This window comes from Anolis carolinensis, chromosome 1, assembly GCF_035594765.1.
Source record: "Anolis carolinensis isolate JA03-04 chromosome 1, rAnoCar3.1.pri, whole genome shotgun sequence".
NCBI classification, from domain to species: domain Eukaryota; kingdom Metazoa; phylum Chordata; class Lepidosauria; order Squamata; family Dactyloidae; genus Anolis; species Anolis carolinensis.
This window is the reverse complement of record NC_085841.1, coordinates 65,984,713-66,044,036: the sequence shown is the minus strand read 5'-3', so window position 1 is coordinate 66,044,036 and position 59,324 is coordinate 65,984,713. Positions and strand designations below refer to the sequence as shown.

The window sequence follows — 59,324 nt, the reverse complement described above, 5'->3', positions numbered from 1 at the left end:
TTCAGTCATGACAGCAGGAGGCTTCTGGGAGTTGAAGTCTGAAAAAAACCTGGCTGACAAGCACTGACAATGCTTTGGCCACGCATCGAGATAGAAGAGCTGCTAACCATGAAAGGCGGGGCAAGGAGGCTATTGAGTCTCCCATTGGGCAGAATTTTGTTTTTCCCCGCCCACTTTCACTGCCGAGTCCCGCCTCTTTCTAAATCCCGCCAATCCCGATCCAGGTTTTAGCCGGAACGAGCGTGAGGTATCCGTAGCGACGGCGGAGAAGCTAAATCCCTGCTTGCGATTGGCGGATTCAAAAGGCATTCCCTAGAAGACAATCCAGGAGTCGCACCGGGTGTTAGTATTGGTGAGGAGACCTGTATCGCCAAGCGGCAGGAGAATGAGGCCTGGCAGCGGGATTAGCCTGAACTTCGTGGCCGAGCAGCGGATTCGGCAACTGGAGCAAAAACTGCGAGTGAGTCCCGCTCATCTCTGGAAAGAAGGGCGCCTGTCAGAAGCTCGGCCCTGTGGGGGTTTTGGTTGGAAGCATTAAGGCAAGGGTGCATCTACACCAGGCATGGGCAAACTTGGGCCTTCCAGGTGTTTGGGGCTTCAACTCCCACCATTCCTAACAGCCTCAGGCCCCCTCCTTTCGCTTAAGCGGCTGAGGGGGAAAAGGATGGGGCCTGAGGCTGTTAGGAATGGTTGAAGCCCCAAACACCTGGAAGGCCCAAGTTTGCCCATGTCTGGTCTACACTGTAAAGTTAATGCAGCTTGACACCACTCTAACCCCAATGCTCTGAGACTTGTAGTATGTTGAGGCACCTGCCCTCTTTGGCAGAGAAGGCTAAAGGCCTGGTGAAACTATAGCTCCCAGAATCCCATAGCATTAAACCATGGCAGTTAAAATGGTGTCAAACTGCATTAGTTCTACAGTGTAGATAGACTCAGGAGTCTAGGTTTCAAACTCCCCACCCCCAACTTAACCATGGAAACCCACTGAGTGAATTGGGTCGAGTCACACTCTCTCAGCCCCGGAGAATGGCAAAGGGAACCCTTCCCCCCAAAAAAATAAATCTTGCAAGGAAATTCCCATGATAGGGCGGCCATAGGTCAGAAATGACCGAAGGCACATAACAACAGCAGTAATGTGTTGTCGAATGCTTTCATGGGTTCCTGTGAGTTTTCCAGGCTGTATGGCTATGTTCCAGAAGCATTCTCTCCTGACATTTCACCCACATCTATGGCAGGCAGCCTCAGAGGTAATGAGGTCTGTTGGAAACTAGGAAAGTGAGGTTTATATATCTGTGGAATGTCCAGGGTGGGAGAAAGAACTTTTGTCTGCTTGAGGCACATGTGAATGTTGCAATTGGCCACCTTGGTTAGCATTTAATGGCCTTGTAGTTTTAAGGCCTTGTTGTATGGGGGAATCCTTTTTTGGGCGGTGCTAACTGGCCCTGATTGTTTCATGTCTGGAATTCCCAGGAGAGAATGCTTCTGGAACATGGGCATACAGCCCGGAAAACTCACAGCAACCCAACAGCAATAATGACCACTCTGATTCGAAGGTTTAAATTACAATCATTTTTGCTTTGTAGGTATATTGGTATAGTAGGCTCATGAAAAATGCTTCTTGTGGTTATATCTAACTATCCCCATGTTTCTGGACTTTGGCAACTCCAATCAATCCAGTGCATCTACACTGACATATAATGCAGTTTCAGAATGCCGATTGAATTGAAATATGTGAGTCTACACTGCCATATAACCCAGTCCTGTGCAGTTAATCTGTGTTCTGAAACTGCATTATACGACAGTATAGATGGGATCTGTCTATCAATATCCCATATTTCCTTTAATAGGAAAAAAGAGAGAAAAGCCCCATCTACCCTGCCATATAAGGCAGCCTGAAACTACATTATTTGGTCAGTGTACTCATATAATGCAGTTCAATTGCCTTTTGTGAAGCCCTGTCCTTACTGCACCATAATGCAGTTTCAGAATGCAACTGAATTGCATTGAACTAGATTATATGAGTCTACACTGACCATATAATGCAATTTCAAACTGCATTATATGGTCAGTGTAGATGGGACAAAAGCCACCTCTTTTGCTAGTAAGTTTCAAGTGTGGCTAAAAACTTTCAGTGATTAATTTCATATGTATCTGCTTATATTACACAGTAGAATAATAATAATAATAATATTTCTATTTATATCCCACTTTGCTCTCTGATGGGATCCAAAACAGCTTACAACATATTAAAATCATGTAAACAATGATCCAAGTACATTGATCAAAAATATAAAACGTCATAAAATAAACAGTTTAAATCAACAATAATATACATTCACATTCTTGTGGCTTCATTTCAGATCATATTGCACTTTGTTCCAGTCCATAAACATTATGTTGTTTCTTATTACAAAACCATTATGTCTGCAAGAAATAACCTCTGCCTAAGTCACCTGTGTCCCAATATTCTGAGGTCCTTAAATAACGTATGAGGAGTTAAACATGAGAATAATTCCTGAAAAATTTCTCAAAGCCTCTAAGAGTATGATTTGCAGAGCTGCAGTGTGACTTACCTGAACAGCTGCAGAATAGCGGGAATTGATAATATATAGTTTGGCATGGAACATTGTTTGATAGTTGCATTTTAGGGTTAGATAGTCACTGCAAAGTATTTTGTTTCTTGTATAACCATTTTAACACCAGTCGTGTCCGAATTATATATTCCCAGGCTAAAGAAGAGAGAATAATTATGCTGAAAACAGAAAATGCTCTTCTCTACCTCAAGTTGGCGGAGGTAATAATGGCCTCAATTTCTCCATCCATTTGTATCACACACATTTGCTTCCATAGCCTTCTGTGTAAATTTTCAAAAGTGCTTGTTTATTAGCGTGTCTATTACCAGCAGTGTGTAACACCATTAAGTATAAGCAGATTAGAAGCCATCTGTTAGCCTGTTCTCCTTGACAGAAACATTAAAGAGTGTGGTTAGTATTTGGCCCTTATAGACCCTAGATCTACTCCCAAGAGTTGGGAAGCTCTGGAGCCATCTGCTCACTTGCACCAATGACTACCTGTGGAAGAGAAGAGAGTTTATCTCATGAGCAACAGCACTTTTTGGCAGAGAAGGCTAAAGTAAAACTACAACTCTGAGGATTCCATATGACTCACACACACACAAACACACACACACACATATATTGTGTGTGTGTATATATATATAGAGAGAGAGGGGGGGAGACATACGCACATACATACATACAGATATACAGATATCCTGATCTTAAGCTATTTAGGACTTTACAGGTAGGGAGAACCATCTTATCAAACAGGAGCCAACAGTAAATCCAAAGTCGTCTAATATTAATTTAGCATAGTGTGGTCTAAAATATGTATCACCCAAAACACCCAGGGTGCATCTACAAGTTTCAGAATTAATGCAGCTTGACCACACTTCAACTGCCATGGTTCAATGCTATGGAATCATGGGAGTAGTAGTTTGATGAGACACCAGCACTCTTTGACAGAGATGGCAAAGACCTTAAAAAACGACTACTCTCAGGATTGCATAGCATTGAGCCATGGCTGTTAAAGTGGTGTCAAACTGCATTCATCTACTGTGTAGATGCACCTGGAACTACTATAAAACAGTGCTTCCCAAGCTATGTGATGGGGCCGACTGGCAAACCTTTTTCCCCCATTGTGCTGGGGACTATGCCATTGTTGTGTCACATTATAGTTTATGCATAGTTTCCTAGAGGTTTGAACTGGCAGGTCATGAATTGGCATTGGTTCATTGGCCACTACTCTGAATAACACAGTTGATAGGCACTGTATATAAAGCTTTTGAAACCAACTTGGAAGTTTTTGCTATTGCAGAATGTGATAATGCACTTTGTACCACTTTGTTGCACCATACAATGAGGTTGATTTGCACCGGTTCTGAAATAACAGCGCTGGCTGCCTAAATACTTCTGAGCCAAGGTCACCATTTAAAGTTCTAAATCGTTTGACACCCAAATATTTTAATGAGTGCCTCTTCCTGTATCAGCCTTCTTTTGTTTTTCAATACATTATATGGCAACAGAAGAGCCCTTATACAATGCTCTCTCTTCAGTGTGACTAGCACTAGAACATTAGTTTTGCTGACAACGCAAAGCCTAGTTGTTTGCACATGTATTATATTAAATGGTATTATGCAGTCCTTACAGGTAGGAACAAAGCAATGTAAATTGGCATTTAAACCAGTTGGAAGCCCAGCAGTCTTAGAGAACATTCACATGTTATAAAGTTTGTGCATGTTCATTTCTGTTTTACTGGGGAAAATGCACTCACTTTATGAAAAAACATGTGTCCATCCTGACTCAATGTGTGCATTTGTTTATTTCTGTGCCATCATGTTCAAATTTGACAGGCATTATAATTGATAATGGCCTAATTATGCCATGGATCAACTGTAATTGTTTCACTGCTAATAAATGATCAGATGGCTAAAAAAAGTCCATTTTCTTAACCATTGTTGAACAATTCACAAGACCTGCTATCCTTGCTGGGGGTATTTTGTCTCTTCCTTGTAGAGATTTAGAGAATTTAACAGTGGGAGGTTGGGCCAGCATTAGAGCAGACTGCAAGGATTAGCAGTAATAGCAACTGTCATCCAAGAAGTTCTAATCTAAAGTGATACTTTAAACTGTTGTGTGACCTCATAAAAGTCTCTTGCTATTATGGAGTCTTGATTAACTCTTTAAGGATAAAAATTAGATCAGTTGAAACAACAGAAAACTTGACTGAAAACCAGATGTTCCCTTTTGAGCTCAGCTTTCCTGGGAACACCTACAAAAATACAGCAGCTGAGTTAAGAGAAATAGACTTCAAAGCATTCGGCTCTTCACCTCTTTATGAACATGGATCAATCTTTAATCTCAGACATGTAAAATCTATTTAACATCGCTTGGTAGTTGCTTAGTACAGTAAATAACCATCAAAGGCATATATTGGAATGGAACCAGGGCCACCCTCTGATGGACATCATGTTAAATATGAAGCAGCTGGCTTAATCTTAGTCCGAGGAGAGAGGCTTTTCTCCTCTCTGTTGCCTGCCTGTTTCCATTTCTATTCCCATGGACTTCTGCTAACATCACCAGGTGCCCAGGTACTGTGCCAGCTAGTCAAATCTACCTGACGTCTTTCTGCAAGCGGATAAAAGCTGGATATTTCAGATAATGACTTTGCCACCAATGTGGTCAAAAGGAAAAGGGGTGGTACTAAAGGGAGCTTTTCATCTAGAACGAGGCCCAGTCTACACTGTCATATAATCCAGATTATGTGCTTTGAACTGGACTATATGGCAGTGTAGACACATATAATCAAATTCAAAGCAGCTAATCTGAATTTAAAAACTGGATTATATAGCAGTGTAGATGGGGCCTGAGAGTGAATAGAACACAGAAGAGGGGGTTTAAAATTTTTAATTTAAAATATCTTTCCTGCTGGCAAAAAACACGAAAAAGACTATTTGTAATGGGAGTACAGAAGGGGAATTGATCCTTTGCCACAGTAACGTAACAAACAAAGGGAGTGAGGTTGCAAAATTATAACTATGGGAGAAGGTCAGACAGTTTTTGTTGCCCAAAAACGTCCCCACCTTCAGTAGTATAGATAGTCATAGCAGCGGTGCCCTTGAACTGAAAATGCTGCTGCTCATTGCCATGTCAGTAAATGGAAAAACATCCTTGATCAAGGATGAGAACGTCAACCTTATTTGCAAAACAACAGGCTGGATGAAGTTTGGGGTGGGAGTGGACCTCTCTGCTTTGTTGGGTTGGGTTGTCTGTTTAGCAGCAGACAAAGCCCAGGGGAGAAGGGAAGTGCCGTTGCAGAGGTTTATTTGGGTGCCATTGCTCTGGGTGCCCAGTCCCACAGTCCGCTAGATTTAATCATGGGCTTATTGAAGTGGGTTGCAGGGACAAAACAGGGATTTTGTTGGCGTATTACCCACTCGTTGCTCAACAGTCTCATTTCCTGGACTGGTGTTTAAGTCCTCTCTGCCTTCTCTTTCTGGGGGACTTTAATATCCATGTTGAAGCTGCTCTTTCAGGAGTGGCTCTGAATTTAATCTCCATAACAACCTTACTCTGTCCCAAGTAGTATCTGGTGCCACCCATATTGCAGGACACACTCTGGACTTGGCTTATTGTGTATACCAGCACTTTGGGTGTGGAGCTTTCCATTGTTTTGTTGTCATGGGCTTTACATTAACTGGGACTTAGAGTCTCTGTAGGGGAGTAGGGCTGACTAATGACCTCATCTGACAGGACTGTTTTGCCCGGAGCCCACCATCTCCCATCCCATTACATAGAACTACTTCCAGCAAAACTGCAGAGGAGCTGGCGTATGCTGTCTCAAGTAGTCTCTGCAACACCAAAGCAGATTTGCCTTGTAGCAAGGCGGATTTCTATCTTGTCTAAAAAAGAATGTGATGAGGTTTTTACAGCAAACACCCCCTTTGAGCCTAACTACATTACTGGCCACTGGCCAGTTTCCAATGTTCCTTTTTTTGGGGCAAGGCTCTAGAGCAGTGATTCCCAAAGTGGGCGCTACCACCCCCTGGTGGGCGCTGCAGCGATCCAGTGGGGCGGTGATGGCCACAGGTGCATTTGTGGGTGACGAATGACTGTATTACCTTTCTATTCTGAGTTCAAAAAAATAGTTTCATAATTTCAAACTTCAATGTTTCTAATTTACACCTTTACTATATTTTATGAAAAAGGTAGAAACATTAATACATATATATTTATGTTTAATTAAATAATTTTCAGGGGGCGCTGAGTAATATTTTTTTCTGGAAAGGGGGCGGTGGGCCAAATAAGTTTGGGAACCAGTGCTCTAGAGTCTAGAATGTGTGCTGCTGCTAGTCCATTCAAGAAAGGAGCTGTATCTACATTGTAGATTGTTTCCCAAGATATGCAAAGAACTGTAGCTGCATTTGCCATCCATTTAATTAAAATGCAGAGCTCTATTAGCTGAAAAAACATGCTTAATGACCAGACGGAAGTGAATCAACCTGTATTTCTTCTGGTTTATTGCAATTCTTGTTTTCCATGATTATCTGGAGCCAAAAAATAAATTACAACAGACACTTGGAAGGTGGCAAGTATGTTAGGGTTAAATGAGTTCCTTCATTTAAAAAACTTATTTTTATTTCTGTCTTTATATAAACAGAAATAGGAATTTGAAACTTTTCATTATGTGAAGCCAAATTTTAATCAGTTCATTATGTCTGTAGTTATAATCTCCTTCACTTGACTAAAGTTGAGGGGGTGGGTGCTGCTGGAAAAAACACAAGCACACAACCAGCTGCAGCTTTTTGGATTCCCCCAAATAGTGACAGCTTTCAAAACTTCTGTAAATAAAAAATGCCTTTTTAACATCATGGGTTGGGACCTCTTCTGCAGCAGATATATTTAACAAATTCTGTAAAATATAATGAAGGTTTTTATTGCCAACATAAATGCATACCAGTTTTGGCTGCCATTTTTAATAGTCCAGTATGTATGAATAATGAAGAAGACAAGGCAACTTTGCTGCAAGTTGGAAGGTTTTTGCAAGAGATGAAAATACATTCCAATGTGATTTTTAGTAACTGCAGTATGCATGCCCTATTTTTTAATGTGAAAAACTGATTTTGATAATAGTTTATTCATGTTCTGATGACACATGCATCTACAAACTGTTGGTACAGAGGCTTTAGAGATAGAGCAGGCAGTTACTGTGCAGGGCACATCAGTTTCTTGTGTTTGAGATAGTCACATCCATCCATTTACATCTCTCCATGCCTCCTACCTTCCAATGAGAGGACAAACGAATTGTCATCTCGTGTTTAAACAAAAATGTCAATAAAATTTTCTTAAAGAAGAATGAGTGATTGGCTGTTTGTGCCTGTTGTCGCCTGATGTAAGACTATATGGGTTTTCTCCCCTGCCCCCCATATTTCACCCTCTGGAAATAGGGTGAAATATATAGTCATATACCCATAGAAGCTTCAAGGAATGCTACCCAGAATTTTTAGGTTAAAAAAAACCCCAACCCACCACAGTGGAAATCCCATAAACAGCCTTGAAGATCACATGTGTGGCTGTACTTTGGATGGAACTTCCAAAACATGCCTTTGCCTTCTACCTGAAAATAGTTATTTTTAAGAATAATTATTGCAGCACTGATAACTTCTAAAATGCTTTACAACATTATCTTCACAGAATAACACTCCAGCCATTTCTCTGTAGCTTACAAGATGCCTTGTTCAATACCACCCACAAGTCCATACATTCCTTGAAGTATGATTTGATTCTTCAATGAAGTACACTGTTTGTGTAAATATTTTCCCAATTAGCTTCCTAAATTATTATACCATCTAAGCTGTTCAACTTTATACAGACTTCTTCTGCTGGAACTATTTGATTTGAAGTAACAGGATTTGGTTTTATTCTGCTCTTTATTTTTAAACAGAGTCAACAAAGAAGTGGGAATATCTCACCTGAACAGTCAGATTATTTCAATTTTTGCAGAAAGCAAAATTTCTATCAAAGTGCCAAGTCCATGGTAATCCAGCTTTACAGAGCTATACAGGTATACAGACTAATCAGAATTACAAAGCTTCTGGACATTCATTTTAATTAAATTGTTTGTTTTTAACTGTTTTTAACTGTAATTGTTTTATAATTGTTGTGTTTGGCATCTAATGATTGCTGGTTGTGAGGCCGCCCTGAGCCATCGTCATCCCCGGGAGTGAGAAGGACGGGATACAAATGCATGAAATAAATAAATAAATAATATTATATATGTATAGTAAAGAGGGAAGTAGGCTGGCCCCTTGGTTGGGAATCCAAGTTGAGCCACATAAAATTCATAAACCGGTGCTTCATTTTTTGTGAATATTTATTCAAGTGTCCTAATTGGAAAACTTTATACATGAAGGCTTTGGTTTTAAGGATAAGTTATTGACCATTTTGAAATTTTATTTCAGAAATATTTTTACAACTACGACTTTTTAGGTAATCTCATAATTTTTTAAAAAAAGTAAAATTGTTATTAAGTTATTACACCTTACACTGAAGAGTCCTCCAAACATTACTGATGTCACACCCAGTGCTCTTACCATTTGCACACATGTACTAGGAGAACATACCAACAAATCAATGTTATTGGAGAATAACACTGCTGAATTACGTGTGTTTCTCCTTTCTATGGTAATCAAAATGGCTGTCTGCAGACTATTTATTTAAATCCCATAGACTTCAGTGAGATTTAAGTAGACTTTTTGAATTATTAAAGCACTAAGTTGATTCCACTACAAATGTATCTTACAAACATTTACCATCAGCTAGAACAGGGTCCTCAAACGTTTTAAGCAGAGGGCCAGTTCATGGTCCCTCAGACTGTTAGGGGGCTGAACTGTAGTTTGAATAAAACATGAACTAATTCCTATGCACACCGCACACACCTTATTCGTAGTGCAAAAAACAATGAAAGAACAATACAATATTTAAAATGAAGAGCAATATTAACCCAAATAAACTTGCCAGTATTTCAATGGGAAGCGTTGACTTGCTTTTGGCTGATAAGAGAGTCAAGTTAATTAGGATTGTTGTTGTTGGGTGCCTTCAAGTTGATTCATCCTGAGCTAGAATATTGACATACAGAAAAGATAATCATAAAGTGGCTGAGATGTTTAAGTTGCACCGGTAAGTGAGAGGTATGTTGTGTTTATTTATTTATTTTTCAAACTTATATGCCGCCACTCCCCTAGGGCTCGGAGCGGCTTACAAGAACTGGCTAAAATCAACAATTTAAAAAACATCTTAAAAACATATTTAAAAAACATCAACAACAGAACTCAAAAGCCTGTCAAAACAGATGTGTCTTACATGCCCTGTGTTGTGTTTTTGGTGTCAGAATGTAATTTTTAAAAAAGTAATGGAAGTGCAGCTAGCCAAAGAATAATCAGGCAATGGTTGTTAACAGTAAATATTACAACAGTAGTTAGGAGCCCCCAGATAGTGTAGTGGATTAAGTGACTGGAAGGTTGGGTTGCTGACCTGAAAGTTGCCAGGTTTGAATCCCACCTGGGGAGAGTGCGGATGAGCTCCCTCTATCAGCTCCAGCTCCATGCGGGGACATGAGAGAAGCCTCCCACAAGGATGGTAAAACATCAAAACATCCGGGCGTCCCCTGGGCAACGTCCTTGCAGACGGCCAATTCTCTCACTCCAGAAGCAACTTCAGTTGCTCCTGACACGAAAAAACAAAAAAAACAAAACAGTAGTTTGTCATGTTTTTTATTTTTTTCATTTTGATGAATTTGTCTTGTCTTTACATTCTTTTGAAACTATTAAAATGCAGCATTCCGTTTTCTTATAATAAAAAAAAATATTTCCCAGTCTAATTGTCCCACTTTTTAAGTAGTTTTTAAAAGCAAGCTTTCCTTCATAACTCTTAATAGTTGTGGTTTGACTCTGTAAATCAGTGGTTTTCAACCTGTGGGTCCCCAGGTATTTTGGCCTACAACTCCCAGAAATCCCAGCCAGTTTACCAGCTGGTAGGATTTCTGGGAGTTAAAGCCCAAAACATCTGGGGACCCACAAGTTGAGAACCACTGCTATGAATGTTCAAAGATATATTAAAATATGAAGGTCTTCCTTTCTTACTCTCCACTGTCACCTCTTCACAATGTAACAGCTTTCTATTTCTTATGTAGAGACTGAAACAAGATATGAAGAATCTCCGTTTGTCTGCTCTTCAGTTTTCAAGAGATATCCAGCATCAGGGCAAAAACTTCTTTTACCAGGTTTTGTCTGCTGTCCAGAGGCTGCAACTTCATAATGAAACTATTGAAAGTAAGAAACATTATATCTTAATCCCCCCCCCCCAAAAAAAAAAAAAAAATGCCATGCAGTACATTGGTTCTGCTGTACATGTTCAGAGCCTGAAAAAGTTGGCTGGCTGATGCATTGAAGGGCTGTACGCCAAAGTGACTTATATTAGTACTAGAATTTTATATTCTCTATACATGACATGCATTTCTGCAGTTTTTTTCTAATCAGTTACATGTGGCTAAATTCTATGTTACTGATATGACATTCAGAAATTCAATGGGTATTATTTTTAATGGCGGAACCTCCGCTACAGAACATTTAAGCTGTTAAATATTAAAAGTAAATATTAAAAATGTGTTTGCTTGTTAAGCCAATTTGTGTATGCATTTAAAAAATGAATGGATTCAGCAATATTTATATTGTTTGCAGGAGCTGAAAATATTTTTTTTACATAATTCCAGTTTTTAGTCCTGACTAGATATGTTCACTGTATCAATGAGCTTTACCTACATGTTGATTCATTATTCAATAGTTTATTTAATGGGTCTAACCTAGTTAGCCTTAACCAATAGGATTCCAGCCTAGGTGTGTACCATGGAATTATGATGTTTCATTTACTTACTCTTTTTAGCGCTTTCACACAATACTATTGCCCAAGCATTACCATCTTCTGTTTTTCCTCTTTCTTTCATTTTCTTAAACTTTAGCAAGTCCAACTTTGCCTGTGTAGAGATCTATTGGCATTCTAGGTCATTTACCTGAGAAAAACACATAACATTTGTGCAAACATGTTTTCAGTATTTCAGACTAAAACCATGGAACTTGAACAGTCTTTATATGAAGTCAGTGAGAGATACCAGAAGGAAAAACAAAAGAGAAAAATACTTCATAACAGTTTAGTTGTAAGTACACTGGTAACTGTAATGTTTTAAAAGATCTATATATATTCAGCATGGATTCAAAGTGCTTTATGAGCTTCGTCTGGTGAACCATCCCCTATGCTCTCCCCAGGTGAACTTTGTTCTCCCCCCCCATTTGAGTTTCCCCTCACCCCTACATGCTTTCAGATACAGTGGTTTTAATTAGAAATTGAGTGCAGGGCCCTTCCAGCCCCAGAAGGATGTAAAATGAAAGAACATATAGGTTAAAAACCATTTTTTCTTGTGTATGTGTTTGATTTTTTCCATGCCTAGTACAGCTAATGCATAATACCAAAACCAAAAATTGCTTCCCAATCATTCAGAGTTTCTTACCCTCATATAGGGTAACATAGGTTAATATTAAATTAAGATCATTCAATTCTGTGTCATCTTTACTTCCAAGATAGCAGCCCCTTTTCTCTCCTATTGACTTGACTGACAATGTTTTAGATAGGATTCGATAGTATATGCTCCCAAGATGCAGCTGGGCTGTTGGACAACATAGTCAATGGTGAGAAATCCTGGTAGTGGCAGTGCTGACAACATTTGGAGATCCACACATGTTTGAGAATAAATTATTTGGTTGCCAACAGTTACAACGTGGATGTTACTCCAAAATAAATGTGTTCAGCTTCAGACCACAAATTCCTTGTGTATCCTGGTGTTTTTTAAAAATTGCTGTTTCTGTGTTATATCACCAGGAATTAAGGGGCAACATCCGAGTGCACTGTAGGATTCGTCCATTGTTACCATTTGATTCTGCTCCTGGAGAGTCAGTCTTAGAATACAGGTAATTTACTGCATGCCTGTGATTATGTCAGCTGATGTACTGATGTCTTCTTTTTGGGGGGGGGGGGGGGGGCATTTTAATTTATGCAATACAGGTTGAATTTCCCTTATCCAAAATACATGGGACCAAAATGTTTAATATTTTGGATTTTGTTTTTAGATTTTGAAATACTTTCACATAGAAAATGTGTAAATCCCGTCTTGGAGATGGGACCCAAGTGTAAGCACAAAATTCATTCATTTCTTATACACCTTATATACAAATAGTATCAAGGTAATTTTGTATATGATATTTGTAAAATAATGGTCTGAAACAAAATTTACGTACCTTGAAATCTCAGAAAGCAAAGGTATCACTGTCCCAGGGCCCTTCCAGACAGGGCAGAAACCCGGAAGGAAGAGGGTTATTTTAATCTACTTCCTCACTGTTTCTGTCCCCACCCTCCAACCCAGGAGGGGGTGAGCACTCTCCCACTCCAGGCTCCAGGAGCCTGAAGAACCGGGATTGCTGTGGGAATTGACACCCCAGGACTGGGGAAGCAGTCCTGGGAGTCAATCCCCAGGTCCGGAATCTGCAAAGATCGGGACTTTAGCTTAAGGTCCAGATCTTTCCAAGTGTCAAATGAAACTGGGAAATCCCAGTTTACTCTGCATTTATCCGGGTTTACCGGTGGCACAATGGGTTAAACCCTTGTGCCGGTAGGGTTGCTGACCGAAAGGTTGGCGGTTAGAATCCGGGGAGCAGGGTGATCTCCCATCTGTCAGCTCGAGCTTTCCATGCGGGGACATGAGAGAAGCCTTCCACAGGATGGTAAAACATCAAACATCTGGGCATCCCATAGACAAGATCCTTGCAGATGGCCAATTCTCTCACTTGCAGTTTCTCAAGTTGCTCCTGACACACAAAAGAAACCTGGGGCATTCTTTGTATGCCTCAGATAAACCCGTTACCTATCATGGGTTATTGAGCCTGTGTAGAAGGGCCCTCAGCCATTCATATAGACTGTTTTGGGTTTTGGAATATCTTAGATTTCAGAATTCCAAATAAGAGATACTCTTAATTGCTGGAGTAAAGTTGTTTTGAAGCTGTTGGTTAACCTTTTTTTTATGCAATTAACTAATGGCAGTTTTCTTCCCTCTAAATTCAGTGTTACACTAATATTATTGATATAGAATTTGTCTTGCCAGAACAGCTGGAGTGTGTATGTGTGGGGAGATAAACAAGGCATACATACTGTGTTCTGAATGCTATTGTGCTATGTTAACATTAGGGATCTTGGGCCCCTAGGTTTCTTGGCTACCTGTGAGTCCTGAATTATTTTGTGCAAACTGTTGATATGCCTTCCCCCACTTATTCTTCTTCTGTTACGTTTTCTTTGAAAGGCAGAGAAACATTTCAGAAAAAGTTGTGCATGCAGCTGATGATGTGAGTATGTTTAATTTTTCTTATATTCTAAATCCGGAATAAATTAAAGAGCTAGTATCTTTTGGAATAAGACTAAATAGACAGTGCTATCCTTTCTTTTCACAGGCTTTGCATTTTGAGGTGCAAATTTTCCTGAGAGGGCTTTCCCCCCTCTTTTTTGAGGGATGTCCTGAGGCTAACCCAGTCAGCCTTGCTTTGAAGACAATTTGGCTTCAGTTTTATTATGTGTTTCATCATGTTCACACTCTAAAATTTATTTCATCTGACACCTACTCTTCTCATGCAGTGATTAGGTATTGGAATATCTTGGATTTCCAAAATATTGGTGTCATGGACAAAATTTGAAGACATGATAATTCAAGATAGGGCAGAGTGAGTTGATTCATGAGTTTTGGTAACAGCTTAACTGAAGGTGAAGTGAGCCCACTGGAAAGCTAATACTCCACTGCTACTACAAATCCAGCTACTCAGATTTCTCTGAGTGAGTCCTAGAGGCTATCCCAGGTTTTTCCCTGTTATCATTTCAATGCATGAGGAGAGGTGTCATCAATGAATTCACACAATTTGTCTGGTACATATGGGAGAGATGGATTCTCCTTACATGTTTGATGGATTCGTTCATAGATTGGTGGTGGTGAAGGTAACACTAAGTTAATGAGTCAGAAGATTTTAATTGACATAAATTACTAAATGATTTGCTTTGGTTTGCAATGCAATCCTCGTAATGTGTAAATGAAGGTAAGCTCTATTGAATTCAGTGGGAATTATTTCTAGGTAGGCATGCACAGTACTGAAGCCTTAGTAAATATTGCAATAGATATTATATATCTATGATCTTTGAATGTAGACTTGCAGGGACTTGGTTGTATAATTAAAAAAATATGAAAAGGCTATTTTAGTGAGGAAGATTAAGTAATAATATATTTGGTTGATCTGGCTTCTATTGTCTTCTTTTTAATAGTATTCTATTTGACCTCACAGTAATCTAAAGTGAATCACTCACATTCTAATTGTACTACTAAAGCAAGGCTGAGAAGTTTATTGGCCTGCAGACATGAACTTGCATGTCTGAACAAGGGTTTCTCAAGTTTAGCAAAAAGTATATTAACTGTGTGTCCAAGTCCTGTTAAGAACATACAGGCTATAATAATGAAGTTTCTCCCATCTGCCTGTTAAACCACTTGTATTTCTTTTTCAATATCATGTCATAGATACTAGGTAAAGGTAAAGGTTTTCCCCTGACGTTAAGTCCAGTCGTGACCGACTCTGGGGGTTGGTGCTCATCTCCATTTCTAAGCCGAAGAGCCGGCGTTGTCCGTAGACACCTCCAAGGTCATGTGGCCGGCATGACTGCATGGAGCGCCGTTACCTTCCCACTGGAGTGGTACCTATTGATCTACTCACATTTGCATGTTTTCGAACTGCTAGGTTGGCAGGAGCTGGGGCTAAGCGGGCGCTCATTCCGCTCCCGGGATTTGAACCTGGGATCTTTCGGTATGCAAGTTCAGCAGCTCAGCGCTTTAACACACTGCACCACCACCAGGGGCCCCGTCATAGATACTAGGCTAGAAATATGGGATAGAAAAAGTTGAATCCAGCTCACTATGAAGGTTTGCTTTCAAGTGCAATGAAAGATTCTGGTTTAAATCCATCAGAGCAAGAGAGCTTGAGAGCTGAGCTGCAGATCCAGATGGCATTCCAGTATTAATTAAGCCTGTTAGCAAGAAATAAAATTTGAAAGGCATGATGTGGTAAACTAAGTTGGAAGTTTTAATCCAGGTTTTACTATTTAATTTTCTTGGCAGCTATGGTTTTTAGTTAGATGCCCTATGTTGTTTACACTTCATGTAGGTGTGTAGCCAATTTTCCTTTTATGGTAGCATTTAAAAATATAACAGAAGGGCACTTTTTATGAACACCACATGTACATATGTTACTGCCTTATGTTAAGTCAGACAACTGGTACACCTCACCCAGTACTGCCTGCACTGGGTGGCAATGGCTTTCCAAGGTTTCAGACAGTAGTCCTTCATCATTGCCTACTTGATCCCTTTTTAATCTTTATTTAGTGATATTGAGGATTGAAACTAGTGCCTTAAGAGTGCATGATCTACCCCAATGCTGTCTCCCTACCATTTTAGACTCCCCTTCAGTTGAGTTCCACTTAGTGTTTTTGCTTCATGAAACATTTATTTAAACAATTGTTATGCCTTTTTTGTTTTTGGATTAAGATATTTTAGCTACCCTTTTGCTACCTTTCTTTCTTTCTTTTTTGGAAAGTAACAGCTCAGCTGTAGCCCCATATGTTCTCATAACCATCTATTGGCATTATTTTATTGCACTTTATGTGACTCTGCTCTTGAAAACAAATCTGGGAATAACAACTACTGGATACTAACAATTGCTTGGGTGCTTGATCCTAAGAGAACGGCACTGATTGCTTGTCTGTTTCCATTGATGAACAGTAGGTGCTGATCTATAATGTCCTGAAATACTTAGTATTCAAATATCAGAAGAAACAGTTTTCTCTATACCATCCTGCTTGTACTTTTAGATCTAGGATAGGAAAGGACCATCTTCCTCTATCACCAGTAGGGCAGTATATGAGATGTTGGCACAAAACAGGATATGAGATGATGCCACCCTGCATTTAGAATGCACTGTGCCCAAGAGGTATACCAAGTCCCATCAGTATTAGCCTGATGCTCAGATATTGAGAACTGCTTATCCAGGCATTTATGACTGAGTAAATTCCATCTTCCTCACAACTGCATTTGGTGGGGACAAGAGAGAGGGCCTTCTCGTCCGTGGCCCCCCGGCTCTGGAACTCCCTCCCCAGGGAGATTAGGTTAGCTCCCTCTCTACCCTCCTTCAGGAAACAACTGAAGACTTGGATATTTCGGCAGGCCTTCGGTGAGACAGTCATTAACTAATCAGTCCCAGATGGTTTTTAATAATCTATCCTGTATTTATTATGTCCATACCATGTATGTATTTTAAATGCAATTTTTATCCTTGTATTACTGTTTTAATTGACTGGTTTTAACTGTTATAATACTCTTGTTTCATATTGTATTATTGTGTTATCTTTTTATATTGTGATTTGTATTATGTTGTCATTTATCTTGTCCTTATGTTGTTTGGGCCTCTGCCCCACGTAAGCTGCCCCGAGTCCCCACGGGGAGATGGTGGCGGGGTATAAATAAAGTTATTATTATTATTATTATTATTATTATTATTATTATTATTATTATACATTGAGGCTGGGTGGCCATCTGTCAGGGATGCTTTGCTTGTGCTTTTGGTGCTTTTGTCCCTGCTGCAGACATCTTTGCTGCTGCTTTTTTTAGTCGTGACTTTGTGTCTCAGTGTTAGCTGTTATGCCTCCTTGTAGGCTGTTATTTCATACTTATTATTCGCTGACTTCATTTGGTTTCAGTTTCATGTCACTCATCACCTGCATTTTCTATATTTCAATAAATAGAAGTTATTGGTGCAAATGCTTGGTTTGAGGGTTTGTATTTTACGATATGTGTATTTATTCAAGTCTAATGAACCATCAAATCTGATGTGCACCTTAATTTTCGAAAACCCTGAAAAAAGGTATTTGCTGCCAAATTTAATGGCAGCAGCAAAAAAGTGCACTCTTTGTAATTTGGCCAAAAAGGTGTGTATTGCAGTTGTTGCATGCTTAGAATTCCTTCTTTAAAAACAAAAATGTTAGAACACCAAAGCTTCCAGCAATGGAAAAGAAAACCTTGTAGAATGAATCCACTTTAATTGCCTTGGTTCAATGCTATGGAATCATGAGGGCTGTAGTTTTCAAGGTCTTGAGTTTTCTCTGCCAAAGGACACTGATGCCTTACCAAACTACAAATCCCAGGATTACATAGCATTGAGACATAGCAATTAAATTAGAGATGAGGTCCCTCAAATAAGAGCTCCAGGTGCTCCTGAAGTAGCTTCCCCTTTTGCTTAACTCAGCACTAAGTGTATTGTGTTACACAAATCTAATGCGCACCCTAATTTTGGTGATGTAATTTAGCCAAAAAAGTGAGCATTAGATTAGAGTAAATAGGATAGGATAGTATGGATTTTGTGTACTGATTTCTATTGATTCCAACAATGGAACATCTTGGATTTCTGGGTTAGCTGCTGAAATAAAATATGACATCCATCACTTGCTTTTCCCCAACTTTTGGTCTTTTGGGCTACATTGGTCCCTGACATGCTGGCTGGGGCTACAAAGTTGTGCTCCAAAACCCTTGGAGAGGACCAGATTGAAGGCCAGGTTGAGAAAGGCTGGCCAACATCAAATACAGTAGAGTCTCACTTATCCAACGTTCGTTTATCCAACGTTCTGGATTATCCAACGCATTTTTGTAGTCAATGTTTTCAATACATTGTGATAATTTGGTGCTAAATTCGTAAATACAGTAATTACTACATAGCATTACTGCATATTGAACTACTTTTTCTGTCAAATTTGTTGTGTAACATGATGTTTTGGTGCTTAATTTGTAAAATCATAACCTAATTTGTGGTTAATAGGATTTTCCTTAATCCCTCCTTATTATCCAACATATTCGCTTATCCAACATTCTGCCGGCCCGTTTATGTTGGATAAGTGAGACTCTACTGTACTAGGAAATGCCTGTCAAACATATATTAAACCAGGGGTCCCCAAAGAAAGGCCAGCGAGCCAGATGCGGTCCTCCAAGGTCATTTACATGGCCCTCACCCTAAACTTTAGACTTAGGATCCTCCTAAATGTGAAATAACTTGAAAGCATGCAACAACAAACTTTGAAATTGTTAGCCGACTTGAGTCAACCTTAGGGAGTAAGGTGGGGTATAACTAAATAAAATAATTAATAATTAATAAATAACAACAAACATAATAAACTTGACTATCTCATCAGCCAAAAGCAGGCCCACACTTCCCATTGAAATTCTGGCAAGTTTATGTTGGTTAAAATTGTTCTTGATTTTAAATATTGTATTGTTCTTTCAGGGTGTTTTTTATAGTACAAATAAGATATGTGCAGTGTGCATTAGGATCCATTCATTTTTTTTCAAACTATAATCTAGCCCCCTTGCTGTCTGGGGGCCCGTGAACCAGCCCTCATATTAAAAAGTTTGAGGACCCCTGTCTTAAATAATGTGGATATTCTACAAATGAAAACAGAAACTGAAAGCACCCAGGCAAACACAAATGATGGATGCCATTTGTGGCCCTTTTGTCTCTGAAACAGGAAAATATAGATGAAAGCCCATTTGTTCCAGATGTTATTTTGTGTGTACAACAGGGAAACCTAGAGTCAAATGCTGTGGGGATTTACTGGGTTATTTTGCAGCAGTCACTTTTGCAGCAGGCAGCTTAACCTGTCTCACAACACTGTTGTGAGGATAAAGTGGTGAAGGAGCATGTCTGTCTCTTTGAGCTTCTTGGATGCAGGATATAAATGTGATAAATGTATATTCTTTCTATAGATGAGACTGCCTATCACAAGCAAATCCTTTTACTAAATTAATCCATCTTTTATCTGTAAGTGTCTGTGGAACAAATGTAGTTGCAACCTAGTCCTCTACCATCTCTCTAAGAAGTTATTAATATATCTTAGCACTTTCCCTTCACAATGTTTAACCCATATTAAATAGTCGGTCCTGCAATATAACTGTATTATGACCAGGTTTTTTTAAACTTTTTTTTTGCATTTTCTTGTGCAATCCTCCAGCATCTCATCATTATTCCACTTTTTGAATCTTAGGTTTGGAAAGTATAGGCAAACTCACGAAGTATAAGAATGTAGCGCTTCTTCAAATTCTTCTATACGAGTTCTGCAAATTTAATGGGGATTAAGTTGTTGTTGAAAGCAGGTACGGTGTGTTTCAGTGTTGAATTGTGGTGCAGGCCTGTTCGTTCTCCACATTGTTTAGAACTGCATTTACTACAAAATTTTGAATGCAGTGTGCTTTGAAACCAAAATTACTGTTGATTTGGGAAGGTCTAAAAAGTGCATGGTAAACAAAATTAGAAATTATTTCCAGTATATTTATTTGGAAATTGTTGCGTTTAAATTTGCCACAGGACAAAAATATATTTTTTCCCTTCTGGAGCCAAGATTTAAGTTTTTATTGCAAATAAAGTATAATATTTTGTTTCTGTATTTGATACTATTCATTCTTGTAAATCCTCAATCCTTTTCATATGGATTATTTTGGCTACTTGTGTTAGAAGTATGAGTGGGTGGTTAGTGCCATGACATCTCCTGGCTTTCTTAGAATGAGAAATTGGTTTGATCAGTTTAAAAAAGCAGATGCTTAGCTTTCCTTTCAATATTTGTTTTCAATTGGTAACATTTGCTTTCAAGTGTTTCTTCTCAGCTTGCTTGGGAGAGCCAGAATGAGTAATTAATATTGTCATCTATCTAAGCTTTGAAACATATGATATGACTTATTGTTGTTCATTGTATCAGAGGTTTGTTGGCCCAATCAATCTGTGGAAAGAGGAACTTATTGGCAATACACCAATCTGACTCAGTAAATTCAGATTTGGAAATGTGTAGAGGGAAGGTCTATCTCAGTCCACAAGAGAATAATTGCTCCTGATAAATAAGAGGAAAGAACTGTTCACAAATGGAAAACAATGAGAACACTCCCTGGATTGAAAACTGTATCTTAGCCAGGTCTTCCTTCAAGACTCAACACATAAGGAATGGGATTATGCCGCTACCTCTTGCCTGTTTCAATGAATGCCATCTGTGAAACTCACATGTGCTGCCTGTCCCTCTGTCTTGCCGATAGCTGCATTTGTGACAGAGAAGGGTCTTGACCAATCTCCTGGAACTCTGTGTGTGGCAGCCCAGATTATTATTCTCTGAACCTCCTCCCACAACTCTCCCAGACGGCAGCATTTAAGTCCCATATATTGAAGACAGGATTTGACTATATGGCGCTAGCAATTTGGAAGTTTTTAAGCATCCTACTTTGTGGTGAAGTTTAAAGCATACATTTTTCTTTTCATTTAGTCTCTAATGATATATGTTGTAACTGTTACCACTTTGTTTTCTCTTAGGAAACTGTCATTGTAAAATGTAGCCGTCCTGGTCATGCTTTGATAAATAAGATGTTCCAGTATGAAAGGTGGGTGGTCTTTGGCATGATTGCAGCTTTCTTTTTTTGTTAATGAATTTTAATAGGGGTTGATAACAGATTCCTCAACATTCCAAAAGTTCCTGCAATTGTACAATTCTTTGAATCCACAGTACTTAAAATTGTTGAACAAAATAGAATTCTAAGCTCCTTCTGAGGAAAAAGGTAATGACTGTATATACTAATGTATATATTGACTTTGTGCATATCAAAAATTATTCTGTTAGAGAGTGATCAAAAGTGAACTCAGAGGAACAGCTACTCCTTGCCTCCACTATTTCCCTGTGGCATTAAAAAAAGGCCAGAAGCAGTGCCATAGTGGAGAGTAAAAGAGATCAGTGTTTCTTTTAGGTTCTTTCATGATGGACTAAACTCTTGTCTTTTGCCACTCAGAGAAGCGGATGATTTTTTTATATATATACAAGAATTAAGGTACAGTACTCATATTGACACTTGGATAAGTCAGCCTGACATTTTGCTTGATTTTTTGACTGAAATCTCTAGACATATAAATGAGTATACAGGAAGCCCCCAAGTCACGAACAAGATAGGTTCTGTAGGTTTGCTCTTAAGTTGAATTTGTTTGTAAATTGGAACAGGTACATTTTTAAAGCATAACTTCAACCAACTATATGTATTATCTTTGGTGTTTGTTTTGCTGTGTGTGCCCCTGTTCAGAAAATTTTACCTCACTTTCTGTCCCTGGGATAATTCCATTTTGAAAAAAATGGCTTACTGTGGAAACAAGTATTTGTGATAAAGCTTCAGCTGAGACATCTTTTCCCCATGACAACTCTTTCAAGAGTTAATTTCCCTTTCTAGGGGTAGATATCTCACACTTCCTGTTGTCTCGCCCCCATCTTTAATTATGAGCCATTTGTAAGTTGGATATTTGTAACTTGGGGGCTGACTGTAAGGGGTAGTTTATTCTTCTTGGTTTCAAAGATATTACATCTAAACTTATGTTGAGGATTGAAACATGCTTTCTAAAAGTACAAGTTTTGCCTCTTGAATTAATCTGGTACTGACGTGGTATCCATCCTTTACAGGCCCGTAGCCAGGATTTTGATTTGGGGGGGGGGGGGGGGCTGAGTCTGAGTGAGGGAGGATCTACCCTAGCAAACCTTTTGTATCGTTATCCCAATACCCCCATGCATATGGGATATATTGAGCATGGTGATCAAATCATGATATAAATAAACATAACAGTTTAAATAATAAATGTTATTTATTTACTTTCATTAACAAAATGTTTAGAATACTTTTTGACTTATTTTTTTACTTTACAGCAACAGTCTCCTTTCTCCCCGGCAATCTTAAACTTAAACTGAACAGAAATCCCCAACCAACTGTCATTCTAATTGTCATTCCCAGAGTTCTAAAGCTAGGGCTCCTTACCCCTCCCCTACTCTTAAAGATACAGGCTCTAAATTACATATTCTGCCTTTGGAGGCAGCATATTAGTAACAAAACTAACTTCATTTTAACGTAGAAGAACTGTTTAATAATAATAATAATAATAATAATAATAATAATAATAATAACAGGACATTGAACGAAGCCAGCGCTAGATCTGGACCAAACTTGGCACATAGAGCCAATGTGCCCAACAGTGCATATAGGCAGGGATTGGGGGATGATTGCCCTTTCAAATGGTAGTTGTTGTTTACCTGGATCCAGAAAGCACTGAAGGCAGCCAACATCATATCTGGACCAAACATGGCCAACTGTGCATACAGGACAGGCAGGGATTGGAGGTGATTGACCTTGGATCTGGGAGTTGCAGTGCGCTCTTATCCAGAGGGCATTGAACCAAGCCAACGCTGGATCTGGACTAAACTTGGCACATAGAAGGAATATGCCCAACTGTGCATAGAGGCAGGGATTGGGGAATGATTGCCCTTTTTCAAATGGGAGTTGTTGTTTACCTGGATCCAGAGAGTCCTAGAAAGCAGCCAACGGGCTCGATGCACTCCACTTCCAGCCACGAGTGTGGCGAGACTTCAGTGCACGGGCGTGAAGGCCTATTGTGGCCTCTGAATGGTCTGTGGTGCAACGGCATCCTCTTTGGCAACTGAGCTGTTGGCACACTCCCCTTCCTCTCCCGGCACCGAAGGCTGAAACTAGGGGCACCAAAAAGGAAAGAGAGTGCGCCAAGGGCCCAGGCGCGGACTAGGATGCAACCGTGCCACGTACCAGTAAGGTCTTCTCACAGACCACTCTGAGAATTCCGGGGAGGGTCTGAAGCCCCTCAAGCCTCCCTCCCCCTGCTACATGCCTTATCTATCTATCTATCTATCTATCTATATAAAAGAATGATGGAATTGCGGCGACGGACAAAACAACAAAACTAAAGGCCCCCCAACCCCGAAATTTGACCACACAACCCATCATCCATGCCTCAAGGATAAGGCAACAAAAGATCACGTCACGAACCTCCACGGGCCCAAAAAAAACCCCAAAAACAAAAACGCGCCATGTGAGCCTGCACAAAAACGGACTCCTCGCGCCGACAAAACAACCTCCACCCCTCCCTTCTCCACTTCCCACCATTTCCTACACTTGCCACCATTCCGCCCACCCTCCCTGACACACCGCCTGCAATTCACTCACCCAACGGCCCTCAACCTTTCTTTCAAACTTCTTCCACACCAAGAAAATAAAGGAAAGCTACTATCTCTACCCCTCCCCTCAAAGTCCACTCTTACATGCTCCCGTTTGGCCACTGACCCCGCCGACACCATCTTACCCCGAACCCCACCACGGACGCTCCTCCTCCCATCTTCCTACAAAACCCATCTCCTGCACGCACACAACCACCCCTTCCCTCCACGCTCACCTTTTCCCGCCATCTTCCCAGCGCCACTCTCCAAGGCCAATGTGCCCTAGAGCAACATGGCTGGCTCTCCTCACCCCTTTACAACACCTGCGTGTGTACCCCGGTGGGCACTGCCGCCCGTCCCCTCTTTCAGCAGTACAACCCAGCGACGCCTATGTCCCCTGAACGAACATGACCGGCTGCCCTCACCCCTCCTCCACCCAGGAAATGCACACCTATCCCTTTTGGGCCGGCCCTCTTCTCCTCTACTTTGATCGCCTCTGGGCCCGCGTTCCCCAGCAGAGCAATGTTCTTCCCCCCGGGGGCCAGGAGCATGGTGAGTACCAGAACCCCGCTCCCATTTGGCAAGGCCCGGCGTTTCCGAACACTTTCCCTACTGAAACTCTGGCTACACCCTACCTAAAGCGCCCCCCCCCCCACCTTCACCTTTACAGGACCCAAGTTAGCCCACCAACTTTTAGGGCTTCATCAACACTGCAGAATAAATACAGTTTAACACCTATAACACCTCCCAACAAAAAATTCCCATCAACACCTCTATTTTCTAAGGGCAACACTCATTTTTCTCTGAACTCTCTACATTCAAACAAGACATATGGGTACTTCTTTATCTACACACACATTACAATCACATAAAAATCACAAACAACACTCTGAAAACAAGGGATTTCAAGACAAAAAACTATCACGACCAGCTAACACCTCCCCAAAAAAAATTCCCCCACAAAACAAACACCCACGCTTTAAAGCTCCAAGACCATTACATTCTAATCAACCTGACCACATCATTATCCCAAAAATACAATTATAAATATAATATATAATAATTCCTCTTAAAAAAACCAAAACAAAACAAATTCATCTCTAAAATCACGACAGTAAACACACAACAACACACTGAAAACAAGGACATTCCACACCACCTAACACCTCCCAACAAAAGATTCCCTCAGGCGGGAAACACTCAGGCTTTCAACCAACAACCTCTTCAAATATTAATCTACATACCTAATTACACCATTCATAATTCCTGCACCAACACTATTAATTCCTATTCAACCTCGCCATCCAACAATTCCACAAGCTACGAAGCACCCAGACTTCCAACCAGTAAGGCTCTTCACTACTTTTCAACCAGACCAACCAACAATTCCCCTACATTAAAAAACCCCCATCCTTTCAAACCATAAACCTACTCAGTCCCATTCAACCTCGCCTACCAACAATACCCTATATACAAAACAGCCACCCTTAAAAACAGCAAAGCTATTCACTCCAATTCCAATTGCCACAGCAACATGTGGCGGGCCACAGCTAGTCCTTTACAAATAATCTACAGCAAATGAGTAGTTACTCCATGGTTTTGCTAAAGTATATGGTCAGAGTATAACAGCTCCATGACCTAGTGATTGAATAAATGGATTTGGGGATCCAGATGAGTGGGTAACAACAAAAGATACACCAAAATCTTTACATCTTACCTCCCTGAATGCATATGAAATAGCTGCCTTTTCATTCTATTTACTTAATACTTTCATACTTGCTTAATAGTAAATCACAAATGACCATACTGTGTCTCTCCCCCCCCCCCCCCAGAACCAAGAGAAAAAGATTGGGTTTATTTATTTATTTATTTATTTCCATCATTTCTATCCCACCTTCTCACCCGAAGGGACTCAGGGCAGCTTACAAAACTGGCAGAATTCAATGCCAATATACAACAATACAAAAGAATAAAACATAAACAATTAAAAACAGATGTAAAATAATACAAAATACTTGAGCCATTCATCCACAAAACCTTGTACATACACCTTAGTCCAGACCGAGTCGAAGCCAACAAAGCTTATTCTTTGAACGCTTGCTCGCATAGCCAGGTCTTCACTTTCTTTCTAAAACTTAAAAGGGATGGAGCCTGCTGGATGTCACTAGGGGGTGAGTTCCATAGCCAAGGATCCGCCACTGAGAAAGCCCTTTCTCTCGTCCCCTCCAGCCGCACCTGTGAGGCTGGTGGGACCGAGAGCAGGGCCTCCCCTGAACATCTTAAATTGCGTGGTAGGTCATAGTGGGAGACACGTTTGGATAAGTAAGCTGGGCCAGAACCGTTTAGAGCTTTATAGGCTAGAGCCAGCACTTTGAATCGTGCTCGGTAGCTAATCGGCAGCCAGTGGAGCTGACGTAACAGAGTAGTGCGCTCCCTGTACGCCGCTCCAGTTAACAACCTGGCTGCCTCCCGTTGGACTAATTGAAGCTTCCGAACAGTCTTCAAAGGCAGCCCCACATAGAGTGCATTGCAGTAGTCTAATCGGGATGTAACAAGAGCATGGACCACTGTGCCCAAGTCCGGCTTCTCAAGGTACGGGCACAGCTGGCGCAGAAGTTTTAGCTGTGCGAAGGCTCCCCTAGCCACCGCTGAGACCTGGGGTTTCAGGCTCAATGATGAGTCTAGGATCACCCCCAGGCTGCAAACCTGCGCCTTCAGGGGGAGTGTGACCCCATCCAGCACAGGCTGTAACCCTATACCCTGTTCAGCCTTCCAACTGACCAGGAGGACCTCTGTCTTGTCTGGATTCAGTTTCAATTTGATTATGGTGACATAATAGCTGTAGTTACATAACTTTAATATAATTTGTTTAATGTGAGGCTGCCTTTTTTCCAAAACTTCAGTTAGTCTCCAGACTTTCCAAGCTACTTTGATCTGCTTTGATTCTCAGTTTTGGGGAAAAGATGGGATGCTGCTGCTGCTGCTATAACCAGATGGTTAACCAAGGCTAGTTAAAGGAAGCAGACAACTCCATTATTGGAACAGCTCCCCTGGCTACTAGTCTGTTTCAGAAAGATACAGTTTTTGGAAAGATACAGTTTTGTAAAGATACAATTTAAATCCCCATACAGTCCAAGTCTTATGTTATCAAATGGACCATATTTTCCCATATGAGCCATGTTGCTATCTCCTGAAGCGGTCCTTCTTTTTATCCGTCTACCCTTTACAGCAGGCATGGGCAAACTTCAGCCCTCCAGGTGTTTTGGACTTCAACTCCCACAATTCCTAACAGCCAGTAGGCTGTTAGGAATTGTGGAAGTTGAAGTCCAAAACACCTGGAGGACTGAAGTTTGCCCATGCCTGCTTTACAGCATGCTTGGTCAGAAGCACAGGAGAGATCCTTCTTGCTGCCTTTTTCCGAACACACAATTCTCCTCCTAGAAAAGTTAAATTGGGATCCTCCTTGCTATGCATCTACAAACAGATGATTTTTTATTTAACAGGCCTTCAAAGACTGATTGCTTTGAGAAAAGTGTCTTTCATAATGTGCTGTATTATTTGTATTCATTTTTCTTTTTAGTGGTCATACTTTTAATCATTTTAATATTGAGAGCTTAATTATATATTCAAGTTTGAATGATGTTTTTTTTTTTACTATATCTAGTGTAACTTTTATAATCCTCCTTCAGTCCCTGAAGTGGGAGTGAAAAAAAAAATCAAGATATAAACATAAAAACCTCAGTAACAACAACCAGTTGGAAAAACTTCTGCCAGTTCAGAATGTTACAGGCTTTAAAGAGCAGTCCAGATGTGTGGCCATATATGTTTAGATACCCCCCCTTAGGGTTAAATAGTAAATTCCATTAAAGAATGTAGCTCTTGGAAGTAGGGGTTTTTTTTTTCGGTGTCCCTGCACAGTTTATTCTTATAAAAAGTAAAGCATATGGTTCTTATGAACTTCGTATGTTTATTTTTGTAGCAGCTTTTTAAATGGAACTAATAAATGTCAAAATACTTGATTTTATTTCAGAAAAAGAAACTTCAGATTTTTATACTTTTTTGGAAACTTCTAGTGAAATAGTCAAGACTGTTTTTTAAAGGGTTTGGGTTTTAGGAAGAGATTTGCATTAAAAAGCAATACAGCTGGAAGGTGTCGGTAACCAAGAGGAGAACATCTGTCATTTTGCACAGACAGAACCCTTGGGATTGCCTCTCTTTACATATCTGATGCAAGAAAGTGGCAGGCAGAAAATGGAGTTACTGTGCCTCTACACGTGCCATCCAAATGTCAGCCAGACAGATTGCAAATTTTAGATGGCCATATAAGCACAGAACAAGCATCTGTTATTATTTCCTGGTTTTTTATAAAGTAACTGGGATTTTTCATGAAATGAAAAACAACTATGATTTTTGTGAAGGAAAACCTCCCTGCTAAATATTGCAGAAACATTGAATAGCAACTACTGTGGTTGTTTAAGGATAGACATACATTTTTACTTGATTATCTGTACCTGTAAATTTATTGGCAGTGATCAACTCTACAGATCCATTTACTTTCATCACCTTAGGCAATTTTATAATAATGGACATTTAATAACAATTTCGTTCCTTTTGAGGTTCCTTTACAGGCTATCTCATAATGAGATCCACATGGAAACAGATCAAGGGGGAAGAATAAGTATATTCTGAATCATAGGCCCAATAACAACAATTTGTATTTGAAAGATTATATTACCCACGATGAGAATACTTGCTGGTACCATCTTCAGTACATTGCCTCTCTGGGAGGCAATTGAAAGGGGGAAGGATGAGGAAAAAAAACCTGAAATATTTATGCACAATCTTGAGAAAGGCATTGTTTAATATATTACAAAAAGTTATTCATAGTCTCATTGTGCAAAGCAGCTTTCTTCTGTGTACTGGCAGTAGAATAAACTCTTTTATTGTTGTATGCCTTCAAGTCATTTCTGACATAGGGTGACCCTAAGGTGAACCTACCAAAGGGTTGGCAAAATTCCCCATTGCTTTCCTCTGAAGCTGAGACAGTATGCCATGTCAAAGGGTGAGTTTCCTTGGCCAATTCATGATTTGAAGCCCTGGTCTCCCACATTCCTAGTCCAAACTCAAACCAAGACTGACAAGTAAACATTGAATGAAAATTATCAACCCATCAAATATGTATAATGCGATTTGAACCATATCTACTCATATGTGAACACAGTGAGCTCAGTTGGCCTTTCTGTTAATAGTAAAGCTTTTAAAAAGGGGAAGGTTTTAAAAAATATTTGCAGCGCTAACCCTTTTTGTTATCTTTTTCTCAGTAGAAATAATTCTCTAGTCATAACAGATTACTAAGTATTAGGAGTACACAACAGTAGAAGGGGCCACTTGCAGGGCAAGATGGACAAAGTGGATCTGATAACAAAGGTGGTGAACTTATTTGGCCTAGAATCTGAATTTCAATTTGGAAGTATTTTGGAAATTGCATTCCAGTGGTGGAAGAGAGAAAAAAGGATTAGATTAGAGGTCCCAAAACTAAGGCCCACAGGCCAGATGCTACCCTCCAAGACCCTTTACCTGGCCCCCCACCCCATAGGGTCACACTAAGTCTGAAACAACTTGAAGGCAGACAACAACAATCCTAAGTGACTTGACAGTCTCATCAGTCACAAGCAGGCCCACACTTCCCATTGAAATACTGGTACGTTTATGTTTGTTCAAATTGTTCTTCATTTTAAATATTGTATTGTACTTTCAATTTTTTTTACACTACAAATAAGATATGTGCAGTGTGCAGAGAATTTTGTTCATGCTTTATTCAAACTATAGTCTGTCCCGCTAACAGTCTGGGGGCCCGTGAATCGGCCCTCGGCTTTAAAAGCTTGGGGACCCCTGGATTAGACGAAGAGAGAGGGGTAGAACTCAGGGGCAAGACCATGCACAATTCTTTCCACTTGGGATAATCATTCCACTCCTTATCACACTCACATCCTGTTTGTGGGCTTCTCATTGGGACAACCAGTTGGCCACTGAATATAATGCTGGACAAGAGAGGCCTTTGATCTGATCCAATGGGATCATCTTATGTTCTTTTGACAGTAACACTTTTGGGCCAGAGGAAACATTTTAATTTATATTTAGAAATAAATAAGTTTTTTTCAAATGACTGGACATTATTGTGTTGGGGTTTTTTTGTTCAATATGTTGTTGAAGGCTTTCATGGCTGGAATCACTGGGTTGTTTGAGTCTTCAGGGCTGTATGGCCATGTTCCAGAATCATTCTCTCATGACGTGGGCAAAATTTCAGGAAAGAATGCTTCTGGAATATGGACATACAGCCTGGAAGAGTCACAACAACCTGTTTTTGTTTGTTTGTTTGTTCTTAAAACAAGCACAAAGAGAAAAATGATTATGTTAGTTTAGTTGGGGCAAAGAAATGTGTAACACACCGATTGCTGGTTTGGCCAACCAGGTGAATGGTGTTCTTGAGGTTTCACACTCTAAAACGGACATGGGCAAATTTTGGCCCTCTGGTGTTTTGGAGTTCAACTCCCAGAAATCTCAGCCAGCTTGCTGACAGTTAAGAATTGTGTGAGTTGAAGTCCAAAACAATTGGAGATCCAAAGTTTGCCCATGCCTGCTCTAAAAGGAGGATGGGGTTTTTTGTGACCTGCAAGTTTTTGTGACCTGTGCATTCCTTTGGGTGCACAGTGCAGCTTTTGGTATATCCACACTCCCCCTCCCCCAACTCTCAGTATCCCTCTAATTTGGTTTCAGCAAAGAAATTTGGCAAAAAAAAAAGATGTAACATCTCTTCCAGGAGTGCTTTGACTAAAGATTTCTGCCTGCCAAGGGCCTGGTCTGGATGGATCCTGTGATTCTATGATATGATGTAGTACATCCCTTCAAGTTGCAGAGTATTCCTGCCCCTAATCTAAGCAGTCAGGTTTGGCAAGGGCCCACATATTGCTTCCAACTGTTAATAAAGGCTCAAGTGACTTCTTTTGATTCTAGCCCATTTTGTCAATGTTAACTTTTAACACCAGCGGTGGCGTGACCTGGATGGAAATAGCTTGTTCACAATTTCCTATAGCCTGTTTAGTCTATTGCAGTACATTACAGGTGCAGCTGCCTTTTAAAATAAGTTCAGAAACTGCCATTTGCAGATATAGACACATTATTATTAGTTGGAATTCAGCAATTTGAGCATTTTCTAGACCAATGTATATTGTTGGCTTTTAAACTATACAATAACTTGTAAGTAGGTACTTTTTTTAGGCAACGAGGCATAAAGAAATCACATTTCAAAAGTAATATGAGGGGAAAAGTTATTTTATTGTGCTACAAGTAACACTAACAATACTTTCAAAAATTAAATTTAACTCTCAGTTGTATAGCCATTTCATGGGAATTCTCCAGGCTTTCAGCCATTTACTTATCAGTCTTCATAGTCTTTTCCCCCTGAAAGAGGAAGCAATGGAAAAGCAATAAGCAGACCAATAATTAACATAACAAATTGGGTTTTTCCCCATTGTAATGAATAAACATTGCTTTCAGAAAAATACTTTCCAATCTCCCAGGTTATTGGAAAGATTACTACTCTCATTTATACCTCCCTGTGCAATTGCCTGCCATGGCATGATTTTTTTTTAAGCAAACTTTGAAATTTGTTTCATTTTATATTAAGGATGGTATTTTACAGTGCCATTTTATTAAAAGGGGACTTGAGCATCCATACATTTTAGTATCCTCAAGGAGTCCTAGCATTAAATCCCAGCAGTTACCAATAGAGCAATGTATTTAGGACACCTTCAGAGGCCTCCACCGTTCGTTCCCACTTAATAATGTTTAATAATGTGAAGTATGTCATTACAATTGAAAGGCCTTTTTAATAGACACAGCCTTAATATGGAACAGCTTTGCTAAAGAGGCTTGCCTACTACTGTCTGTTCACCTAGGCCCTTTCATAGTTGTCTAGTCTTACTGAGTTTTAAAATCTGTGTTTTAACTCTGAGACAGTTTAATTTTCTGTTTATTTTGTGCATCAATTTTCCTTATGCTTACTAATTGCAAATTGCCTCTTAGATTTATGTTATTAGATGGCATACAAATGATTTTTTTCTAAACTGTGATTGAAAATCTTGTACCCTTGTTTTTACTATAGCAGCAAACAATAAGTATTTATTTATTTATTTATATTTTATCACGTCTTTCTCCCAGCTAACAATAAACGCAAAACAATGTAAATTTAAGCAATATAAATGCATTGAAGTATAAATATTTATTTATTTATTTATTTCCAATATTTCTATCCCGCCCTTCTCACCCGAAAGGACTCAGGGCGGCGTACAGTTCGCAAATATTCGATGCCGATACATCATTAAAAACAACAACATATAAAAATATATTACAACCAATTAAATACAGTATAAAATATAAAACATAAAACATGCTTAAAATCCCTTCGTCCAAAAAATATAAAAATATAAAAACATTTTGTGTCATGAAACTATTAAGCACTAAAATATTAAACGGCATTAACACTCCATACCAACTCCAAAATCCCAATCACACAATTCCCCAAAGTCCAGCTCTCATTATTCCCTAAATGCTGGATAGCAGAGGACTATTTTCATCTATCTACAAAATGCAAGCAAGGATGGGGCCTTCCTAGTCCCACAAAGGAGGGAGTAACAGAGTTTGGAACACCAAAAAATATAGATTACATTGTGTTTTCTTTGTTTTTCTCCTTTTTGAAATCATGTTTTGAACATTTTAGCTTGAAGGAAAGGAAAGCTTTATAAAGCTCAAAGGATCTAATTTTTTCTGGCATCTCCACCAACACATTTGGTCCAATAAAGTGTGTCTTAACTTAGTTTGTGTCTCTAGAAATAACTCAGATTTGACAAGATCCTCCAGGCTTGGCAGTGTCCAGAACACTTTAAATTCCTCGCATCTGGCTATTAAAATAGAGACGTGGCTGAGCTTCCCTTTTAATTTCCTGATGTCTAAACCATCTTCAGAGTAGGCATGTGTAATTCTCTGCTTTAGATATAACTGCTTGGGGGAGAATAACTATTGTTAAACTAACATTAAGGTTTCAGAAAAACATACTACTCTTTATTGTTGGTTTTTGGTCCCTGTGAAGATCATTTTCTCAAGGTCACTTTGAATATCATTTTCTCAAAATGAATCATATTTTATTTCTACAGAGTTTACAGTGCTGCTGATTCACAAGTTGCAGTATTTACAGATGTATCACCTCTACTAACATCTCTGCTGGATGGGTGCGTTGATGAATGAGAGCAAATATTTCAGATGGAATAGAGAGAGGCCTTTTCTTTTCTTTTCTTCGTTTCTCTTCCTTCCCTTCTCCATTACTACTTAGATAGTGTATCTTCCATAGAGGTATAGTAACTATGTTTTTCCTCCCTTAACTATCCAACTGCTAGGAATCAGTATTGCCTCATTCATTTTAGCCTTTAAAAGCATTGGATCTCAGAGGGGAAAGAGAAGTTGCTTGCTTCTCTTTCTCAAATTGCAATTGTCCTGTTCTGCACACAAGTAACCACCTCCAGTGCAATTTGTGTGCACGCATTGCTGAAGCATCTTATCCTTTGAGCCAACTTCTGTTTGAAATAACTGCCTTGAAACATGGCTTTTTCACAGCACTTCAGGAAATGTTCTGTTATTAAAAACAAAAGTACTTTATGACTTTTTGGGATGCTCTATTTAAACAAAAGCAGATTGTGGGTCTGGAAAAGCGGAGTGGTTATGCCATCTGTGGTTTTGATCAGCTTTATTTCTATAAAATCTGAAGAGACACAACATTTTAACTTAGAATAATCTTCCTCTATTTGTAGTTAGACTGAATGGTATTTCATGTCATCTTCGAGAATGGCTTATTGAAGCTTTACACAAAAATGTGGGCCTAAAGAGGTACATTTGAAGTCTGACAACATATAGCAGACAATTACCTGAAGCTCACAAGTTTGTGGTGTGATTGAAATCGGATATGGTGGTACTTTCATTATCTTTGGTCACACATGGACCCCTTTGGCCATATACAAAAATAGGCAGCCCGTGATTCACAAGCAAGTTGAAATAAACACACTTCAACTTGTGGATTTGACTTTTGCAGATTTGGTTATTTGTGGATTTTATTAAAATCTGTTTAGGAACCTCTAGGTCTGGGCCGTAGCCAGAAAAAAATTGTGTGGGTGGTGGTGGTGGTGGTGGTGGGGGGGGGGGGTGTTGAAACTTTTTAAAGCTAATCATGAAGAGTAGTTCCATAACGCAAAATAATTTAGAAATCAGGCTCCATCAATAAACTTCAGTGGACACTCACAGGGATTTCGTTAACCAGTTAAAATTTATGAGTAAACCACGTTTTTTTAAAAAACCTGAAAATTTTCAGGGAGGGGGGGGTGAACCCTTCCCCCCCCCCCCACACACACACACAGCTATAGCCCTGCTCTAGATCTTCCAGTACAACCTCTGCCAGTCATGGTCGAGGGTCTAGAGATTTCTAGAGAGAATAATTCTCTAGGAATCTTTTGGTATTAGTACAATTCATTAGAAGTTTACAATAGAATCATGCTTGAGAAACTGGGTATACCTGGAGAGGTATTCCATATGGATAAAAAAATAGCGATTTTATTAATTATGGGTTTTTTTAAAAACTTTTGTGGTGGTCCTTTGTCTCTAGCCCCAGCAAATGTGGAAGGATGACTGTACTATTCTAAACATCTCCCCCACACGAGTACTCTGTAGTCTTTTTCATTATTAATAAGAGATTGAGTATGTGTGGATATCTCAGAAATCATGAGTATCCACCATGTTTAGGGGGATAATACTGTTTTGAGCCACAAGTTACCTGAAAGATTCTGAAAGTGAGATTCCAAAAAAAAAAGAAAAGAGTATAGAGTATTCAGTTCCATCATATCTCTTTATGGTGTATTTAATAGCCATACATTTCTTTTTCTTCTGCATTTTATGCCATTGTTCTCTTCTGACCTGCTTCAATCAGCTTAATGAAACACATCCAGATGTTAACTCGCTTAATAGGAGGAAGAAAAGGGAACGTTTCACCATATATACCAGAGTGCTGATAAACCCTGAACTGCTTCCTTCATTTTATAATTTTATAATTTTCCTCAGGATAGGGGAATAAATTCTGGAACAAAAGGCTAAGATGGGTAATTTCAAGGCATTGTAATATTTTGCAGTAAGGGCATTTAATTGTATGTTTTTTCTAAAAATTAGAAATAATAACACACACCATATATGTGTGTGTAGGTATTGGCTTCCTTTAATAGAAAATATTTTTTTCAAGAATGAGCAACCTTTCTGACTTTCAGATACAATGTGTGCATTATGGCTTATGGACAGACCGGGAGTGGAAAAACATATACTATGTTGGGCCCCCAGACTGAAGATAATTTTGCCTTCCCCGTAGAAGAAGAATCAGATTTGGGTATTATTCCTAGAGCCACTGAAGAAGTATTCAGGTACCTCTGATGCAGCATACTAGTATTCATTCATTCATTTCATTTGTATGAAAAGGTTATTATAGGCCTGCTAGTACAGAAGATATCAATAAAACAAAGGCGCTTTAACTTCAAAGTATGTCTAAAGAGTTTTTAATGGTCTAAAAGAAGTAGACTTGTAAATTTAGACCATCTGTCACAGCTGATAGTTTATTCCACAGTTTAGTTCAGTTGTGGTTATTAATCTGCTGACAGATGACAATATCATGAAATGTTCCTGTGAATAAGCCACAGGAAGATGGGTAAAAGTTTGTTATTTATTTTGGCTTTAATTTTAAATAATTATTAAAGCCTATTCAAAAATACCAATGTGTATATTTACTCCAGATTAAAATCAGTTGCCAATTCAATGTATAGAATTATTAACCATTTTCATTTAATAGGATTTTTGCACAACTTATTGTTGTTTTGATATTTTACATTTTCATTCTTTCCTTGTTGCTTTTTGTGGTTCATTCAATGCACTGTATTGTTACTGTATATATGTGCTTCTTCTGTTGAGAGTTATGAGACTGTTCTTTGAATTTGGCATAGCGAGAACTGTAGTATGTCCCTTCAAGTACTATTGAATTTCAAAATAACAATGAACCTATAAAACTAATGCAAATAAAAATATTAATGAGCTTCTCTCAGTGAAGATTACTCATCTCGAGACTGGATTACTGTAACGCCCTTTACATTGGCCTTCCTGTGTCGGTGATCCGGAAGCTCAAATTGGTGCAAAATGCAGCTGCCCGGCTCCTTGCGGGAGTCCCAATAAGATGCCACATAACACCAATCTTACGGCAGCTGCACTGGTTACCAATTGAGCACCGGATCACTTTCAAAGTGATGGTGCTTACCTTCAAGGGCTTACATGGTCTAGGGCCGATGTACCTGAGGGACCGCCTCACTCCCTACAAACCCCAGAGATCCCTCCGTTCTGAGGACCAAGACCTGTTGGAAGTCCCCAGTTTTAAGACCTTGCGTCTAACAACAACCAGACGCAGAGCCTTTTCAGTAGTGGCGCCATCTCTCTGGAACACCTTGCCACCTGAAGTTCGTGCCTTGCGGGACTTGTCGGCCTTCCGCAGGGCATGTAAGACACATCTGTTTCGACAGGCTTTTGAGTTCTGTTGTTGATGTTTTAAAAGGTGCTTTTAGGATGTTTTTAAGATGTTTTTTAAATTGTTGATTTTAGCCGGTTCTTGTAAGCCGCTCCGAGCCCTAGGGGAGTGGCGGCATATAAGTTTGAAAAATAAATAAATAAATAAATAAGGGAATTGATACACAACATGAAATGTATGCTATAAAAACTAATTGGTTGTATCTAGAGATAATGAAGTGGGAAAATTCTAGCTCTTGTGCTCAGTTAAAAACCGTTGAAAAAGAGCTAATAGACACCATGACAAGGACTCAACCCAATCCTATGTCTTGAAATTTACTCTCTCTCTCTCTCTCTCTCTCTCTCTCTCTCTCTCTCTATATATATATATATATATATATATATATATATATATATATTTGCATAAGGAGGATCTGAGTCCAGAAAGCCTTTCTGCTTATGGAAGAGACTATCTACTGACTGAGAGTACCAGTTGGATCCAACTCAGTTTTTAATATAAAAGTGCATGACCTGTTTTTCCTTTAATAGGAAAAAAACTAATCCAGTTGCCTCACAATACAATATTTAGGTGGAAACTGCATTGACTACTAGCAATATCTACTGTTATCTCTTGTGTATATATTAGTTAATATAGTCATGATGTCATTTGGCACTGCAGAAACTCTGCAAAACAATTATGGTAGTTTCCATGAGGCTTCTTGGGGTAACTGAGGAGGAATTATCTGCTTGCTCTTGCAGCAGACCAACCAACTGGAAATAATTTGCTTTAAATGTTTAAAAATTGAACTTTATGGTATCCTGTTCCCCAGCTTGCTGCTTTCATCAACAGAGCAGTTTTATTTTTGAAATTATAATTTTTGTACATACACTACTTGTAAACAAAGAGTTTATTCACAATATTTTCTATGATCTTATGAATTTGAAATGTATGCTAAAAAAACCTGGTCTCATTCTGTAAAAGCCACTGAAGCAGGAGTGCGCTGGATTTTGAAAGAGCCCATATTTCTCATTAAAGTTATCAGTGCTCAGGGTTATGGATTTTTTGTATTTTATAAGCACTTAAGTTAGGCTGCAGTAGTCTCCCAGATTCGCAAGACTGCTCTCGATTTAGAAGTGCCTGGCAAGAGACCAAAGGGACAACCAAAGCAACATTGGCTTTGTACATTGCATAATGACCTGAAGACTGCTGGCACCTTGTCTAGGCGCACGACTGGGTGAAATGGTGCCAACAAACAAGTAAAACAGACCCCGCCATCAAGCGGGACAAACGCTGAAGAAGAAGAGGAGGAGGAGGAGGAAAATGTCTCCCAGATGGTAAGCCCCATTTGCTTAACCTTTGGTTTCAACCTCTTAAGCATTCCCTTTCCTCTTCCCCTTCTTTAGGCTTCTTTCAGAAAAACCACTAGGAAGCCATTTGGTTGAAGTTTCTGTTGTCGAAGTTTATAACAATGAAGTGTTTGATCTTCTGGCGAAAGACAACTTTGGAAGGTCAAGTGGTGTCAAAAGGGGCATCATCACAAATAAAGAAGGAAAGAGTGATGTCCCTCTTCTTACCTACGAGTGAGTATTCAGGTGTGATAGGGACCACAGTTGGGGCAACAAATGATCTTAGAGAAATGCTACATTATGTGCCTATGACAAAACAATGTTGACTAGTAACATTTTTTTCCTTTGCATTTTATGTACCCTTATTAGCAACGTGACTTTTAGGTCTTCTACACAGATCTGAAAGTTTTCTCACCTGGAGAAAACTGACCAGCTAGAGCTTTTCAGGATGTAGGAAATTGCCATCTATTTGATCTTTGTGTATTATAGCATTCCTACAGTTGGAAGTTTGCTGTAGTATCAAATAGGAAAAGTTTGAAGGAATTTGTGTGGCCCTTTTAAAGGCGATCTTCATCGCAGAGGTCGACGGAGGAGCCCCAAGATGGGATCGGGCCGAAGATACGGAAGCCACCGAGCTCGATGTCGAGGAAGGGCCGACCCGACCAGAACGTGTCGACACCGTAGCCGTGGTTAAAATTTGCCTTGAAAATCATATCTTATGCTAAAATTCCATAGAAAACCATAACTGTTTCTATTCCTTAAGGAAATTAAGTTTTGAGGGCTTTTCCTTACTTCGACACTTTCAGTCACAACTCAAGCATTTTTATGTAGTTTGGGAGCAGGGGGTGGGAGCTGAAAGTCAGACACAACATGCCTTTTATTTCCTTTATAAACTATAATATAGTAGGCCACAAAGGAGATAATTTAAGAGAATATTTTTTCTTCGTGTACTCTGTGAATGCACACTAATGGAGAGGCTGCGCCTGCGCAGGTCCCAACGGAAACTCTTCCCAAGCTGAAGTTTAAATTTTGGCGGTAGCCACGCCCCTCCGTCCCCGGAGGGCATATAAGGCAGCCCTCGGCGTCTCCTCCCCAGTTCCTTTTTTTCCGCCGCAAGGTTCACTTCGGATTCTCATGTCTACGACTCGCTTCAAGCGCTGCACTCAGTGTGCCGCTAAAATTCCTGATTCCGACGGCCACGCCAAGTGCCTCTACTGCCTCGGAGAGGCACATGTCATCGGTACCTGCCGCTTCTGCCTGGCCCTAACGGCTCAGGCTAGAAAAAATAGAGCCGCGAGGCTTAGAGCGGCGCTCTACGAAAAATCGCTTGCCCCTGAACCCGCTCCGTCGACTTCGGGCACGAAGCCGCCGCTTAATCCGGGTTCGATGTCGGCTTCAACAGCTAAAGCCCCTTCGGTCTCGTCTAAGGCGTCCAGAGCCTCCAGATCGTCTAAGGCCGCTAAACCACCGTGCACACTCACCACGGCTACGGTGTCGACACGTTCTGGTCGGGTCGGCCCTTCCTCGACATCGAGCTCGGTGGCTTCCGTATCTTCGGCCCGATCCCATCTTGGGGCTCCTCCGTCGACCTCTGCGATGAAGATCGCCTTTAAAAGGGCTCACGAGGAAGCTCGTCGGACCCAATCCGACTCAGCAATGGTCCCTCCCACGCCGGGAAAATCCCTGAGGGTTCCATCAAAACAACCACTCGCTAAGAAGAGGGCAACCCAACGTTCTTCCTCTTCTGCTTCCTCCAAGATGGACGTCCTTTCTTCGGCGACTTCTTCTAGAAGGTCCTCTCCGATCGCTCCTGCTCAGCGACCTCGCCAAACGTCTCCTCAGCAACTTTCTGATGGCGAGTTACAGGACTCACCCCACCACTCCACTCAGACAGTGGTCAGGGTGCCATCTCCTCGACCTGCTGTCTCTCATCGTCCGTCTCGCCAGCAGCTTTTTCCCCCGACCTCGACACCGGAACGGGGTAGACAGACCACTCGCCTGGCTCGAGCGGCCCAGGCCTCGGCCTCCAAAGATACTCGGCCACAGATGGCTTCTGCTCTTGAGGCTTTGCCGCCACCAGAGACTGTGTTGTCATCTCCCCCCCAGTCCCCTCAAGGGGCTGGGGACGATGAGATCGATATAGATCGCCCTGATTCCGCTCTCTCGGCCTCGGTGGTATCCTTAGGCCTTGATCTCTCTCCTCCTCATGACGCCTATGAGGTGGACCCTCCTTCGCCTACCGACAACATTCGGGCTTTCTCCGAACAAATGATTAGAATGGCCGACGCCCTGGGTCTAGAAATCAAACAGACTTCCAAGGCAGTTACTGACCCAGTCTTCAAACGGGTCCAAGCCCAGGCCCCTCCAGCCACGCTGTTGCCGTTTTTACCTTACCTCCTGGATGTCATCCAGTCTTCGTGGAAGACCCCTTCCTCGATCCCTCCTACCTCGAAGAGAATCGAGTCTTGGTATCGTACGGACGACGACTCTTTAGAATGGCTTAAACACCATCCCGACCCAAATTCCATGGTCGTTAAAGCTTCTCAGTCCTCCGGTCGTGAATCCACTACCCCCGCAGACAGAGAGGGCAAGAGGTTCGACGCGGTCGGCAGGAAGCTCTATTCCGGAGCCCTTCTACTTTGTAGAATGGCGAACTATGGGGCCTGTATGGGGGCATACCAGCAGATTCTTTGGGAAAAAGCTCAGCCCTTCTTCTCGAAGTTGTCCGACGAAGACCGGTCGGTTATGTCTACCCTCCAACAAGAGGCCGATTCGTTAGCGCATCATCAAATCCAGATGGCTAAGCATACGGGCGACACGGCCGGCAAGATGATTGCCCACGCCATTGCTATTCGTCGCCACGCCTGGCTGAGATCTTCCGGTCTGTCTTCCTCCTCGAGGCAGGTCATCGAAGACCTCCCCTTCGACGCCATGGGCCTCTTTAACTCTGGCACCGACGACAAGCTAAAAACCAACCACGACTTTAAAGTTCTGGCCACTAAATGCGGCGATCAACCCCAGGTTCACCGCACCAAGTGGTTTCCTCAACGCTTTCGACGCTTCCCGCCTCCTTCTTACCGCCATCAATCCTTCCGGCGTCCCTCGGTATCAAACAACCAAAATCGCCAGCAACCCCGTCGGGCCGCTCAGCCACAAAGACAACGCGGCCGAGCCACCCCCACCGCTGGTCAACCTCTCCGGCGTTCCTGACGCCATCTCTCTTTCCAAAGACTCTTTCTACGGTACCGATGCAGCTCTCATGCCTCCGCACCCCTCCCCTTCACCAAATCAGCCTCATGGTCTCTTTCTAGACCGCCTGGCTCCCTTCTTTCACCGGTGGAAATCTATTACTTCAGATGCCTGGGTTCTCAAAATTGTCCAAGAAGGCTATGCCTTGGAATTCGAAGAACTCCCGCCCACGGGTCAAGTCCTTCTCTCCAACCCTTCTCAAGAAATTCTCGCAGAGGTCGACGCCCTTCTCGCCAAGGGGGCTATTCGGCCTTCTCCATCGGTACAGGACCCTCAAAGCTTCTTCTCCAGTTACTTTACGGTCCCGAAGAGGGGTGGGGGCCTCCGCCCAATTCTGGACTTACGCATGCTCAATGTCTTCATACGTCCAACCAAGTTCAGGATGGTCTCCATCGCCTCCATCCTCCCGATGCTTCAACGCGGAGACTACTTCGTGTCTATAGACCTTCGAGACGCCTATTTCCACGTGGCGATTCGAGAAAACCACAGGCGCTTCCTTTCTTTCAAAGTTCTCGACCAGACCTACCAGTTCACCGTTTTACCCTTTGGCCTCGCTACGGCCCCAAGGGTCTTTACCAAAGTCGTCGCTGTCGTGGCTGCCCACCTCCGGCTCCAGGGGATCACAGTCTTTCCGTATCTAGACGACTGGCTTCTGGTCGAATCCGACCCTGCCCTTCTCCGACGTCACGTCGACTACACCCTCTGTCTTCTAGAATCTCTCGGTCTTCAATTAAACCACGACAAATCTCACCTCACCCCGTCGAACAAAATCTGCTTCATCGGTGCCCTGTTCGACTCAATTGCTCAAACTGTCTCCCTCCCGTTCGACAGGTTTCTAGCTCTTCGCCAACAAATCATCTTCTGCGAGACCCACCGGAGGGTTCGGGCTCGATCCATCCAAGTACTGCTCGGCCACATGGCCTCCACAGTCTTCACGACCCCGTTCGCCAGGCTTCATCTCCGGCCTCTTCAAAGGTGGTTCATAGACGCTTTCAAGCCATTCCGCCACCCCAACTCGAGGTTTCTCTCGGTCCCGCCTCACGCTCGTCGGTCGCTTCTCTGGTGGAAGTCCCTCTCCAACGTTTGCAGGGGTCTTCCGTTCCACCCGATTCCTCCCTCCACTACCATAACCACGGACTCATCCAACTTCGGCTGGGGAGCCCACATGAAGGGTCTCACTGTTCGGGGCCTTTGGTCTCCCTCCGAGAAGGCAAATCACATAAACTTTCTCGAACTCCTTGCTATCTTCAAGGCTCTGAGAGCCTTCTCACGCCTGATCTCCCAGAGATCTGTACTCATACAGTCAGACAACACGGTAGCAGTCTTTTACATCAACAAACAGGGCGGCACGGGTTCAAGGAAGCTGATGCTCCTCTCCTCCCAGCTGTGGCATTGGTGCATAGCCCGCAACATCCAAATCTCGGCGATTCACCTTCCCGGGATCCAGAACAACTTGGCAGACGCCCTCAGCAGGATGACGACTTCCTCCCACGAGTGGATGCTCGACCCCGAGACTCTTCTTTCTCTTTTTCTCAAATGGGGCTTCCCCACTCTAGACCTTTTCGCTTCTCCCGAGAACGCTCAGCTGCCTCGATACGGGGCAAGACTCCCCCCGTCCTCCTCTCCAGGCTGCCTGGGAGACGCCTTCCTTCTGGACTGGTCGGCGGAACCGATCTATCTCTTTCCGCCCTTTCCTCTGATACCGAAGGTCCTGCAGAAACTCCGGTCGGTACCTACGTCGGCGATCCTGATAGCTCCAGCCTGGCCTCGTCAGTCTTGGTTCCCAGCTCTTCTTCATCTCTCCAAGGCGACCTTCTTCACTCTACCTCTTCTGCCACACCTCTTATCCAGGGAGAACGGCCAGATCCTCCACCCGGATCTCCCCTCTCTACATCTCACTGCTTGGAGGATTCTCGCCTGACCTCCCTCCCGCAAAACCTACAGGAGGTCCTCCGCGCAGCTCACAAACCGGCTACAACCAGGGCCTACACTTATAAAGTCTCTCGCTTTCGCTCCTTTCTTCGCTCCCGAGGAATTACTGTTTTCCCAACCTCGGTACCGATTGTGCTGGACTTCCTTATGTCTCTGGCAGACCAAAAACTTTCTCTTGCTTCTATGAAATCTTACCTGGCCGCTCTATCCTGGTGTTTTCAACAACATGGTAGACCATCTCTGTTCTCCGACCACCTTGTCAAGACCTTCTTGAAAGGGTACAACAACATCTGCCCACCGGCTCAACCTCCTACTCCAGGGTGGAACCTCGAGCTTGTACTTTCCCAGCTTACTGCCTCTCCCTTTGAACCGCTGGCTTCGACCGACCTACGTCTCCTTTCTTGGAAAGTTGCCTTCTTGGTGGCCATAACCTCAGCGCGCAGACCCTCGGAGCTGGCGGCCCTTCGGGTCGATGAACCCTACCTCCGCTTTCATCACGACCGCGCCGTTCTCCGTCCGGACATCACCTTCCTTCCCAAGGTGGTCTCGGCTTTTCACCTTAACCAGGACATTGTCCTTCCCGCCTTCTTCCCAGACCCCTCGTCTCCCCTTGAGCGGAGACTGCACCTCCTTGATGTGCGTAGAGCACTTCTGTTCTACCGGGACCGTACTAAGGACATTCGAAAGACCCCAAAACTTTTTGTGGCCCATGCCCCAGATAAACTGGGCAATCCTATTTCTTCTCAAAGACTGTCCCACTGGATTGCTCAGGCCATTGAACTGGCCTATGAACTAGCCAAACGACCTCCTCCCCCGTCGGTTCGCCCGCGTTCGACGAGAGGTCTCTCCACGTCGACTGCCTTCCTAAGGGGCATTTCCCTGGACTCCATCTGCAAGGCAGCGATCTGGTCCAACCCCCTTACATTTGTGTCTCACTATAGGTTAGACCAAAAAACTTTGAAGGATGCCGCCTTTGCTAGGGCAGTTTTATCCTCATGCTTGTCCTAATCTTCTGCATTTATGACTTCTCTGTGGGTGTTTTTTCTCATGCGACCCTCTTGTTGTTTTTTCCTGTTTGGTACATGTTTGCACTGCTCTCCTGACGATCCGTGCCTTATTGCTACTGCCTTCCCCCTTAGGGGAATGATGTTTTTCCTGTTTTTTTCACATGTGCTCTTAAAGGGTTATATCATGCCTTACCGGACTGCTCTCGGTGTTTGGCGTGTGTTGATGCAATACCTTAATGGGTCCTTGGACCATGCTTTTTGATGTTTTCATGTTTAATAAACATATGTTTGGACAGTTTCTCGTTGTCAGGGTTTGCTTAGCCCGCCTCCGAGACCTAAGCTTGCTAGTCTCCATTAGTGTGCATTCACAGAGTACACGAAGAAAAAGGACAGGTTGCTTACCTGTAACCATGTTTCTTCGAGTGTACTCTGTGAATTCACACAAGCCCGCCCTTCCTTCCCCTCTGGCAAACCCTCTTCCTTTCTCGTTGCCTTTGCGGCGTAGGAACTGGGGAGGAGACGCCGAGGGCTGCCTTATATGCCCTCCGGGGACGGAGGGGCGTGGCTACCGCCAAAATTTAAACTTCAGCTTGGGAAGAGTTTCCGTTGGGACCTGCGCAGGCGCAGCCTCTCCATTAGTGTGAATTCACAGAGTACACTCGAAGAAACATGGTTACAGGTAAGCAACCTGTCCTTTTGTCTGTGGGTTCCACTAACATAAGCAAACCATTTGAGCTTTGTTTATGTGGTTCTTTATTATTGCCAAAAATCCCTTGATTTGAAAATATACCAAATGGACTGGAGGCTTCAGCAAACCTAATCCTCTCAGTCTGCTTTTATATTTTGTATGCATTGATCATCCCATGGAAAGTGAGGTTCATGGAGAAATTGTGAAATTTAATTTCCATAGAATCTTAAATACTTCCCAAGGCTGCAAAGCCAAGAAGTGGGGAGGAGAGCTGAGGAGCGGACATTTAAAGCATGCCATCATAGCCTCTGCCATGTCCAAAGCCTTGTTGGGGCTCTTGCCAGGAGGGCAGATGTGTTGGCAGAACTGACTTACAGCTTTCTGTTTCTTCCTTTGTTTCCAGCGTATGGCAAAAAAGTCCTACCATTGCACATAATGGGAAGTAAATAGGTTTGGAGGGGACCTATATAGACTCTGAGGCACATATAATGTTTCTTAGTCTTGGGCAGGGGTCCTCAAACTTTTAAAGTGGAGGGCCGGTTCATGGTCCCTGAGATTGTTGAGGGGCCGAATTATCATTTGGAAAAAAAAAATGAACAAATTCCTATGCACACTGCACATGTCTTATTTGTAGTACAAAACCCCCCAACAACAATCATTTATTTATTTATTTATTTGCTAAATTTATACTCCACTCTCTCTCACCCCAAAGGGCATTCAGAGCGGCTTACAAGTTGTATGTACATACAATATTATTATATTATTAGCATAGCACAATATTAGCATTATATATTACTATATTATACTATACCACTGTACCATATTATTATTAGTAATATTACATTTAATATATAATATAATTAATATTATTATATTATATAATATTATTACATTGTATTAATATTATTATTAGCCACCCTGAGTCCCCTACTGGGTGGGAAGGGCGGGGTAGAAATACTGTAATAAATAAATATTATATTGTATTACATTATAATATTATTATCAATATTATATGTATACACAATATATTATATTATAACTATAGCACAATATCAGTAAATGAATGAACAATACAATATTTAAAAATAAAAACAATTTTAACCAATATAAACCTATCAGGATTTCAATGGGAAGTGTGGGCCTGCTTCTGCCCAATGAGATAGTCAAGTTAAGTAGGATTGTTGTTGTTGTGTGCCTTCAAGTCATTTCAGACTTTTGGCAAGCCTAAGTTTAAAACTGAGGGCGGGGGCCGAGTAAATGACCTTGGAGGGCCGCGTCCGGCCCCCGGGCCTTAGTTTGGGGACCCCTGGTCTTGGGACTTAGAACTATCAGCCTTTCCCTCCCTTTGCTGTATAATACTGATTTTTGGCCCTCTCAGAAGTTGGAAGGTAAGGTCACCATGAAAACATCTTTAGTTAAACAAGATCAGGAGGGGAAATTAAATGTTACATTTTTCCATCAGAAGTCAGAGCTTCATCTGAGATCTTGGAGTGAGAATCCCTCATTTCTTATGGCCCATGAGACATGTTTCAAGAACCATAAGATTGCAACCAAAGACTTACAGCTAATGTTAGTTCTAATTGGATTGAACCCAGTGAATAAGTGGAATTTATAAAGCTCTCGTTGAATCAGTCAACTCTGTTTTCAGAATAGCAGTTTGAATTAGGACTTATTCTAGGTTCAGTTTATTTTCTTTCTGATGTCTACACCTAAGCAGAAAAGGAAGTTCAGGATTTTACATACTAAAACACAATTTTGTATTAATGAATTTTTGTGATTAATTGTGAATGTATTGTTTTAATTGTTTTAATGTATTTTATAATTTTCTTTTAATGTCTATTTGAACTGTACACTGTTTTTAAGGCATCGAATAATTGCCTATGTGTAAAGCCACTTTGAGTCCCCTTCGGGGTTGAGAAAGGCAGGATAGAAATGTCATAAATAAATTAATAATGTTTCATTTGGATGGAGAAAAGCAGAATCAGATTTTTAACTTTGTTTTTCTATATCTTTAGCTATACCCTAATTATATTCAGGAAGATAATACTAAACCGAGATAAGATGAAGATGTTTAAAAAGAAGCAGACATTTTGCACTTTACCTCTTGACTCTTATTCCAAAAAGTAACTTGTGAATTTACTTCTTGTCAACTGGCAGGCTGTGGATAAGCAATTGCTATAATTAAATCATTAGACATCTGGCATTATCTGCTAAGCTGTAAATGCGTTTTACCTCTTGTGTAACATAAGTTTATGGTTGCCATCAGGTAACCATAATTTACTTCAGGGTGAATATGAAAACATTTTTATATTTCCTTCACTTTTACAATTTACAAAGTTTCCTGCCTCAGTTCCATGTATTATCTGCTCAGTGTTCTTTGTAGTTCATTGCCTCACCTAAGAAATTCCTGGGTAATACCAGAAATCCCAAAAGCCTGCAATATATTCTCTTCACTTCCCTTTTGTCAGAATAAAATGATGTTTGATTCAAAAGCTGTGAACACCTTGCAGTTTTTCCTTGAAAATATGGTTCCGCTAGTCTACATTCTAGTTCTAAACATTCCAAAATTGAAAAGAAATATGGGTAACTCAACTATCTAGTGATTTGCAGTCCAGATTTAGATTTCAGATGCTCTGGTCTCCTAGTCTAGCAATGATTAGAAATTATAGAAGCTTTATTTCAACAACATCTGGGAAGAGCATAGGTTTCCAAATGGGAATAATGTTGAGAGCTACATTGGAGGAGGTAGGGGGTGGAGAAGGAGGAATGTTTCTATGGCTCCAAAATGCAAACCTTAACCAGAAATTATTGACTGTAAAAGATATTCAACATCGGAATATATTTCCTCTAAACCTGGTGGATTTTCGTTCATGGGACATTTTTAAACAAGTATTGGATGGCCAGCTCTCAGGAGTGCTTTAGCTATCTATTCCTGCTTGCCAAGGGTTTGGACTACATGGCGTTTGTGGTTATTTTTAACTGTTGTTTCAGGTTGAAGAGAAAAATCATTAATGTGCACTCACATTAAATTGCAGAATTTTCTTAATCCATTACCATGGGTTTTTGTTTTTGGTTTTTTTTGTAGACCTGTTGAAGATGCTGAGCAGTTCCTAGAACTAGTTAATAAGGGACTTCAACTGAGAGTCAAGCATCCAACACTAGTACATGCTCACTCCTCTCGTTCTCATCTTGTGGTAACTTTGACTTTAACTACAGTTCTTTCGGAGGAAGATTATGGTAAGAAGCTGTATTCCATGTTCAAATTTACCTTCACTACATCTTATTGCCTAAATTCAAGATAGAAAGACTATCTGAGAATGATTATTTAGACATTATTCTAAAAGAAATGCATGGGAAGTAATGTAATATTGTAAGTCTTTTTCAATTCATATTTTATTTTTAGTCACATTGAACTTATTGAATTGATAATCCCTGGTTCTGATCAAATATAATAAATAAATAAATAACAGAATCATAAATATATCAGAATATGAACCATAATTTAAATCAAAACCGATTCCACATTGAGGACATTTGAGCCTCTACTAGCAAAGTGACTCAACTGAGAAGGTGCATAAAACATTCAAAGGCTCAAAAGTTCAGTCCCATATATTTCCTTCTAAAAATCAGTAAACATCAGGGTGTTTACTTTGTCCATAGTACAGGTTGAGTAATCCTTAACAAAAATATTTGGGACCAGAAGTCATTTGGATTTTAGATTTTTATAGATTTTAGGATACCTATACAGGCAGCCCCCAGGTTATGAACAAGATAGGTTCAGTAGGTTTGTTCTTAAGTTGAATTTGTATGTAAGTCAGAACAAGTATATTTTTAAGTGTAACTCCAGCCAAAGTTCCCTGTTCAGAAGATTTCCCCTCACTTTCTGTCCCTGTGATATCTGGATTTTGAAAAATTTGGCTTGTTGTGGAAATGGATTGTTAATAAAATTTCAGTGGAGACACCTTTTCCCCATGATCATTCTTTCAGGAGTGAATTTCCCTTCCTATAGGTAGATTTCTCTCACTTCCTGTTGTCTCACTCCCATTTTTAACTATGAGTCATTTGTAAGTCAGATGTTTGTAACGCGGGGATAGACTGTATATGCATATTGTCTTAGAGATGCATCTTATACACATAGTCTGAAGCTAATTATATACAATATTTTAACTAATGTTGTACATCAAAGTTTGTGTACATCAAACCGTCAGAAAGCAAAGATATAACTATCTCATCCATCCATGTGGACAATCCTGGTTTTTGGAGTATTTTGAATTTCTGGATAAAAGATGCTCAACCTGGATATTACACAAAATCACAGCTAATAATAATAATAATAACAAAACTTTATTTATACCCCGCCACCATCTCCCCAACGGGGACTCGGGGCGGCTAACATGGGGCCATGCCCAGAGCAATACAATATAACAAAATATAAAACAACATAACATAGCACCATTAAAAATACAATAAATGATAATAGGCATTACATCAAGAAATCAAAAAACAGTAAAACAAGGGCAGGCCACGTGAACACAAAGATAAAACCTGGAGTGAGAGGGACATAGGGGTACTCCACTGCGGGCAGGGACATATGGAAGTGGGGTAATCTAGAGGATAGATGTTCGGGGTGGGAGTGAAGCTAAGAAGGCTTCACCAAATTTCTAGTATATGTTACTATTATCACAGAGATGCGCATATGAGGAGGAACTGTGAAATACCACATTTAAGAGCAAAAGTAGTACCTAAAGTTACAAAAAGCTTTATTTAAGAGAACTACATGGCTTATAGAAAAAAGAGGCTAGGATTTTTCCTCTAGTTAAGTTAAGCTCATTCTGTGAGAACAAAGGAATAGAAAAATTCCAGAAAGTGGACTTCAAATTTGAGAAGGAGGTGTAACCCTAAGTATCAGTCTAAATTTCCCACCCAGTCAACTTTCAATCATGAGTTTTGATTTGCATTTTATTGCCACTATATGTCAATGCTGTAGCTGTGTTTGGTATACATTTTCATATGTATGTATATATTTTATCTATGAAACATAGTGATTTATTGTATTTTTATGTTAATTTTTAAAAATTTGTTGTACACAAGCCATCAAGAGAGGCGGGTAATAAATTATTATTATCATTATTATTATTATTATTATTATTATTATTATTATTATTGATGCAAAGACAGAGCATAACACAGCAAACGAGATATATATGCTGGATTTCGTATTACAAAATCACAAGTCGAACATTTCCCAAGTGTTTAGGACTGTGTGATGTATTACTACTACTACTACTACTACTACTACTACTACTAAACATCAAAGGTGACGACAGGATAGACACAGAGAGAGGTTGCTCTATCTATTTCCCATCATGAGAGCTATTTTTCTTATTTATTATTAAATCCCAACAGTTGCCTTTTACAGCAAGAAGGAAAATAATTATGTTCAGTGCTCTTGAAATTTTCCAGGATTCATGTCTAGTTTTTTTTATTCCCTTGACCTAGATTAGTGGACATATAATATAAAATAGAGATTATAATAGATTTTGTGAAGAGTGGATATAGGTTCTTGCTCTCCAGTACAACCATCCCTCAAAGTTAAGAGACTCTGCAGATTTGCTTTACTGTGGAGATAATGTGTCTTTTGAGGATGCTTATTGGCAGCTCTTGTGATGCACAAATCCTTTTCACAATTGTCACAGTAAGATGCCAAAACCCTTGACATATATCTATGCTAGCAGAAGCAAACATTGTGAAAACCAATCAACTTCTTGAGAATCACCTTAAAAAGGTAATCACTGGATCTACTGACTTCATCTTTGATCATAGTAAAAAAAAAAAACCTGCACTGAACTGTGTATTTGCACTGAGTTTTGAAAGACTGCACTAACCATGCTAAGAGCTTTGGTTAAAAAAAATCCAATTTCTCCAGAATGCTAGGCTGACTTCATTTTTGCAGGGTTAGAAATAAACTTTTCTTCTTTGTTTCTCTTGCATTGTCCAGGTATATCTTGCTCAGGTGACCCTTCTAGTCAAAGGCAAAGTAAAGAACATTTCTTGACATCTTCCCACTCAGTGAGAGATGACACATCCTCCTTTCCTTCCAGAGCTTCTTCACCAGCCTCTTTTGTCAGTGAATCCATGGGAAAATTAAAGCAAATGAGAACAAAACTTCAACTGGTTGATTTAGCTGGCAGTGAATGTGCTGGTAGGTCATTCACTACCATTGTATTTATACTTGTGTATTGTTTCTGATATGCAGCACTTGAGTGTTTCTGTGAGCCGCCCCGAGTCCCTTTGGGGAGATGGTGGCGGAATACAAATAAAGTATTATTATTATTATTATTATTATTATTATTATTATTATTATTATTTAGAATAAAACAACATATACTTTAAAATAAAACATATCAATCTTAAAACCATTATTTAAAAATCACACAATCCAAGGCATATTCCTGGAGCCATTCTGGTTGTCATTGAAGACTTCTAATTTTTAAAGCACGCATTTATTTATTTGAGAACTGTCTTTAACTTATCATGGTTTTATTCTGTCCAACTACTAATGTTTGTGTTTTCCTGAAATAAACTACTGACTATGTCTGCTTTTCCATTTTGAATATTTCATTTGGATCCATTGTTGAATTGTGAAATTATTATGTATATCATTTCAGAGTATCATTAAACTCCCAACAGGTTTCCTTCATGTCAGTATTAGGTCTCAGTAGGGATGGGAAGTATATTCCAAAAAATTGCAAAATGGTTAAGTAGTGAAAACACTTTATGAGACTGGACTAAAGAGAATCTTCACACTTTGGGACTTTTAGGTAAAATTCACACATGGCTGTTTTTTTAAAAAAAATTAATTAATATATTTTCTACACAGAAAATGTAGCTGGGCAACTATTCTGTGAAAAATTCATTAGTATTTATGGTGAAAACAGTTTTGGTTTTACAGAAACAGAAGTGGTATTTTTTGTCTACAAAAAGTACTATTTCTGGTAAATAAGATGCTTTTCTCGGGAAAATATTTATGTGCGAATTTTGTGTAGAATATTATTATTACTGCAGCTTTCAAAGACGTTGCCACAGCTAGAAAAAAAGTCATTTAAATTAATCTTGCTTCTTCTGAAAAGAAAATTAGCGAAGAATTGCATTCCTAGTTCTATTTGTGAGTGTATTGAGATGAAACAAAAGTGATGAGGTAGAGTTGCTTCAAAATGAATATAAGAGGTGAACCTCCAAATACATTTTAAAGCAAGGCTGTTTGTTTACTGAACTCTTAAATAGTTGTACTATATTTTACCATGCATTTGCTCTTGGTGATGTCCATTTTTGTATATCAATCATCATCATCATCATATTACCCGCCTCTTCTTATGACTCAAGGGTACAACGTAATTTTGTGGCTTTTCATGGGGAAATAGATGTTACTGGTAAGATGTTAGTTTCAGTATAGAATTAATGTTTCGTACCCATGTTCTACTATTGTTTTTCATAACTTGATCATTCCACACACTCAAAATAACAGTAGAAGTGCTTTTTTATTCAGATAATATTGAATTTGTTGCAGAAGATATAAAAAGTGGGCTCTTTCATGTCAAAAGGATTTTTTAAAAATGCTTTCTGTTTTATGACATCAGGTCAGGAGACCAAGTCCTTTTCTTGTCCCTGAAATAGACAAAAAGGTTACACTGGAACCAGATATGCTGCCTGGCGCCCTAGTGTATATTCAGGTGTCTGGATGTGCTAAAGACATTTGACTTCGTTGTAATAGTGTGTCTTCTTTCCTGCTAGGTATGTCTGGTGCGACTAGCTCAGTCCTGAGGGAGACTTCCTTCATTAATCGGAGCCTGTCTGCTCTAGCAGATGTACTGGGAGCGATATCAGAGCAGCGTCCACATGTGCCATATCGAAACAGCAAACTTACACATTTGCTTCAGGATTCCATAGGTGATTATTGCTTGGAATTTGTATTATCCATTTCCGCACAGATTTTTAAAATATGTTCATTTCTATGGGATATTATAGCATTGCTTGTGAAATGTATAACTAATATGAATCTTTGAATTCAAGAGCATAGACGATTCTACTACCAGTATGCTAAATAAGAATTCCTTTGATTCTGCAAAATAAGACACTATGTCTTGGTTTGATTTTAATTTGCTAGCAAGATTTGAGTAACTTCAGCTGTTCAGTGACAAATAGAAATTTAACAGGCAAAGATTTGTCCACATTGCATCACATTATGTTTATATTGTTGTTTATTTTGTTCCATTATGTTGTTTGGGCTTCTGCCCCATGTAAGCTGCCCCGAGTCCCCATGGGGAGATGGTGGCAGGGTATAAATAAAGTGTTATTATTATTTTATTTATTATTATTGGCATGCCAAAGAATGTTTCATCTGTTGACATTCTACCTGCCTTTCAGCGGCTAAAATCCATGGGAGATTTGGGGGATTGCAGTAGAAAAATGAGATTTTCCTCAGGTCTGACTGTTTCATTGCCTTTCTATTAAGCTGCCATCTACTCTTTTTGTAGTTAGAAAAGCAACAACAAACTCTGAAATTCCAGTGTTCACCCCCCACACACACACACTGAATCTTTAGGCCTTTATCTTTGTACTCTTTAAGAAAGTATTTGATCCGTTGCATTTCAACCATGTTCCAGTCTCACTCTGGGGCCCCATTGATAAGAGGAAGTGAATGCTGGGCAACTTAGCCTAGTCAGCATTTTGAATATTATTGAGAAACCCATGCTAATGCATGACTTTATTTTTCTTAGGGGGTGATGCAAAGTTGCTGCTGATGTTGTGTGTCTCCCCCAGCCAGAAGTACATAACAGAGTCACTGCAAACCCTTGGATTTGGGTCTCGTGCACGGCAAGTTCAGAGAGGGCAGGCCAAGAAAAGAAACCCATTGGCGTTGAGCAAATCCAAATAAGACATCAAGACTCCTGTGGATTAAAGCATTATTAATGAGTTCCTCAAACTGAAATTGATCTTGTTGTCATAAAAATGTAAACTGCCAGTTAAAATAAACAGTCCTCGGTGAAGCCTTGGCAGGCAATGTACTTGCTAAGCAACATCTTGGTTCCAAGAACAATTGCATGCATGAACAAAAGGCTACTAGATAGGATAAGCAAGGATGTCTGCTTTTTGATTTAGGAAGAGCATCTGGATAATCAAATTTCAAGGAACAAACCATTTGGGAGGAGACAGAAGAAAAGCAGAACTTCTGCAATTCAAATGTTGGTTAGATAATTAACAAAATTGAGAACAGGAGCCTACTAGGCATTCTATGGTACACAGCAGTGGCATACTGCATGTGTGAAAGGCTTATCCTACAGATGGCTGTGTTATTACTTAGACCTGGTACTTAAGCATTGGGTTTCCTTTCCCACAGCATCAGATTTCCTTTCCTATTTTCCTGAAACCCAGAGAGTTGCCCAAAACCTGGTTTTGGAATGTTTCCCAGTTATCTAAAACAGGTTTTATGAGTGTTCAAGGACCTTTATGGAGAGAGAGATTGCTCCCTTCCTTCCTTTTTAAATTCTATTGGCTGGAACTTAAGACAGTCCACATAAGGACTGACCAAACAGAACGGGATAGTGCCATTTCTTCCTTTAGACACTATACATTAATTGATACTGCCTAGAATTGCATTTTTTTTTTGGTTTGCTATCACTTAACATTGTTGACCCTTGTTGACTCATGATTTTTCCCCTTTAAAGCTGAATTTTGATCTGGAATTTTATTTGAAGTGATTCTTGGTCTATATAAATTAACATTGTCAACAATTGGCAGCAGCTCTTCAGAGCAGAAATCTTTCCTAGTTCTGTCTGGAAATCCCTTGTACTCTCTGGGAGTTGTCAATCCAAGTGCTAATCAAGGACAATCCCGCTGAACTTCCAATATCAGATGAAAATGGGTTCAAGACAACACATCTGGGGCTCCAAGATGAGGGATAAAGACAATTATGGATATATTTCATTAGAAACAAACTAGTATGGGTGGTCCTTTTCACAGATAGCACTATCTAGTCAGGTGACACCCACCCTACATTTGTGCATCTGATTTTTCTTGCTTAATTTTACATTTGCCTCTACTGAGAATCTTTTAATTTTGGATCCATCTCCCCAAATTGCTAAGGCAAGTAGGGAATTGCACAGAATTCTAGATTTTGTTGGACTAACCAGCATCAGTTAGTGGCAAGGAACGCTGGCAACAACTGAAAAATCCTATTCCTATGTTAAAATTATTTTGAATCCCAATTTTGTCTTCTCAGATATTAGCTAACCTTCCCAGTTGATGTCATCTTCAAATGTCTTTATCCAACGTCATGCATTTTAATGTTGAACAATCCAATTTTATTTTATGTATTTAATAATGATAATATTAATAACTTTATTTTTATATCCCACCTTCATCTCCCCAAAGGGACTTGAGGCAGCTTACATGAGGACAAGCCCGATCCAACAGCGATTAAAACCAAACATAGATCAAAACATATCTCAATAAAAGTAAACAACATTATAACAAGCTAGCAACATAAAAATAGCATCTATTTATTTACTTATCTTTCAAAATAACATGTATTTATTTACTTATCTTTCGATCAAATATGAGTGATATATACATCAGATTACAATAAAACAGTATGAGAGGATAAAAACAGATTAAAAAACAAAATAGAAAGACCAAAGTTAAGAACATCTGACTAAAATGATAAAATCTAGGTAAAAGATACCATGGAAAAAGATACCACTTTGAAGAGAGAATCTTTGTAAGTAATTTGCCATTTATGAAATGGCAGTCGAATATGGAAAAAGAGGTACATTTTAAAAATCTTGAACCAGGTAGCTAGCTTTGTAATCAATCTCTGTTATTAAACCCTGTAATCAATCCTATTAACAAGTCACAATGAACAAAAGCAAAACTTGATTTCTGCAAAAACATGCAGAAGATTGAGTTGCCTGATGTGCTTAAAGTCCATGAACAGTTCCTGTTCTGGTATTATGTCGGATTTCTAGAGGTCAGAAACCAAGTTTTGAATGCAGAAACTTCTGGACCTCCCGTGAGTAACTATAGTAGAATTTCTAATGCAAAACTTGGAATGTACTCTGTATCTGTTTGTTATAGGCACTTTTATTTGCATAGTTTATATATTTTTTAAAATTCATTTTGGTGGAATTTTGAACTGAGCTTTTTCTTTTACGGAAGAACATATATGTACAAACAGCTTACCATTGATGTTTCTTCCCAAGTAGTGGTGATTTCTTTCTTCTACATGTCCAAGGCACTAGAAGGAAGGACAAAGACAGCTTTACACATTTTATTAATAACAGTTATACCAGTAAATAAATAAAATTTTAATTTTACCAAAGCAAACTAGGATATGAATGGATTTGTCAAAAGATAACATCCTGGGTTTTTAGATTGAAAATGATAGTACTAGAAAATATGTTGGAGCTGGATTGGGAAAAGGATAATAGCTAGACAGAAAACAAAGAAACATAATGTGTATTTGTGTAGTTTTTAAATAGTCAAACTGAACATTTTTTTTACTTCCTCCTTCCTTCTCTTATTACATTTCTCCTCCACCTCATCCTCACTCTGCTACTTATGATATTGCAATAATGATTATGATATGAAGCAAGATTAGAGGAGGTATACATTTAGACGTTATTTTAAGATTATAAGAGATGTCATACATTTTGGTGGTGTTAGATGTCAGTGGCATCCTAGATTTATTACTTCAAATCTGATCCTTCCGAAGTTTTCAAAGACACCTAAACTGGAAATATACATGAATCTCAGATGCACTTGAATGGGGTAGTGCATTCTCTTAACTCTGAATAAATAGTTCTAAATGCCCATGTCATTCAGGCATTGCCAAAATATATGTTTGTGCCTCTTTCAAAACTAAAATAAAGCAGTTGTGTAAATAGAATCCTTCATGTTTTCCGTCTGCAGTAGACAGAAGGAAATAAACACATACATTGATATATTTAGCAAAGCAAAAAATGACAATTAAAAGTTTATCCTTCAAAGAGGGGAGCATCTCGCTTAGAGTTTCTGCATACCAAGATCTAAAGTAGTTATTTTCATTTGGCTCACAAAGTAACCTGGCTGTAATTTGCTTCTATCCAATTTTCTTTTATCCGATTTCCTTAATCCAATTTAAAGATATAATAGTGTCTTAGATAAAGGAAATGATATGCAACTTGTGAAAAATAGTTACATACACATTTCCTTCATGTACAGAATTTTGACCTTTATCAATAAAAAAAGAAAAAGTACATTTGTCATTTATATGATCATGTAGTAGTTCACGTGTTTTATTTGCTCATGTGGCAGATGCCAAAGAGTATACGAAAAAGTTGCAAGCATACACATAAATTGCTATTTATGTGAGAGAAACCCCTCCTCCATATTCAAAATGTGTACCTCTTGTAACACATCTGGAAATCCTGACAACAAATCATTATAGATTGCTCTTACCCGTTCACATTATGGTTGTTATTGGTTATTTTATATGAATACTGCCCTCGCTTTGAAGAGCTCATATGAGGATTATCCTCACAACAACTCAGTAAAGTATGCTGAGCTAGGGAATGGTGTGCATTTGATCCTAGAAGCATGCAGTTCACTTGATGTTAAAGGTAGAGCATATGAACGTAACTTGGCATATAGTACCTTTCATCAAATTGACCATTGAATCCTCCCTATATTGCAGAAGAAGAAACAAAAAGCGGGGTCACCACTGGCAGGAACCTGCCTTTCTATCTTAAGCTTTTTTATTATCTCAGTTGCACATGGTCACTTAAGGTATGGTATGACAACATGATAGAAAGTTCCAGAGAGGGATTCTGTGGTATGTAGTAGAACATTATTAACATCTCTTTTGTTTTATGTGCTGCTTTAATATTCCATGGAAACCCATGATTCACTCTGATTTTCTTTTGCTGTCACAACTATTTCTAGACTCAGCATTGAGGTCGTGAGTGGGTCACTATGCAGAGACTTAAATGGCAGTTTGCCTATCCAAATGACTTGAGCGTATAGCACTCCAAGTCTCTTAACCTTCCTGAGTATAAATATTTACCCAGAAATTTTATAGCATGCTCCAATTGGAATTTCACCCTTCAACATGTACCAGCTGCTGCATTATGCAGGGATCTGCATGTGGTATGGTCTCTGACCTTTTGGAATGTTTGAATTACAGTAACATGAGTTTTAGGAACTGCTTCATAAACTGCTTTCCCCTTAATGTTCAAGTAAGTAAGCAGGGCACAACATATGCTCCAAAGGATCTTTGTATTTCATGATTCTCAGTAGCACTAGTGCATCTCTGGAATAGGCAAAATCTCTGCTGACATTTTCTAGAATGAACATTTCATTTTTGTGAATTTATTTTTTTAAAAGGGGTGCATTTAGTTGTTGCCGGATGTAGTTCTTAGGATGGAGGGATCCCAGGATGAGAACACTGCTTTAAAAGGTATATATGCGTATGTGCATGTACAGTTTTTTTTAAAAATTTCAGTTGCTGTGCTTCTGCAGTTGGTGGTCAAAATATCATATTTAATGACATTAGCACCTCATTGTAACATCACATTTTCTAACAACATCAGGTTCTGCTTCTATTTAGCATTAAACAAGGTTGTCCCTAGGTCTCAGGTGTGAAATCTCAAGACCCGGAATACCTCTGACTTGGCAGCCCTAGGTAAATCAAAAGGAAAGCACACAGATCCTTCCTGTATTCTCTACAATGGCCCATATTGGATGAAGGCTTTCTATTCTCAAAATAAATTTTCTGTGTCAATGTGGATTAATTTCTCAGCTTTCTAGTAATATTTGTTCAGGAGATAAGGTTTAAAATACATGCATGGTTTGTTCAAAGTACTGCCACTGTAAGCATTCCCAATGCACACTCTGGGTTGCAGCAATGCGTATTTTGAATGTGGATGGCCAAAGACAAATAATTCTGTATGCTTGTCTCTGCCTTGGTTGGCTTTTGTGGCTCTTTGATGTCTTGGTGTGACTGTCTAGCTAAGTGCAAGTGAATGAGTGTTTTCTCTCTTGTGCTAGCCAGGCCATTTAGCCACGTTGATGGTGTAGCTATTTTTGTCCTAAGATGAAAGGCTTAATCTTTCTTCTGCTAGATTATCACCATCAGCATCTGTTCTGGTTCAATTGCTTCTTCTTATAATGAGACCAGGAAAACCATGTTGATTAGCACTGGTCTGAATATTGTAATATAATTCTTTGCGAGTGACAATGTAAGTTGTCATTTTGTCTTCTCCTTTCACTTACTCATTCATGTATGTCTTTGTTGCCATTGTGAGCTGCATGACTGCACTGCAGGATGACAATAATGAGCAATAATGACAAGAATTCAACCTTTTGAGAAGTTAAAGACTCCAATAGTTCTTGAAGATAGAAAGATATTGCAATAGTATGAGGTGGCAGCAATGCTTGGTGATACCTCTGAATGGTCCAGATATAGGTGGTCAGGGTGGGAAGAAGAGGGCATGATCTATTGAGTAATGAGAGATCCAGTGGCACCTAAACATGTACCTGTATTGACATAATAGGGGAGAAAGTGGCCTGAGTGGTAGACTGTCTTAAGTTATGTATAGAAACTTAGTTTCCTGTATCCATTTGTTTGAGTGCACAGGTGACCACTCAAAGAACCACATTCCAAGTGCCTTCTCA

The 59,324-nt window shown here is 40.0% G+C and overlaps 1 protein-coding gene across 2 annotated transcripts; it reads left to right on the top strand.

Annotated features, from left to right (window-relative positions):
- Nucleotides 1-264: 264 nt before the first annotated feature.
- Nucleotides 265-56,908, top strand: kif25 (kinesin family member 25). 2 transcript variants are annotated; one of them, XM_008124653.3, is made up of 15 exons: nucleotides 266-460; nucleotides 2,729-2,794; nucleotides 8,503-8,622; nucleotides 10,750-10,888; nucleotides 11,666-11,769; nucleotides 12,489-12,577; nucleotides 13,960-14,002; nucleotides 21,080-21,147; nucleotides 32,972-33,046; nucleotides 35,120-35,269; nucleotides 37,797-37,973; nucleotides 47,701-47,852; nucleotides 50,614-50,817; nucleotides 52,407-52,562; nucleotides 53,393-56,908. In XM_008124653.3, exons 1-15 carry the CDS (start codon nucleotides 386-388, stop codon nucleotides 53,548-53,550), a joined length of 1,776 nt encoding a protein of 591 aa, XP_008122860.2. In that variant the 5' UTR covers nucleotides 266-385; the 3' UTR covers nucleotides 53,551-56,908. The 2 variants fall into 2 exon arrangements, with proteins under 2 accessions (XP_008122865.2, XP_008122860.2); XM_008124658.3 differs by lacking the exon at nucleotides 32,972-33,046 and having other exon boundaries at nucleotides 265-460.
- Nucleotides 56,909-59,324: the final 2,416 nt, after the last annotated feature.

What these genes read in the sequence shown, in the direction of transcription:
- kif25 (XM_008124653.3), top strand. Translation starts at nt 386, where the DNA reads ATGAGGCCTGGCAGCGGGATTAGCCTGAACTTCGTGGCCGAGCAGCGG. An exon ending in CTAACATCTCTGCTGGATGG is followed by an intron (nt 33,047 to 35,119) that starts GTGCGTTGATGA and finishes TCTGACTTTCAG; the next exon opens with ATACAATGTGTGCATTATGG. An exon ending in GCCACTGAAGAAGTATTCAG is followed by an intron (nt 35,270 to 37,796) that starts GTACCTCTGATG and finishes CCCCTTCTTTAG; the next exon opens with GCTTCTTTCAGAAAAACCAC.